Below are 59,043 nucleotides of genomic sequence, written 5' to 3' on the forward strand. Positions count from 1 at the left end.
GAGCCCTCTAACACATAAGTCGACATACGATTGACTTTTCCAACTTAAGCTTCCTCAAAAGAGACTAAGTGTCTCGAACCTTACCAAAATCATTTCGGATTCGATCCAACCAACCCGATACCACATAACACAGATAGACAAAGCATAAAGAAGCAGAAATGGGGGAAATGGAGCGGTAACTCATGAGATGACTGGCCGGGTCGTCACATACCCTCCCCAGACCCACTTCTGGGATTGCACTGGGTTGTTGTTGTATATATTATATACATATATTATATATACATTCTTACGATAGCAAATGCAACTAGTTTCAGTCGAATGGTCAATTTTATATTTTGCCCAAATTCTTTTGAGTGTGAGAATACTATTTAGATTGACGTTTTTAAGGTTCACGAAATATTTGAAAAGAAGACTAAGGAAGAGAAAGTCTGATCTCATTTTCTAAAAGCCCAAATGTTGAAGAGGAACCCCCCCCCCCCTCTAGTAGAAATGATTAGGACGGCTATTTAGGAATTAGTCAGTGCATCCTGAATTTTAATTTTTCAATTCAAATTTTCAGGACAAAAATTGTCCAGAGTTGTCCTGAATTTAAGATTGATAAAATAAATATTGGCTAATCTCTAAATAGCATATCTGAAAATGTCTATCTGTGCACTTGCCCCAAAAGAGACTCTCTCTCAAATTGCCATTTGGGCCTGTTTCTTTTTGGTCTTCGGGTTTAAACCAGAATCAAGCCCAACTTGTTCACAATCTGAGGACAACTGACAAGTACTATAAAGTATTCCTCATCCCAATTTATTTGACATAAAATTTCATGATATTGATAGACGATAGAATATGATTTATAAATTCGATATCTCTTAAAAATGTAGCATTTCACATACTTTTATTCTGGGCTATAAGTGTCAAGATCTTCATTTGATGAGTAGATGGAGTAATACCTTTACGCTACGACTCTTCTTCCAATATTTTCTTACATCAATACTAGTAAAGCCAATAGGTATTTTGTAGCTATTGTCCTTTTACCATTTAGTTTACTAACAACAATGACCACCATTGACTATGGACTGATGCACCTTAACATTAATTTTGACCTTTTAAAGTTTTCAGCCAAAACAAACAGGCTCGAGGGTTTCAAGAATCACACTCTGTTTATTCTATGGTCATGACAAGAAAATAGATTACTATATTCTTTCATCGGGAAAAAAGCATCCAAAATACTCTCTTATATATACGCACGCTAAATATTTACATTAAATTATTGGAGACAATATAAATATTTTTCATGCATACATTTATCACTTAATTATAATTTAATAATATATATTTTATTTTAATATAAACCTTTTTTTTTGTTTGGAAAGTAACCATACAAATTGGTCGTGCTCGTGGACTTGTACTGCATGCTAGATATGGTACTGCAACACAAAATGTGTGTACTACCAGACGAAGAAAAGCTGATGAAACTTGTACTCCTCTCTAACATATATATATATATCTGGATATGGTTAGAGTGATAATGAAAGTTTGGTCCAACCAATACTCAATGTCCCTTCTAACGGAATCTTATGACATTCGATGACCCCAAAAACTCTTAAGAAAGGGAAAAGCAAAAACCTTTCGATACCACCAAAGTTTATGGTGGAATGGGGACGATCCTTTCGCCCTTAAATAAAGGTCTTGAGTTTGAGTTCTTAGTATATAAAATTTTTGATAGAAAGTAAAGGCGGATCTAAAATTTATATACTATATTAAAAGTACGAAGGTTCTTAGTGAAATGTCGTTCGCCTTTTTTTACCCTTTAAAAATTAATTTTACATTGGACAAAATAATCATTTAATTATTTTTCTAATATTTAAGAGTTTAAAATCAACTAAAAACTTTATTATTAAATCTAACATAAAGTCCTATTTAAGTTGGAAAAGCAAATCTATAAAAAGAACCCTAGCAATATGTTTGATCATAAAGCCTCCACCAATCACCATTTATTATTTATTTTTCCAGATTACTCCATGCCTAGATTCACATGTCAAAATCTCTTGAAAGGATCACATTAAAAGACTAAGTCATTCAAGGACTATTCTCTATTGTGAAGCAATCTACCTGCACTTCCAATTTAACCATAGGTAACTTTTATTTAAAATTTTTATTTATGCTGGTTTGAGTCTCGAATTGGCACTCAAGCCAGATTGTGTTATTAAAAGGTTTTGTTAAAGGAAGTTAAAAGGAACATCAATTCTAATCCAGTGATAAGTCAGTAAAAAATACGAAATATCTATGTAAAATATTGATCACCTTTTTCCTACTTAAACATAAAGTTACATTAAATATAATCCTCATATTGTATTTTAAAAATATTTAGGACTTAAAATTAACTAAAATGTAGAGTTTAAATTTTTTTCTTAGTTGAACTATTTAAAAATTCTTAATTTTTATATTTAAAATTAAGTAATATTAATTCTCTCCACAATTAAATGATATAAAATAATTATAATTCCTTCCTTGAAATTGAAATATTTAATATCTTTTCTCGACAAGAAATCCTAAAACTCTTCTACTTTTTTTTTCTTAAAGTATAAAACTTGCACATACATATTCCTCATGCAAAGTATGATGGGAATTCAATTACTTTTCACAAATTATTAAATCAGAGAAGTGATTATGTTTGAATAATTTATTTGTCTTCTTAAATTTTCATGTTTTAGGTATGCTTTCTTTGCCCACCCACGTTTTAAAGTTATATAAATGATAATTTATTTTATCATTTTATCTTAGTAACTAAACCTCACTACATGAATAATATTGAAATATTTGAGGGGAGATAAATTGAAAAAAACATAAGATTTAATTTTCAATTTGTGCTATTCGATAAACTTTGAAGAATCCTATTAAAAGTATAGTTAACCATATCTCCGTCTTCTCAAATAAATTTGAGATTTTCTTTTCAAAAATATTTCTATAAAATCTCTTATATCTTTAAGATTAGTTGTGTTTGTTCAAACTAAAAGGGACGTATAATAACTTGTGAAATTGAACTAAAACAATTATAGAACTGGAAGAATGTTTAAGATGAATCTGTTGAATTATAATTGAGGACTTCTATAAGACCGAACATTTTTCTTTTATTGAGTTAGAAAATTAAAATAATACTCTTATAATTCTTTAAAAAAATTTACTCATGGAGATGGGTGCGCGTTGTGCGTACATAAATCTAGTTTCTAAAATATGGGTGCACTACTAAAGAAAGAGGAAAAAAAAGTATCGAGTAAAAATTGATCATTATTCTTTTAGGTAAATAACTTATTATTCAAGCAAGTGAACCATTCAGTCTTTATGAAATATGGGTGCTAACAGATAATATAGAATAATTCTAGAAAACAATACATAACATATCTCGTTTGACGGAAAGACGATGAGTTCACATGCATCATAAAACTACCTTATAAATCTACCCCTGGTAAAGAGTGCTTTTCCTTTTAATATTTCTTATGCAACACAAATTTGAATTAATTGAAACCTTAATGCAAATACAGAACATTAAATGAAAACCAAAAAAAAAAAAAAAAAAGATCGGACAAATGTGGCGTTTAGAGCCTCCCTTGCCACCAAGGTGGATCGTATTAGTGGAAGACTTTATTTTTTCTTTTTTCTTTTATGATCTTTTAATTTAGAAAAAGAAATATTTTCATAAAATAACCGCCCCAAATTAACCATAACCTTTGATTGGGACCATTCATGTTAACAGAACTTTTATATATATAAATATAAATATAAAACACTTCGATTATTAAATGATTACAATTTGAATCGTATTTTTGAGAATTTGAATCTAATGATTCTCTGACTGTTATTGATAAATGATGAAAAGTGCATATTTTTTTTGTATATTTGCGTATTAATTTTTGTGTGAGTCGCTGGAGTTTACGTGGTTTTCGAAGTGAAATATACTTATTATGTGTAAAAACGAGTTTGGAGGATAAATGATCAAAAGATGACAATTCGATACAAAAAGAAGAGATGGAAAGAATTGGGAGCTCGTCCAATTTCGTGTGTGGCACAAAAACGGGCGCGAAAAAGGAGAAAAATGAAGGCACAAAACAGCGAAGCGAAGCGAAGGCACAGATCGCTTCGCGAACTAGAAAACTGCAAAAGCTGAATCTGCGTCTAAGTTTGCGCGCTGCACGAAAGTTGACGCGCCCTCCAGCTCTCCTATCCGAAGTCGGATTGAAAACTTCTGCCACTCATCAACACTAGGTCATATAAATACATCCTAGCTTTGAAGAGAGGGAAGACTTTAGGGAGGCAAGAACACGCTAGGAGCAAGAAGGAGAAGGATTCAACTTCACGTTTTTTCCTCTTTCTTCCTCTATTTTCATTATTGGTTATGAATTTTGGTATTGTAGTTTTGCATACTATTATGAATAACTAATTTGTTATCTAGGGTTTTAATTTGATGGAACCTTTTGGAGGATAAATTCTTGTTAAGTTTGAATATAATTTAGCCTTTGAATTTCTTTACTTGTTCATCTACGAGATTATTTTTGTTAATTGAATGACCATCAATTGACTGTGCTTATTTAGTGTGTATTGCTTGGAAAAGGGACATATTTAGGTAGTTGTTGAACAACATCACTCCTAACGTCTGTGAGGGATCAATACATAGGGTTTAAAGGTAGGATTAGGAATAATGAAGCTTTGGTGCGATCTTAGTGAGCGGTGCACTAGTGCCAGCTAGCGTAGTTTGGAAGAATATGTGTAGTAGATTGTTGTAGTTGCTCAGAGAGAATTACGACACCCGAAGGACTCACGATTGATAGAGAATACTTAGACAAAATTATAGAAGACGCAGCGGGAAGGATTTCGGTAATTGGGTAAATCATAACTTTAGACGTCCTTAATCTTGTCTCCAATTCTTATCCTTTACTGCTTTCTAGTATTTGTTAGTTAATTAGATAAAAATTAAACATTATAATCTTTATAATTAGGAAATTGTTTGGACTTGTGTTTATTAACGATGTTGAACAACTATATCTAAACTTTAGTTCTCTGTGGAATTCGACTCCGGACTTATAAAACGAATCATATTTGTAACGATCGCTTAATTTTTTTTATAAGGCATGGTTGGACGTGATCAGTTATCGTTCAATTAAATTCACCTCCTTCCCTTGTTAATTATGTAAAGAACATTTTTCGTAACATGGATCATGGATGTGTGAAATTACTTGTTACTTGTTATCAACCGCCTGGACTAAGAATTTTAAAAGTTAAAAAGGAGAACTCGGTATTATATCAAATTGATGAATACAAGAATAACTCATATTCATCACTTAATAATGATTATTAATGTTTTTTACTTTGGTTTTTAACAAATATATCTATATCTATATCTATATTTATATTATTATAAATGTATGAATACAATATCGGTTTACAAAAATAATCTTATATTATTAAACATAATAACTCATGATAAAAGGACATAAGTGGAATTCTAGATATTAGCCTTATAATCCTATTAGTTTTATGACATAATACTACACATTCGGAATCCTACATGATTACCTTTAGGAATCCCATTAGTATAACTACTTTCGGGTTGTCTAATTTATATAAAATTGAACAAGTAAATATCTTTAGTCATGTAATCCTATTACATTTAGGATATACTTCTTAAAAATTCCTATTACTAATTTAATTTGAAAATGTATTATAATATCCTATTACTAATTTAATTTGAAAATGTATTATATTGTCCAAATCTATTTAGAAAAATAAGAGCCTATAGTATTATAAAAGCATAAACATAATATTAATATATCAAAATAGCCCTAACATATTAAACGGAAGAACTCACAGGGAAAAAGTCATAACTACAATAACCTATTTTTTGACTACAATATTTTCTATGCTAATTTTTAATAATTAATATTTTAAAATTAATAAAAATTTATCTATTATATTCTTATTAAAAATATATAGGAAGGTTTAATAAAATCAATTTCATTGGATATTAATAAAAATTTGTCTAGAGATATATTGGATATTAATGAGCCGTTCGGTGAAACATTAATGGTTTGTGAGGTGATTTCTGTCAAGTACTACGAGTAGTTCCAAAATCGACAAAAGCAGAGACTATAAAAGCTAGATTGTCAAAGTTATACTTCTGGCCTCAAACAGAAAAGATTCAACTAACAAGAAAAATAAAGGCAAAATACCTTAAACCACCCCTAAATTTGGCTTAGATTATTAATGTCATCCCCGAGCTATACCCGATCCTAACTACCCATACACTTGACTATATAAATTTAGAAACCCCCATAATTTGTCACATGGCATAGCAAGTGGTATTAAGTGCCCAATGGCGCGTGAGAGAGCTCTAAAACAGCAAAGAAAAAAAAAGGCCCCCAAATAACGTCCCCAATGGCTACAATCCCTCTTCTTCCTATTTATAACATCCTCCATTGAAGCCAAACTCAAGTTCATACATTTTTCTATAATTCTTGATTTTCTTCTTTATTAGTTCCATTTCCAGATGTTGTTTGGGGGGTCTATTTTTGTTGTTTTAGAGCTCTCTCACGGGCCATTGGGCACTTAATACCACTTGCTATGCCATGTGGATTAGGGGTTTCTAAATTCATATAGTCAAGTGTATGGGGTAATTAGGAACCGGCATAGTTCGGAGAGGACACTAATAATTTGAGCCAAGTTTAGGGGTGGTTTAAGGTATTTTGCCAAATATAAAGTAAGAGCAGATCCAGTATTCAGTGTCTTCTTGCTTCTTGTCGGAAACGAAGAAGAGCATCCAATAAAAGAAGATATGGTTCTTCCTGAACGCTTGGTTATCAAATATAATGGTAATAGTAGTGCATTTAATAAGAGAAATATTTCTATGATTAGATTAAAACATAATTTGTGCATATCGCATGATAGAATTAAAAAGATATTTTAGCTAGCAGAAATAATTTTATTGATCAACTAAATAAAAAGTTGATTGCAAAATTTTATAGTAAAAACAAATTTTTATTTTTTGACTCAGCAGAAAATGATATCAATACTTAGTACCAATAAGAATACTTAAATACTTTAATACTAAATGGCCTTCTACCATATATGTTTGTTGTCAAGTTTCTTATTTCTTATATATATAAGTTTCACCGTATATATAATAGACTAAGTTAAAATTGATCTTCTATTATATATAGGTTAATTTTGAAGAAATATATATCCGCCATGCTATTGAAAAACTTAGATACGCCGAATATCGTGTGTAATAGCACATAGATGGTATATAGAAGTTTTGACAATAATGGCATGCATGCAAAAATTAACATACTGGCTAATGTTTATATTCTTATCCCTGAATTCAACTTTCGTCTTTTGAAACTAAGGAATATCCTTTTAAATTTTTGTATGTTTATGTTTTAAAAATATAATAAATAAAGCACAAGGACAAACATCCTAAATATTTGGACTATATTTACTGTAAATATGTTGCAAGAACAACTGTATGTTGCATTTTCAAGAGGGATATCAAGATCGACAACAAGAGTTCTGGGTAAGGCAGAGCAACCAGTGCATTAGGAGGAAACGTACACACAAAAAAATATTGTCTACAAAGAAGTGTTCATTAAGATACCATGATCACGCCCAACTATGCCTTATAAGAAGGACAAAGCGGTCGTTGCAAATATATTCTGGTTAACAAGTCCGGAGTCGAATTCCACAGGGAATTAACCTATCGATCACATTTATTGGACTCACAGAAATTCACGTATTCAATCTTCAGAGATATTTGAGTAACAAATTGGGTGTTTATTAACTAAATATTATGTAATAAAAATACAGTAATTAAGAACTAGCTATAAACTAGTTGTAAGAAAGAATGAGAATGGTCTAAGGTTCTGATTTCCCCTCTTATCAGAATCATTTCTGGTATGTTTGCTATAAATTTGCCTAAGTCTTCTCTATCGATCATGAGCACTCTAACTGTCATAATTCTCTCCCGAGTAATTACAACAATATACTAGACACATTCTCCCGAATTACGCTAGCTGGCCTTAGTTACAACTCACTTAGGTCGCACCCAAGGTTTCGTTATCCCTAATCCCACCTTTGAACCCTTCGTATTGATCCCACATATACTTTAGGAGTGGTGTTTTTCAATAACTACCTAAATATACACTCTCTCCCGAGTAATGCATACTAAATAGGCACAGCCGATTGAGGGCCCTTCAATCAACAACAATTACAATATAGTTGAACAAACGGAGAAAATATTAAGGCAAATCTATATTAACATATCAGGAAATTCATCCTCCAAGAGGTTCCATCAAAACCCTAGATTAAGAGTTTAGCTACGCATAATCGTTTTCACAATCATAATAGTAGAATTCATCATTAATGATAAAAATAAGAGAAAGAAAGGTAAAACTCTATGCCGAATCTTCCGCCTTGCCTCTTGCCTCTTTTTGCTTTCAAAAATCCTTCAAAAACCTTGATACCTTCTTTTTGGACGAGCTGGGCTTCTTATAGGTTAAGGAGAGTTTCCCCCGAACTTACGAATTTACCCCTGAAATAAAGTTCCTCGGAGTGATGAGTGCGGCCTCGCTCGGACCGCGCTCAGACCGTGCATATTGCATTTTTTTCTGCCTGACGAGCACGGCCCAAGCGCGGCCGCAGTTGGCCCACACATATGGAGCTCAATTGTCTTCCATTTTTTCCTTCTTCTTTCACGTGCATTCACCTCTGATTGGCCTTCCTTGCTTCAAATTAACTCCAAACACTATTTAATGTCCTCATAATCAGGACTTGCTCCTGCAAAGCATAAAATTCATAATTAGAGCCATTTGTTTTCATTTAACCTTCATATAGCAATAAAGTATAGCTAAGTTGGGGCATAAATGTTCGCTAAACTACATGAATATAGCCTATTATAAATGCCCCACACTCAATCCATTGCTCATCCCCGAGCAATCAACCGTACTCTATAGAGGTTCCTTCGCTAACCAACTTCTCTAACTCATCACACCAAGAACATATCACAAGGATTGAGGCCAGTAGTGTAATATCTTTGCCTCAAGAGTTGACTCTCACATGTCGCGCAATATTCCTAACTTACTCACTTACTCTACATAGAGGTCAAGATGTATCTTTCCTTCATGAATCAAGTGCCCTCACATCGCAACCGAGAGTAGTTCCACAAGCAATAAACATTCAGAACAATTAGGAACTCAAATAGACAAAATTCACTCACTCTCAGAAAGAACATTCATATGCCACAATAAATGCACCATAGGCTTGCTCGTAGTGTACTACTCTACTAATTGAGCCCATTCAGTCTAGGATCAAATAGAACTTTATTTGGTTGTAATGTAGGTTAAGGGATGGGTGGGATACATTTGGATATAAGAGTGACTATACCTCCCTAAGCACTTTAATACATATACTTTCACATTCAGAACCCACACTTAAGTCGAACCATGACTCCACCTTTACATCAATGTATATTAACTCCATGCTTATTTAGGCACACTTAATCAAGAGCCACTACTTATCAAAGAATATTTTTCACAACAATATAACTATTTTATTTTATTTTTTTCATTCAAGTGGCTCTTACTTATTCAAAATCGTACACCTTTCTCCTGATTTCATTAGTTCCACTCAAAAGCCAAAACAACTACCCCACACTTTAACTTTTACCAGTTCATCACAATTCAAGTGCTTATGGGAGATGAAAAGGTTCAAACAGATGGTTCATTCAAACAATTGGGTAAGGCTTGTAATGTGGTTGCCATGGAATCAGGATTACAAGCTCAAAGGGGTTAACTATGGTACATAACAATTAGGCGGGTAACATATACATATTTGGTTCAACAAAGAAACGCCTATATCGCTTCCAAGACATAACAAAAGTACTATTTTGCTTTGCAAACACACAGGTCAAGTTCTAGGCATCAAATGCAGCGCACAGAATAAAATAAATCTTACACACACATGGTACATGAGTCACTCCAAAATGGATTATCAAAACACTCTCGTCTGAGTACTTAAGTCAAGTTAAGAGCATACAATTTAAGGCACTCTAACACGAATCACCAATTGAGACTAAGCGTCACACTACAGTGTCAACTGTATTCAAGGCATAACAACATTAAGAGATCCTCTTTCCATCTCAGCTCATAGCCCATAAGTACCTAAAAAAAATTAACTACACCCAGTTCAAATAAAACCCTTGAAAAAGAACCGCGGTTCAAAGAAAAACCAAGGGGGAATTGATACACTACCTACAAAAAAAAATATTTTCTTCTTTTTTTTATATCGACTTAGACCTTTAAGAAACCCGTCGAGTGATATCCATCGTCGGGACAAGTCAAACCATACAGTTAGACAACTAATTAAAAATCAAAATCAAGCTATGTTCCTATATATATATATATATATATATATATATATATATATATATATATATATATATATATATATATGATATACAAACAAAGTATCCCCCACCCCACACATAAAAAGATGGCATGTCCCTATGTCATACAAAATAAAGCAATGCAAGGTAAAGGAACTTCCCTGACAGATCAGTCCTGATCGGAGACAATGCCAAGGTCAAGGTGACATGCTCGCCCCAACGCACACAGCCAGCCCATGATTTTCTTCTCTGATTTAGTATTTTAGGAGGCCAAGGCATCAACTCTAGTCCCCCAAGTTTGTGACAGTGGTACGCACCCCTGCCATTTCCTGCTCTAAGGTTGCTAACCGCGTAACCCGACTGACCCCAGACGGTCTTGCGACTTCCGCAACATGCTCATGAGTGGGAGACTCAGCTCCCACTTCCTCCTGCTCATCATCTCCCTCCTCAAGTGTATCCGAGTCATCACTATTAGCACCTTCATGTGCCACAGGGTCCTTCCCAATAGTCACCCTATCCGCTGGAAACTTTGCCTCTTTCTACACTTTTCCATCCATGCTCAAGTTCTCTGGCACCCGTGCTGCCCAACATAACCTAGTGACTAGGGAAGGGAAGAAGAAACCATACCGTTTCACCGGACAACGAGTAAACATCTCCTTGTGAATAATTATGGCCACGTCAAATTGTGGCTATTAATGAAACGCCAAATCAATGCAACTCGAGGACTATTCACTTCAGTGGTGTTGGAGATCGGGAGCAAACGATTATTGATGACATACAACCAACACTTCCCTTCAAAGGTTATTGTCGCCGAATGGAACTTATACCCATGTATCATCCACACAATTTCCTTTCCAGGCACACATATTGTTTCAAAGAACAAATCCTACGTGGTTTATCGTCTATCATGGGCTTCATAATAGTCCTCCACCTCCGCCACAGGTGCGGGCCGCTCTCCGAATGGCCTCACTAGAGGCGTCCACATTATTCTTGCGCACTGTGCACACACCGTTCACATATTCTTTAATGTTGGCATAAAATTCGATCACAACCATTAAGTTTGCTTCATCTGGTTCTTCAAAGAATATATCCAGCCCGCACCGGACCAACTCATTGTACAAGTTGGGACAACCATATTGGAGAGGCCCTATATCAATACCCCTCTCCGTATGGGCTTCTTGGAGGCCTTGTCACCAAAATGGTCCTGAGCTGCACTGGAGACGAACCTGTAACTATCATACGGACGAGCAGGAGTTGGAGTGCATGCTCTGGAGGATCCATCTTGGTCGCTGGAGGAAGCACCGGTGGTCCAGTGTTTCTTGGAGGGTGCCATACTACCTGAAATAAATAACATCAGTAGCAAAACACAAGAGATGTGAACTAAAGGCGGTTACTCAGACTTCATCCGCACAATTGGTCACAATTTACATTAACAACTCACTGTGGCATTTTAACAAACACTTTAGATGCACCATTCACCGGAGTCCCCAATTAACAAAGTGGTAAGCCAAACTCAACCACAATTGCCCCAATGGCAACCACACATGTCAAGAGACATATCTACAACAACCCCAACAAACTCACTAGCATACAAGAGCACAATACAAAAGAAATCTACTAAAGAAAAGAAAAGAAAACTACTACATAACCAAGAACTCAAATATCCCAACAATAATTGAAACAGATGATTTTACCTGGTAGAGTTGTAGTTAGGGTAGGTGAGAGGACTGCTAGAAGAGAGAAGAGGGAAGAGTGGGTGTGATTTGATCGTTAATGTGGGAGTATGAGGGGTGGGGTTCTTTGGGAAGAAGGGAAAGGGTTGTGTGCTTTTGATTTGTAGGGGTGGGGTGGGGGGGTTTAGGTGTTAGGCATGAATAAGATTAAGAGAGAGAGATAGTGGATTGGGGTAAGTTAGAGGGGGTAAGTTAGAATATTAGAATTAAAAGAATCAAAACAAATAAATAAATAAATAATAACTTTAACTAAAGTGGCGGGCGGAGCAACGTGTGCGGTATGATCGTGGTCCGAGCGCAGCCGCGCACGTAAGGCAGAATGTTTGGCATTTTTCGCGATCTGAGCACGACCGCGTACGAGGAGGCAAACCTAACATGGTGGACTTGTGGGCGCCAAAAATTTTCAGAAAATCCTTCAGGTATGGTGGACTTGTACTCGCCCAAGCTCACATGCACTTGTTAGTACTTACAAAAATAAAATTAATAAATTCTACCTACTCTAAAAATCACTATGCATTGGGTTGCCTCCCAACAAGCGCCTTAGTTAATGTCGTGGTACGACGAATACAAAAGATCAATGGGTTGCCTCCCTTGAAGCGCCTGCTTTAATGTCGCGGCACGATACAGATAAGTGTATGTAAAGTATGCTCAACTTTGGAGGATCGATTAAATGGGTCGCTGACACTTCCTTTGCTTCCTCCATGCCCACATAATGTTTCAACCTATGCCCATTGACTTTAAATGTGCGAGAGTCATTACTTGCAACAATCTTTACAGCACCTGTGGGGTGAATTTCAACCACACGAAAAGGCTCTGACCATCGTGATTTCAATTTGCCAGGGAACAACCTCAGGCTGGAGTTGTATAGCAACACTGTATCTCCACATTTAAAATTCCGCTCAATAATATTCCTATCATGTATCATCTTCATTCTCTCCTTGTATAATCTTGTGCTCTCAAAAGCGTGATATTTAAACTCATCAAGCTCGTGTAATTCTGTTACTCTACTTGTTCCTGCCACTTCACTATCAAGATTCAATTGCCTCAATGCCCACCAAGCTTGATGCTACAACTCTACGTGTAAATGACATGACTTTCCAAATACCAACTTGTATGGCGACATTCCAATTGGAGTTTTAAAATCGGTTCGATACGCCCAAAGTGCATCATCTAATTTTCTTGCCCAATCTGTTCTACTTACATTCACAGTTTTAGTCAGTACACTATTTATTTCTCTATTCGAGACTTCCACTTGCCATCTTGTTTGTGGATGATATGGGGTGGCCACCTTGTGGCGTACATCATACTTCTCCAACAACTTTGTAAAGGCTCGATTGCAAAAGTGAGTGCCTCCATCACTGATTATTGCCCTTGGGGTGCCAAATTGGGTGAAAATGTTCTTTCTCATAAAACCAATTACCCTCTTTGCATCTGTTGTAGGGAGTGATGCAAATTCCACCCATTTGGACACGTGGTCCAAAGCGACAAGTATGTACTTGTTGCCATATGAGCTGACGAACGCCCCCATGAAATCGATCTCCATACATCAAGCACTTCTACTCCTGAATTGGGTTCATAGGCATCTCATGTCTGCGGGAAATATTTCCGGTTCGTTGGCATTCATCACAACCCTTTATCTATAGATGTGCATCTTTGAACAGTGTTGGCCAGTAGAATCCCGACTCCAAGACTTTCGCAGCCGTCCTTACTCCCCCGAAGTGCCCACCATATGGTGATGCATGACATGCCTGCAAAATAGAAGACTGGTCTATCTTGGGGATACATCTCCGGATCATGTTATCAACACAAATCCTGAACAGATAAGGCTCATCCCAATAATACATGCGACAATCAAGAAAGAATTTTTTCTTTTGAACAGAGGAAAGGTCATAAGAAACAATACCATTCGCCAGGTAGTTTGTAATGTCTGCATACCATAGCTCTTCCTCGAGACTCATGGTTAGTATTTGTTCATCTGGAAAAGTTTCCAGAATCTCTTCTACTCAACCTTCTTTTCTACTCCTTCCAGTCTGGATAAATGGTTAGCTACTTGGTTCTCCGTTCCCGATCCCCAAATCAAACTCTTGCAGCAGTAACACCCAATGTTTTAGGCATGGTTTTGACTCCTTCTTTTTAATTAAGTACCCGAGAGAAGCATGGTTAGTATAAACAATTACCTTTGAGCCTATTAGGTAAGAACTAAACTTGTCAAATGCGAACACCACTGCCAGCATCTCCTTCTCGATCATAGTGTAATTTAGCTGGGCTCCACTCAATGTTCTACTTGTGTAGTATATTTGATGCATGATTTTATCTTTTTACTGTCCAAGAACTGCTCCCACAATATAGTCACTAGCATCACACATCAGCTCAAATGGTTGCTCCCAGTTGGGGGCAACTATGATAGGTGATGTTACCAGTCTCTTTGTTAATTCCACAAAAGCTACCTTGCAGTCATCAGAAAACACAAAAGGGTGATATTTTTCAAGAAATTTACACAAGGGGTTAGAAATTTTGGAAAAATCTTTTATAAATCTCCTATAGAAATCGGCATGCCCAAGAAAAATTCTGATTTCTTTGACGGAGGTGGGTGGTGGAAGCTTTTCTATCACATCAACTTTTGCACGATCCATCTCAATACCTTTACTTGACACTAGGTGTCCCTAGACTATACCTTCCTGTACCATGAAATGACACTTTTCCCAGTTGAGTACCAGATTAGTCTCGATACACCTTTTCAAAACTCACCTCAAGTTCACAAGGAAATCATCGAATGAATTTCCCACTACTGAGAAGTTATCCATGAAAATGTCCATTATCTCCTCTACCATATCTGTGAAGATAGACATCATGCACCTTTGGAATGTGGCTGTGCGTTGCATAGGCCAAAGGGCATTCATCGAAAAGCATAGATTCCATAAGGGCAGGTGAACGACATTTTCTCTCTATCCTCTAGGGCAATGGAAATCTGATTATACCCCGAGTACCCATCCAGGAAGCAAAAATGAGACCTCCCTGCCAATCTATCTAGCATCTGATCTATGAATGTAGTAGGAAATGGTCCTTCCTAGTAGCCAAGTTTAACTTCCTGTAATCCATATAGATTTGCCAACCTGTGACTGTCCGTGTAGAGATCAACTCGTTCTTCTTATTTTTCATTGTCGTTATACCTACCTTTTACGGTACACACTGCACTGGGCTAACCCAATTGTTGTCAGAGATGGGGAATCTGATTCTCGTATCTAACCACTTAATCACTTCCTTTTTCACCATTTCTTTCATGTTGGGGTTCAACCTTCTTTGATGTTCCCTGGAAGGTTTATGCCCATCTTCTAGCAGAATCTTATGCATATAGTAGGCCGGGTTGAACCCCTTAATGTCTGCAATGGTCCACCTAATTACAGTCTTGCACTCAGTTAGTACCTGCAAAAGTTGTTGTGCCTGCACATCTAACAAACTAGCTGAGATAATAACATGTAAAGTTGAATCAGGTCCTAAGAATGCATACCTGAGATGGGATGGCAGTGGCTTCAGTTCCAACTTTGGTGGCTCTTCTATTCACTGCTTAGCTGGAGGAGTTTTTCTTTCCTCCAAGTGCAAAGGCTCAAATTCAAGCTCCCTTTTCCAAAAACCTTGACCTTCAAGAGCCAGTACCCACTCTGCCAAGTCTTCACTATTAGCTTCATCTAAGTTCATGAGACAAGCTGGTAGAGGGTCTTTAATGTTCAGTGCCTCATCGTCCTCCTCCAAAACTACATCCACCGCATTTATTAGAGAGCAATTAGCAAATTCGCTTGGTCTCCGCATAGATTTCTGCACATTGAATGTTATCTCTTCATCATGTAATTTCATCTTGAGCTCTCCAGTTTAAAAATCAATTAAAGCTCTCTCAGTGGACAAGAATGGTCTTCCCAAAATTATGGGAATTTCCTCGTCAACCCGACAGTCAAGGATGACAAAATCTGCTGGGAACACAAACTTCCCAACCTGCACCAATACATCATCTTGAATCCCAGAGGTCATCTTCACTATTCGGTCAGCCAACTGTAGCAGCATAGACGTGGGTCTAGCTCTTTCAATGCCTAGCCTTTTGTAGATAGCTAGGGGCATAAGGTTGATTCTTGCTCCTAGATCACATAGCTCCTTAGAAAAAGCAAAGTTGCCTATTGTGCAAGGGATTGTGAAACTCCCTGGATCAGATAGCCTTTCGGCTATGGGTCTCATCACAACAACACTGCAGGTTTGAGTCAGTGTAACCGTGTCCAAGTGTTGAAAGTCGAACTTGCGGGACATCAAGTCCTTCATCATCTTTGCATACCCATGCATTCTTTAAAGCATCAATCTATGAAATGTTTACTTGAATTTACTTTAACATCTCCAAAAATTTCTTGTACTGCTCATCTTTCTGATACTTGGCCAATCTCTGTGGGAATGGTGATGGAGGTCACTTCTTCCTTGTGATTTGGTTTTTCTCTTGTTCAGGCATTGCTTCTACTGTCAGTTCTGGTGCAGCCTCAGTCTCTTTCACAAATTCATCATCTTTGTTGGCATTCTTTTGCGCATTTTATACCTTAGTTAAACCTGCTGAATCATCTATTTTAATGGGTACTGGCACCAGTGTCTTAGTCGGCCTGCTTTTGCGAGCAATTTCTTGCTCCAGATCTAAGTCTCTACCATTTCAAGACTCACTACCATCAGTTGCTTCGGACCCTGCTCTTTTGGGTTGATTTGGGTGTCTGCAGGTAATGTCCCATGGGGACGATTATTTAAGGCCATGGAAATCTGTCCTAACTGGATCTCAATATTCTTAATCGCTGACTCATGTGAGTTTACTCTGTCAGCTAGTTTTCCAGTGGACCTAATCACTTGTTGCATCATCCCCTCAAGTTTAGCAAACACATCTTCATGCCTCATAATCTGCTGCTGTGGAGGTTGTTGGTAAGCCTGCTGCTGATTTTGCTGGTTGTACCCTTGTTGTTTTTGGTAGGGCACAATTTGCCCCTGTGGTCGCATAGCCCCATGATTATTGTTGTTATATTACTGTTGCTGAGCTGGTTTGTATTGTTGATTCTGCTGACCCCAACTCTGACCACCTGGTCTTGGTCCCCCGTAGTTGGCCGCATAATTCATGTTCTCCTGATATTGTTGATTATCACCTTCAGCACTCCATGAGCAGACATATGGTTAATTAATGCATAATGTACTTAGACCCTCATTGGTTGCATCAACTATGTGTACCTGCTTCTTCTGGCCTGATCCTTCAACCTTCTTGGTGAGGATGCTCATTTGTGTCATTAGAGTAGCCATATTTTCAGCTATGGAGTTAGTCGGGTCTATAGTTACTGAGTGGATCACAGAAGTGATTGGAGCGTTTCATGTTGTCCATCCTGAGTTTTGTGCCATCTTGTCAAGTAGAATCTTGCTCTCTCTGAATGTTTTGCTAAAAAATGCTCCACCTGCTGATGCATCAACATTGGCTTTCAAACTATCTTCCAAACCCATGTAAAATATCTGCCCCAACATCTACTCCGGAATACCATAATGTGGACACGTAACCAGTAGACCCTTGAATCTCTCCCACGTTTCATGTAGTGTCTCAGTTGGTTTCCATTTGAAGCTTAATAACTTATCAATTTGCTGAGCAGTCTTATTGGGTGGATGAAATTTGCTCAAATATTGCTTGACTAATTCCTCCCAAGTAGTGATGGAGTTGATGGGGAGTGAATTAAGCCAAGTCTGAGCTGCTCATGTCACTGAGAATGGAAACAACAACAAACGTATTGCTTCCGGTGTCACGTTGTGCTACCTCTGCGTGGCACAAATTGATAGGAATTTCTTTAGATGTTGCTGAGGATCTTCAACATATGACCCAGAGAATAGTCCCTTGTTCTACAACAGATGTAGCATGTTATTTGTGATCTGAAATGAATATGCTTGTATATGAGGGATTACAATGGCAGTTGCTAAGTTGTCAGTGGTGGGTTGTGCCCAATCATATAGTGCTGCTTCTAGCACAAGAGGTGCCACACCCTGATCATTTGGGTCATTCACGTCGTCTCTGTTGTTTAGATTATCGTTTTTCATGTCTGGTTCAATTTTTTTGGTTGAGTTCTGTTGTTGTTTGCCTCTCCTGTTTGCACGGTTCAATGCCTTGAACACCTTCTCAAGATCTGATAATGCTTTGAACAATTCACCAGTTCTTGAGGAGTTTCTAGGCATGCACCTGTAACAACCAAGACTACAAACGTTAGAATTTCAACGGTTAGTTTAAATTGAAGAAAATTGACTACACTAAGAATTCTTGCACTTTTTTTAACTGCAATCAATAACACCGTTAATTCCCCGGCAACAGTGCCAAAATTTGATCATGCCCAACTATACCTTATAAAAAAAACAAAGCGGTCGCTGCAAATATATTCCGGTTAACAAGTCCGGAGTCGAATCCCACAGGGAATTAACCTATCAATCACAGCTATTGGACTCACAAAAATTCACGTATTCAATCTTTAGAGATATTTGAGTAACAAATTGGGTGTTTATTAATAAAATATTATGTAATAAAAATACAGTAATTAAGAACTAGCTATAAACTGGTTGTAACCAAGAATGAAAATGGTCTAAGGTTCTGATTTTCCCTCTTATCGGAATCCTTTCCGCTATGTTTGCTATAAATTTGCCTAAGTGTTCTCTATTGATCATGAGCACTCTGACTGTCGTACCTCTCTCCCAAGTAGTTACAACAACATACTAGACATATTCTCCCGAATTACGTTACTTGACCTTAGTTACAGCTCACTTAGATCGCACCCAAGATTTCGTTATCCCTAATCCTACCTTTAAACCCTTCGTATTGATCCCTCATATACGTTAGGGGTGGTGTTGTTCAACAACTACCTAAATATATACTCTCTCCCGAGTAATGCATACTAAATAGGCACAGCCGATTGAGGGCCCTTCAATCACAGTAATCACAATATAGTTGAACAAACAGAGAAAATATTAAGGCAAATCTATATTAACATATCAAGAAATTTATCCTCCAAGAGGTTCCATCAAAATCCTAGATTAAGAGTTTAGCTACGCATAATCGTTTTCATAATCATAACAGTAGAATTCATCATTAATGATCGAAACAAGAGGAAGAAAGGTAAAACTCAATGCCGAATCTTTTGTCTTGCCACTTCTTGCCTTCAACAATTCTTCAAAAACCTTGATACCTTCTTTTTGGGAGAGCTGGACTTCTTATAAGTTAAGGAGAGTTGCCCCCGAACTTACTAATTTACCCCTGAAATAAAGTTCCTCGGAGTGACAAGCGAGGCCGCGCTCGGACCGCCGTCAGACCGTGCATATTGCATTCTTTTCTGCCTGACGAGCGCGGCCTGAGCACGCCCGCGGTTGGCCTGCGCTCATGGAGCTCAACTGTCTTCCATTTTTTCCTTCTTCTTTCACGCGCACTCACCTCTGATTGGCCTTCCTTGCTCCAAATTAACTCCACACAATGTTTAATATCCACATAATCAGGACTTGCTCCCGTAAAACACAAAATTCATAATTAGAGTCATTTGTTGTCATTTAACCTTCATATAACAATAAAGTATAGCTAAGTTGGGGCATAAATGACCGCTAAACTACATGAATATAGCATATTATCATACCATCACATTAAATACTTTTAAAATATAGTATATAATTATCTAACATGACAAAATTAATCATTTGTGTAAGTTTTGATGATATTTTTTTATTTTAAATTCATGTATTATGCTAATATAGTAATATTTTTCGACATTTAGATAATTGTTGTATTATTATACGTAAAATTTCTCTTATAATTAAATTTTATTATCCCCATATCAATAAATATTTAAATCATTACGTATCATTATTAACGTGCAACACAAGTTCATAGATACTAGTACTATTAAATTTCCTGATCTAGTGAGTGCAAATAAGTTTTAAATTTTTCCCAAATTAATTACTAGGAGCTACTAGTCCTACAAAAGTAGAGATGTATGTGCCGAAAACAATGTAAAAGGAATAAAAGGACCAGCCTATCCATGCGTTTACGTTACGTGAGAACATTAATAATGTGGAACAAAAGGTTGGTCAACCCAACTAGCTAACCACTATCCCTAGTGCCATCCACCCTCACATCACATCTAACATATTTTCAACAACATTATGACTTCATAGTTTTAAATTCCTTTGTATATATACGTATTCATATTATCCTATCTTTTAAGGTTTTCTACATATTCTTCAAAATATTAATGTTTAATTGTTTTAAGTATAAGAGTATCCCAAGCGGACACAAAAATAGTAGTATGTGATTTTTTTCTATAAGTCCAAACCTTGATGGACAGAGTTATCCAATACTCTATTTGTGGGAGGTAACAAGTATCCCGTAAAATTAATCAAGGTGCGCATAAGTAGAGACAAACGTAGGATTCGGCGGTCGGGAGGGGGACACTATGACATCCAATATAAATTTATCACTGCTCATAAAGATTGATATATGAGGGCCTATGCTAATATTTGGCTATTTTTTTAAGACATATATAAGTATATATAAAGTTTTTGTCGAAGTTTCCGGGTGTCGATAACCCCTCAACCTATATTGTAGGTTCGTCTCTGCGCATAAGTTGATCGGACACCTCGATTACAAAAAAAATTATAGGAGATTTTGTCTAAATTACTCTTTTTAACATTTCATTAATCAGAGAAGTAAAATATATTTTTTTTAAATTATAATTTCTTATATAATTCAAAATAGAGGTTAAAGGGGTTCCTAGGGAGGTCCTATAGAGATGCCTAGAGGTTAAAGGGGTCCCGGTTGACTACATTAGGGTGATTAAATACATGTATGATGGAGCTAAGACTCCAGTTAGGACAGTAAGAGGCGACTCCGACCATTTTCCGGTTGTTACGGGGTTGCACCAAGGGTTTGCGTTCAGCCCTTTCCTATTTGCCCTGGTGATGGATGCCATAACGCATCATATTCAAGGGGGGGTGCCATGGTGCATGCTATTTGCTGATGACATAGTCCTAATTGACGAGACACGACGCGGCGTCAACGAGAGGCTAGAGGTTTGGAGACATGCCCTTGAGTCTAAAGGTTTCAGGCTGAGCAGGACGAAGACAGAATACCTCGAGTGCAAATTTGGGGCCGAGCCGACGGAAGCAGGAGTGGAAGTGAGGCTCGACTCTCAAGTCATCCCTAAGAGGGGTAGTTTCAAGTACCTGGGGTCAGTTATTCTGGGAACCGGGGAGATCGACGAGGATGTCACACATCGTATAGGGGTGGAGTAGATGAAGTGGAGGTTAGCAACGGGAGTCTTGTGTGACAAGAAAGTGCCACCACTACTAAAAGGTAAGTTTTATAGAGCAGTGGTTAGGCCTGCTATGTTGTATGGGACCGAGTGTTGGCCGGTTAAAAATTCACACATCCAGAAGATGAAAGTAGCAGAGATGAGGATGCTGAGGTGGATGCGCGGGCATACAAGGATGGACAAAATTAGGAATGAAGATATTCGAGAGAAGGTGTGTGTGGCCCCCATGGTGGACAAGATGCGGGAAGCAAGACTCAGATGGTTCGGGCACATTCAGAGGAGGAGCATTGATGCACCAGTGAGGAGGTGTGAGCGACTGGCTTTGGTGGGCACGAGGAGAGGTAGAGGGAGACCTAAGAAGTATTGGGGAGAGGTGATCAGGCAGGACATGGCACGACTTAGGATTTCTGAGGACATGACCCTTGACAGGGAATTGTGGAGGTCGAGCATTAAGGTTGTAGGTTAGGGGGAAGCTTGTGAATATTACTACAGCGCACTAGAGGGAGACTAGCCATTTAGGAGTTAGACTTAGGATGTTACTGATCAGCTACTGATGCAGGGTTGTATCTGTTGGATATTAGTATACCTTACATCCTTTTCTCCATCCTTTTCGTATTTCCTATATTTCTTATATTGTTGTTATTATGTTATTTTATGTTATGTATTTTATGTTATTTACTATGAGTCTATTGATAGTACTAATATATTGTCTTTTGTTGCTCTCTTGAGCCTAGGGTCTCCTGGAAACAGCCTTTTTGCCCCTCGGGGTAGGGGTAAGGTCTGCGTACATATTATCCTCCCCAGACCCCACTTGTGGGATTATACTTGGATGTTGTTGTTGTTGTTGTTGTTGTTGTTGTTATATAATTCAAAATGTTAAAGAATTTAAAATAAACGAATAATCAGCTAAAAAAAAGACTAATATTTGGAAAGGAGAAAGAATAATATATTGTATTCTTTTGTCCTTTTTCTCGTTCTATAAATAGCGACATAGACACGCTAACTTTCCCATAACCTCAAAGGCCAAATAGATAGTTTCTTCCCACGAAAGTTAAAATCTCCCAGTTTTTCCCTACTACTTTTCATCATCATGTCTCAGGTACCCATTCCTTTTACCCTTCATTTTTTTTTCATATCATTTTGATAATATTAATTACATTCATACTGATGTTACTCTACCTGTTTTGCTAGTAATTGTCATTTGTCAACTACAATAATCTTGAAATTCTGTAGAGGGATTGAAATTTTTTGGTTGAACAACCCCAATTTTAATTTGGTTTCTCACTTTGAGCTGAAAATTTTGGTTTTTGGTATGTGAATTTTTTGTTACAATGTAAAGAAGAAACATAAAGTTTTGAAATGTTATACTATCACTCTTTTGCTTCTTGTTTGTTCCTTATGTCGAGTAATTTATTATCCCACTAGTAATCAGTGGGTTTTTCCATCTCTTCTTTCTTGGGTTTCATACGGTTCAATGATTTCAGATTTACAAATAAATTTAAGATGGTTAATTATAGTTTATTATCTAAATACAAAAAATATCTTGAATTTTTGGAGATTAAAAGTCCTTTTCCCTTTTTATTAATTGAGGCTGAGAGGGGTTGACTCTCTTGAGTATTGAAATGTACTATTTTAAAAGATAAATTCTTTGAAGTCTCACTCTTAGAATTCATTTGGTACGAGAGATAAGGTATAATTAACTCTGAAATTAAATTTGAGATGAGTTTATGTCACGTTTGATTGGAATAAAATCGCAGTATAACTAATTGAGGGATTAATTATCTCGGGATTGTAGTGTTATTTTATCCCTATGAAAGGCTCGAATAACTAATTCCCAGATAATTGATTTTGTAATAACTTATTTCCTAATCAAACAATCTCTTATTTAAGGGTTTAACTTATATACTAACAATGTTTATTTATACTTCTAGTGTATTTAACATGCATGTTGTAATAGGAAACCGTCATAATTTTCAAGTTACTAATTCTACTTATTATGGAAATTATTTACTTGCACCGTCAATATATAAAAGTTAAACTTAATTAATTGAAACTCTTATTTTTTTTAAGTCTATTGATCATCTGATTTTTATTCCTAAATGATAGCAGACCGTTGTTCTCAAGGTTGGCATGTCATGCCAAGGCTGTGTAGGAGCTGTGAACAGAGTTTTGGGGAAAATGGAAGGTACTTATATTCTATATAATTGCACTTTTATTATCTTAGCTTGTTACAGTTGCCACAATTAATTGGACTGCCTTTATAGAAATGCCATGAGTATTTCATCCAAATTCCTCAAACCAAACGAGTCCGAAGCTTGTTTCTTTTTAACCCTATTATTTTCTGACTTGTTTCATTTTATGTGAACTTGTTTGATCAGATACGCTGCTTAAGAAAGATATGCAGACTTTTGAAATTTATTGGTCTTAACCATACCATGATATATAGGATAAAATGAGAATTTTACAACTAAACTATTCCAAATATATAAATATGTCGTTCTTTTCAGAGCAAACTCAAAAGGAAATAGTGTCACATAATAAACAGAAACACAGACAATAATATTATGAGCTAACTAATTTTACCATCAGTTTGACGAATTGCTACTGGACATTTGACTCAAATCTGCTCTGCAAATCATTTTAGGTGTTGAATCTTATGACATTGATATTAAGGAGCAAAAAGTGACAGTAAAGGGAAATGTGGAGCCAGAAGCTGTTTTCCAGACTGTTTCAAAGACTGGAAAGAAGACTTCTTTCTGGGAAGCAGAAGCAACAACACCAGCACCAGCAGAACCCGAAACAAAGCCTGCTGAAGTAAAGCCTACAGAAGAAAAGCCCGCAGATACACCAGCTGAACCTGAAGCAAAGCCCGCAGACGAAAAGCCTGCAGAAGCTGTTGCTGCAGCCTGAAATTTATATCATGCTTATGATTTGTGCAACTTTATTATGACTAAAGCATAATGTAATATGTAACGTTTAATCAGAGCTTAAATAATGTCTTTCTGATTTAATTTTTGCGTTCGGTTTTCTTCTTGTAATATAGATAAGAAGTCTTGTTAGTGCAAGACTAACATCTATACATAAAGGAACTACTACTAATACTGGAGTCTATAGTTTAACTAGTATACTGGAGTTACGACGGTTGTTGTTTATGGAGAGTGATTTCACTAATCGAATGGAGATTACAGAGCCTAATTACGGTATATTCAGGTCCTGAGCTTAAGTTTTACACAATTAAGTTATTTTTAAGAGAATTACAGGTACATTCATATGATATGCATTAGTTTTTAATCCAGTAAAAATGATGGCTAACCTACCATCACGGAGATTGGTTTTATGGCATATGATAACAACTTGTAACATACTAGTATGATCCAATAAGTGGGGTCTGAGGAGGGTGAGATGTACGCAGATCTTGCTTTACCTTGGGTGAAGTAGAGGATGTTTTCGATAGACCGTCGACACAAAAAAAAAACTTTTTCAAGCTTGAAAAAACAAGAGTAAAAAGATTATGATGAAAATACTGAAGAAAAGAAAAGTATTAACAACAAAAATAGCAAAGACAACCAAAGTAAAAGAAACAATAGTCGTAGTAATAAAATTAAAGAATAAGATAGTAATAGAAAAAGGCAGAATAACCTAATAAACACTTTTACTTGTCCCGTTTTGTCATCCCGATCTCGATACTTTACGAAGTTTCATCCACACACTCGTAGTTTTTAAAACACATTATTTTAAACCCCTCTGACCATTAACCAAGCATATGTGGCAACTTCATGACTGAGTTGGACAACATACGTGAACTTCACGCGTATAACGAGAGTAAACATAAAAAAGTTAGACTAAAAATAATTAAAATAAGAAGAAAAAGCAAAAAGAAAAAGTAAAAGATGTTGGGTTTTTAAAAGATGGGGCATCAAGAATATTAGAAATATTGATTGAAAATATCTCTCAATAATTTTATTAAGCATATCCCAACGCTTTAAATAGCCAATTAGGAACAAAAAATTCATATAATTTAAAATTCAAAAAACCTAAAATATCTCAACTAACTTAAACCATCTAATAGAAATTTAAAATTAAAATTCATCCTAAAATTAAGCAACTTATTCTGTTAAAAAAGTTACTACAGTAACTGAAAGCAATAAAATTTCAATACTACTCCTTTGTTTCAGTTGCTGCAATTTAAAAAGTTGTTCCTCCTCAATTCTTGCTTCTGTTGTTTGTGCTTGAAGATTGTTTTGAGCATCGCTGAAATTGCACCACTTTGTAATGCAGTTCTTTTTTTTTTGTCTTATGGTTTTGTGCAAAAAACCACCCTTAGTGACCTTGTCTTATCTGAAATCTCTTTTGAATCTATTTGATTCTTAACAATGATAGGATTTTCAGGGATTGCTCCTAAGGATTATTCTTCCATTACAACATTCAATAAATCATAGGTTTTAAGATATGATTTTATTTTCACTAAGCAAATCCGATAGTTTTTGCCAGTGAAAGTTTGTGGGGCATTCAAAGAGACACTGCTGCTTGCCATGTTTGAAAATGAATTTAAAAATTGATATTGGTTAAAAATTATTTAAAAATGGTTCTTTGGAAGAACTCACAGATCCCGTAAGACCAATAAAGCTCTTGACACCATTGTTGGTTTTTTAAAAGGTGAGGCAGCAAGAATATTAGAAATATTAATTGAAAATGTCTCTCAATAATTTTATTAAGCATAACAAGGCTTTAAATAGCCAATTAGGAACAAAAAATCAACATAATTAAAAATTCAAAAAAACCTAAAATATCTCAACTAACTTAAACAATCTAATAGAAATTTAAAATTAAAATTCATCCCAAAATTAAGCAACTTATTATGTTAAAAGAATTACTGCAGTAAATGAAAGCAACAAAATTTCAACAAAAGACAAAAAAAATAATATAATAACAAACAAAATATATTTGTTCTTTTTTCTTCCCCCCATCCCCTCTCCCGTTCTTTCCCCACCTGTCACGCCCCAAACCTGGGGAGGCGTGGCCAGCACCCGGTGCCATATTTGACCCCGAGCTTACCATTCTGTAACTGTAAACTCTGGAGGGGCAACCCTCAACTTAGGCCGATGAGACCATATTTTAAATCATCTTAAAATATCGTGTCTCTCATCTAGGGGGTAAACATACCCAAATATATATATATATATATATATATATATATATATATATATATATATATATATATATGTAGTATGTTAGCATTGTACCCAATTTTCTTTTCATTTTGCCCTTTCAATTGTCACCACCTCTTCATTAGTCTTTTTAACAATGAGGACTTTATTGTCTTTTCACAAAATCCTAATATGGAAAACATTCAATCAGTTCAATCCCTATTTTCCTTTTTTGGCGATTTAATCTGGGTAATATCCTCTCTGGTGTCTCTCCACTTTTATCTTAGCACTTCTCCCCCCTCTTACTGCTATGACCTTTCTTTTTCATTTTCATCCACTCATGGGTATATCCAAGCACACCAAAATACATATCAGTTATAAATATCAGATTGGTAAATTTTCTGTCAGTTCAGTTTTAACCAGCACTACCAGATCATGGCGGAAAGTTTTTGTCGTCATTTATAACCACTCATTAAAAAAATTTAAAATTTTAGAAGGATACAATAGATATTACTGTAATAATAAACAATTCGAACACAAAAAAAATAAAATACGTTGATATTATTTTTGATTTGCAACAAAAATTAATTTCATCTCAAGAAAGGAGTAAGATATTTTTGATTTGCAACAAAAATTAATTTCATCTCAAGAAAAGAGTAAGATAACACGAGAAAGAGCCGAAGAGATGTGGAGATGGAAAAAGAAAAAAAGACGAGGGATCTAAGACAGAGAGCAAAAGTAAAGAAGAGGATTGTCTCATCGAATCTACAAAAATGCCATTTGGCTAATGAAGAGGCGTGACAATTGAAAGGGCAAATAATGGAAAGAAAAATTGGGTATAATGCTAACATACTACCTTCATGTAGTATGTTATCAAGACCCATATATATATACTGATGAGGCCGCCATGAAAATCTACTGATATACAAAATATATAGGATTTGTCTACAATCCTCTAGCGATAGCTGAACTGTATCATGGTCGGGACAAGGCCTCGACCTACCCATCAAACCTATATATATAAAATGGACCCAAGGTCTAGACCTGCTAACTCCGAGAAAGTGAAGCATACCAACCGAGTTGATGTTTGACTTTGTCTACTACAAAGGTCTATCCAGCTGTCTATTAGGACCTGCAGGCATGAAATGCAACATCCCCAATAAAAGGGACGTCGCTACAAAATAATGTACTGAGTATGTAAGGCAACAGAATAACAAAAGCTGAAACTAAACTGATAATATAATAGCTGAAAGTACCTGGGCATCAAATATAATTTGAAGATATGCTTACTTGTTGATACTGACTCATCTCTCACAATATAGTAAGTAAAATAGCTGTCCGACCTTATAAGGCTCGGTATGTACAACTACTTTGCCGTAGTAGGCTCGCTCCTAGATGCTCTGCCATACTAGGCTCTGTATCTCGACCACCTAGGCTCGCTTATAGGCGCTCGACCACAGTAGGCTCGATATATAACTTACCATCTGTATATATATATATATATATATATATATATATATATATATATATATATATATATATATATATATATATACATATATATACTCTCTGCTCTCTTGGCTGAAAGAAGATGAAACTAAACTGAATATGAAGTCCCGATAAGGGAGAATGCTGTAACTTAGGAGACAAGGACAATATAGATAAATTAAGGAATATGAACTTCTCTTTATGTCTCGTTATCAAACACATGTAGTTACTGGATCATGCCAAAATGAAAGAAATGTTTAGCCTTAAAATACCTTAACTCCATTGAGTCCTTAATACCTTCCAAGCAATTCTTCAAACAACTCAACTCAATCTACCACAACATAAGGAGATTCAAAATAAGCGCTGAGTAAAGGCTAAGTTCGCAACTTAAACTAGTAGCTCGTTTACGTAAATTTGATCAGCATCTCCCCCGTAACAAGGCCCTCCTCCAATACTATATACCAACAGCGACAAGAACACAACAATAACAACATGTATGCATCATTTTCCAACCTTATCTCCATCACAATATACCATAAAACAGCTGACACACCCTAATCACTTCATACATAAAATGACAACAAAAGTAATGTCAAACAACCTAAAAAATGTAATGACGAACGACCAGCCCACCATTCCGTCATTATGTGGTGTTTCTACACACGTTTTCTCCTCCAAAACACCATAAAACATCAACATAAGAGGCCAACACGAGTAGACTACAAAATAATTGAAATAAATCGAACTCACGGCTACTGATTACCGTCCGATGAGTTCTAACTATTAGGAAACAAATTTATCAACTTTTTTTGACATTTAAAAGCTTAAATACAGAAAGTAGGGGTTTTCTTAACTATGAAGTACCTTCCAAAACTCAAACCACAAAGATAAAAGAGAGGCAATATAGCAATACTTACATCGTAGGGATCATTCTAATGCTATCACTTCTTAATTTTGTACCCGAAATGTTAATCTTCTTGGAAACCCTTGTAAAAAGATTAAGGGTAAGGTTATGGTGGTTCTCTGGTCGTTTTCTGTGAAAACAATAAAGAGAAAGACGATTTAAACCCTATATATATCAACTTTTGAAAAGTCAAAGGGGTGCTAGCTTGACACCCTAGCATTGGCCCTTCTTTCGATGCTTATATCTTTTTATCCGGATATCATATAAACAAATGGCTAAGAGTGTTAGAAACTACATTTCAAGACCTTCAATTTGTTATATAACATGTCCCAAAAGTACCTCATATAGCACATGAAATATATTTCTCAAAAAGCTTTAGTGACACACCTACTTATTACATATGCAGTCTGCGCAGTCTCGTGAAACTGCAAATATCTCTCTACTCCAATCTTGTATCGATGAACATTTTAATGAGTTAGAAACTATACTCGTAGATATTCAATTTGGTAGGTAGATCAGCCCATAATTTCAAGTATATTGGGAGAAAAGCTCAGCTAAATTTTACCTAAGGTTCAACATATTTATGAATGTAACTAGTGATGACCTTTTCCAACTTTTGTTCCACAACTCGCTTGACTTCAAAACATAACACACGACTATTATACGACTAAAATAACTTATAAAATGATTTCCTTATAATGTTAAACACCCTAGTCTCATCCCAAAAGTACATGTTATAACATCCTAGCTTGTCGACTTTCGATGAAACTTATTTTTTTCGATTCGTTTAGCTTCTAAGCCTTCCAACACTCTTGGTACTTGGTATTAGTGATCATAAATATTTGTAACCTCCATGGCAACATGATTAACTTGCTTTATGTACTTTCAAAGATGATCTCATTTCTAAGCTTACATCAATTGATTTACGACGTACTCTCACGTACGAAAATATGGGGTGTAACATCATTCCCCTTTTAGAACATCCGTCCTCGAATGTTGACTGATGTTTTTATAAGTCTCATAACTTATAGCTTTTACGAATACCTTAATATTGTTCTTGCCCTGTAGGCCACTGTTCTATGACATGTGGTCGGAATTCCCCCTTTAGGCCTCTTTCTCACACTATGACATGTGGTCGGAATTCTTCCAATCCCGTAATTGTTGCTAACTTCTCTCGTGCAGCCTGTACGAATCTGTGCTTGTACGAGCGCCTATGCAACTCTTCTCTCCCACTTCCTCTGGGTTTTAGCCAATCTCTAGGCCTCACTTTGTGAATATATACAGAACTATGGCAAGTTGTCCCTCTAGGAATATATAGGTGTACTGAAGTCCTTCACTTGGTACTTTGTCCAACTTACGACTATTGTTATATCTTGTTTCATAGCCTGGGATATCTATCCTTATGGCTTTACTGCATCTAGGTAGGCCATACTATACCATAATTACTTCGATTATTATTATCGAGGTCTGCTACTAAATTTCAAGTTACTCTCTCGCTGCTTATCCTATATGTATAAATCTAAGTCCTTTAATGCTTCCTCATTACTGTTCATCTTAAGAATGACAACCAAATCTCATCTTGTAATTTTGAACTTTTATCCATCTATTGTTGATTCACCATAATATTGATCTATAAGCTACCACAGATAACTTGAAACCTCTTAAGTAATATATTGTCACTAGGGCTCACATCTCATAAGGGAACATCTAGAGTTATCCACCTAGGGATGATACTATATTTCAATAACCATATTTCATCGCATCCCAATGTGATTCATGTTATGGGGGTATTCTAATCTCATGCAATTCTTGAATCCCTTCTCTTTGAATAATTACTCAATTAAAAGACTAAATGTCATCCTTTTAACATTTATCACAATTACACCCTTATTCTCCTACCAGAGTAGCATTCCATATCTTCTAAATTCTCAGTCTTAAACTCATCCGAGTTCATTCAGGCTATAAAGAGCTTTCTATAACTTACAGAAACTATTAGCTCTCTTGTTTTGATGGGCTTAATCCTGAGGCTTTACCTATTCTCGTCACCTTCTCAATCACCTCTTCTTATCCTTGCTCCTGTCCACCTAAAACCTTGTTGCTCTACCATACTTTATCTTGCGATCTACACATATCTATTTATAGTACTCACTGCCTTCCTTTAACTTTCTAGGACCATACATTTCCTTATGTTATTCTGTAACCTCAAACGAAACATCACGCTATCTCTAGCTCTTCTGTACTCTCTTAACTAGACCTCTCAGTAAACCATAGGGTGGAAGATATGCTAGTAACGACACTACTATCATTTATGGATACTGAATCACGACGCTTCTAGCCCTCTATCTAAAGTCTAGACTATTACCAAGTTTCTGCACTTGAGTATGCCGTATCGTTACATTTACCTTACATACCTTTAAATCTATTATCGTATCTTCTATCTCTTTCATAACCTCCCTGCCACATAGGTGGAATTCACATCCACACCTTAAAGATCTACTATAATACTTGCACCTCATGAGCATACACAATCCGGCGAAAGCTTCATACTAACTTCTTATGAGGTTGGTACTCTTCTAACTAGATTTATCGTAGAGCCATTATAGAATTTGGCCGTTGTAATATCTCTTTTGTACCACCGATATTTAGAGTGATTCTATAATGTTATGAATCATGATTTCTATACTCATCGGGGTCTAATAATCAGACACTTAATTCACTTAGCTGATGTCACTCTTTAGTTTCCTCTTCTATCTCAGCCTTTAAGTATGCCTACACTATCATCTGATCTATGGCTCAGGGTATTAGTTATTGCTTTAGCCCCTCGTGGACGCTATGGAACATCTATGATATAACCTTCTAGCTATTCAGGCTTTTGTCTGTGATGTGGACTCAATTCTTTCTTTTAACTTATACTGGAGTCTCCTATAGCGGTATCATTGTCAATATACATGCTATGTGGATAACACTCCGAAATCTTAAGTGTGTTCGTAACGTAACTAAATCTGGGTCGTTGATTAAATAATTCCTTTCGTACCTTCTCATCTTTCATTAAAAGTAAGCAATTACTTTTCCTAGTCGTTCTGCCACTTGTTGCATGAATACTTGGTTTATCTTAGTGCCCATATATTTGAATTTTGTGCAACTCATATGATCTTAAATATTACTTTGGATTTTACTTCCGCTCCTTAGTCACGATAGGTGCCACTTTCTTATAGAGTGCATACGATGTTGTAGTGAGATTGTTGCTACAAGACCATTATTTATTTAGGTCACTATGCTTTGGTTGGAGCCTTCTTCCTAATTTCCTCAGCTAGTCTTTCATTGTAGCACTTAGGAAAGGCTCTCTGACTCTTGTAAAGTTTTGAGCTTATCATATCATATACCCGATAGAATTTTAGATGTTCTTACTCACCTATAAAAATCCTTAGTAACATACCTCCGTGCCTTTGTTCTCGTAGGGTTACTTCTAAACTCTATTTTTTTGTCTCCCCCTTGGCACTCTCTTTTATTGTCGTGACACTTTTACGGCAACTATAACTATCACAACTCTGATCTGAATATTTCTCAAGGATTACGATGTTGTATCTGCGAGACTGAATTCCCTATGCTAGGGTTCACTAGGTTTATCTTGAACGATCTGCTGATTTATCTGAATCAACTACTAACTACTCGTTGATCTGTTATCAAAGCTATATTCCGCGTAATCTCTCTTGGGTTGTTTTGTTTATCTTATCTTACCTCTCGCACTAGCTCCTTATGTATCAAGTGTTCATTCGCATTTATTTATCAATAACATCCTGGGAGGGAATCCTTATTGCATCTCCCGGCCATCGTGCTTATATAAAATTCTAGAGTCATAACATATCTGTAGGATTGGAATAAAAGCAATCTCACCCCCTTCTCCTTTTTACCGCATTTTTCCGTTACTAGTCCATAGTTACCTCTTCATCTTTGGCATCTTTTAACATCTTCACTGACTCATACTCACCTTATGGTAACACTTCTATACCATGGATAACTGAATTTCTTATGCGTGAGGGTGACACCTAATGTAACTGGCACACTTAGTCCCTTAAGCATAACTCTGCTCATATTGCTTGCTTTAGGGAAGTGTCTTCCTGAATGACCTTTAAAGGTTATTCTTTAGTTGTCCATTCTATCACTTCCGGAACACGATTTCTGAAATTCTTATGATGCCGACTATTATCGAATCCTTCGGTCCTTAAATCATGTTCGATTTTTTTTCTTGTTTACTAGCCTATGTTGATTTATACTACTCCGGAGGGTCTAACTTAGCCATCTGGTAATTACGTTAGAGTTTCCAACTCATTTCTCGAAATAAGGATATGACTTTATGGCTTATACTCTTTTATAGTCTCAATTTATGTCACCTCTTGTCTTTTCCTTTACTTGACTGTAGACTATATCATCTTGTCATATTATGATTTACTGTTATCACCCTTTTATCACATCTTACTCGTAATTCTTCATTTACTATCTTCTTATTTGCATGCTAATATCTCTGTCTATTACTTCATTCCGAAAACTTCAACAAAACATCCTTTCACTTTTATCTTCCCGTGCTCCATCTCACTGGCTCTTCGGGTTGCCTAATATTCTCTTTTTACTAGGGGTGAGAGTCATACTAAGGTAAATATTTATCCCTTATAGGATTTCACTCCATGCCTTCTGATATATCTGTACATTCTAGTATTCATATATGACCGTACTATTCTATAGTGCACCATCTGTTATGCACAATCTAATAGGGCCTCAAACAGGGCCACGTCGTCAATAATTCTCTCTCTACTAATGCCCTTACATGCTGCTGAATTAGCCCTCTGGCTAGCTGTAATTTCTCTAATTGCAAAAATTCATGTACCATTAGAAACATAAGTCCTCACTCAGAATCTTATGACTCGCTCTATAACACGATTTGGATTTGAAAGATGGGTAATAGATTTCTAAATGCCCTGTAGCTTCCTGTTTATAAGTGTAGTGAACAACACACCCATAAACAAGACTCTACTAGACACGACTTATAGACTCCCTAGGATAGCACTGCTTTGATACCAAGTTTGTCATGCCCCAAACCTGGGGAGGCGTGGCCGGTACCCGGTGCCATATTTGGACCGAGCTTACCACTTTGTAACTGTGAACTCTGGAGGGGTAACCCTCAACTTAGGCTGATGAGGCCATATTCTGAATCATCTCAAAATATCATCCCTCCAATCTAGGGGGTAAACATACCCAAAAGCTTATATATATATATATATATATATATATATATATATATATATATATATATATATATATATATATATATATATATATATATATAGTTGTGTAGGCTGATGAGGCCGCCATGAAAATCTACTGATATACAAAATGTACAGGGCTTGTCTACAAGCCTCTAGCGTTAGCTAAAGTGTATCATGGCCGAGATAAGGCCTCGACCTACCCATCAAACCTATATATATAAAATGGACCCAAGGTCTAGACCTGGTAACTCCGAGGAAGTGGAGCTTACCAACCGAGCTGATGTTTGACTTTGTCTACTGGGAAGGTTTATCCAACTGTCTATCAAGACCTGCAGGCATGAAGTGCATCATCCCTAGCAAAAGGGACATCAGTATAAAATAATGTACCGAGTATGTAAGACAACAAAATAACTGAAAGTTGAAACTGAACTGATAATATAATAACTGAAAGTACCTGGGCATCAAATATAATTTGAAGATATGCTTACCTGCTGATACTGACTCATGTTTCTCAATATAGTAAGTAAAATAGCTTTCCAGCCCTATAAGGCTCGGTATGTGTAAATGCTCTGCCGTAGTAGGCTCACTCCTAGACGCTCGGCCATCTAGGCTTGCTCATAGGCTCTCGACCACAGTAGGCTCGGTATATAACTTACCATCTGATCAGAGGTTGCCCAATAGAGGTCTGCCCATCAATTATAACACGATGGTGGTGAAAATATTGTATATATATACATATATATATATATATATATATATATATATATATATATATATATATAGACTCTCTGATCTCTTGGCTGAAAGAAGACAAAACTAAACTGAATATATGAAGTCCCGATAAGGGAGAATGCTGTAACTTAGGAGAATAGGAAAATGTACATAAATTAAGGAATATGAACTTTTCTTTATGTCTCGTTATCAAATACATGTAGTTACTAGATCATGCCAAAATAAAACAAATATTTATCCTTAACATACCTTAACTCCGTTGAGTCCTTAATACCTTCCAAGAAATTCTTAAAACAACTCAACTCAATCTACCATAGCATAAGGAGATTAAAAATAAGTGCTGAGTAAAGGTTAAGTCCACAACTTAAACTAGTAGCTCGTTTATGTAAATTTGGGCAGCATCTCCCCTGTAACAAGGCCCTCCTCCAATACTATACCAACAACAACAAGAACACAACAATAACAACATGTATGCATAATTTCCAACCTTATCTCCATCACAATATACCACAAAACAGCCCACACACCCTAATCACTTCATACATAAAACGACAATCAAAGTAGTGTCAAACAACCTAAAAATGTAACGACGAACTACCAGCCCACCATTCCATCATTATGTGGTGTTTCTACACAACGTTTATCCTCCAAAACTCCATAAAACATCAGCACAAGAGGCCTACAAGAGTGAACTACATAACAGTCCACTAAAAGTGAAATAAATCGAACTCACAGCTACCGATCACCGTCCCGTGAGTTCTAACTATTAGAAAACGAATTTATCAATCTTTCTTGACATTTAAAAGCTTAAATACAGAAATTAGGCATTTTATTAACTATGAATTACCTTCCAAAACTCAAACCACAAAGAAAAAAGAGAGGCGATATAGCGATACTTACATTGTAGGGATCGTTCTAATATTATCGCTTCTTGATTTCGTAACTGAGATGTTAATCTTCTTGGAAACCCTTGTAGAGAGCTTAAGGGTAAGTTTATGGGGGTTCTCTGGTCGTGTTCTATGAAAACACTGAAGAGAAAGATGATTTAAAACCTATATATATCAACTTTTAAAAAGTCAAAGAGGTGCTAGCTTGGCACCCTAGCATTGGCCCTTCTTCTGGCGCTTATATCTTTTTATCTGATGTCGTATAAACAAACAGTTAAGAGCGCTAGAAACTAAATTCCAAGACCTTAAATTTTGTATATAATATGTCCCAAAAAGACGTCATGTAACACACGAAATGTATTGCTCAAAAAGTTTGAGTGAAACACCTACTTGTCACCTATGCAGTCTATGCAGTCTCGCAAAACTGCAAATATCTCTCTACTCTGAAGTCATATCGATGAACGGTTTAATGAGTTAGAAACTAGACTCTTAGATATTCAATTTTATAGGTAGAACATCCCATAATTCCAATTATATTGGGAGAAAAGCTCAGCTGAAGTTTACCTAAGGCTCAACACATTTATGAATGTAACTTGTGATGACCTTTTCCAACTTTTGTTCCACAACTAGCTTGACTTTAAAACATAACACACGACTATCATATGACTCAAATAACTCATAAAATAATTTCCTTATAATGTTAATCACCCTAGTCTCACCCTAAAAGTATATGTTATAACATTCTAGCTTGTCAACTTTCGGCGAAACTTATTTTTTTCGATTCGTTTAGCTTCTAAGCCTTCCAAAACTCTTGGTACTTGGTATTAGTGATCTTAAATATTTGTAACCACCATGGTAACATGATAAATTACTTTATGTACTTTCAAAGATGATATCATTTCTGAGCTTACATTAGTTGACTTATGACGTACTCTCACGTACGAAAACATGGGGTGTAACATCATTCCCTTTTGGAACATCCGTCCTCGAATGTTGACTGATGCACTTAGAAGCCTCATAACTTATAGCTTTTACGAATACCTTAATACTGTCCATGCCCTCCAGGCCACTGTTCTATGAATAAATCCAAAGGCTAGGGCATTCCCACCTTTAGGCCTCTTTCTCACACCACGACATGTGGTCGGAATTCTTCAAATCTCGTAATTGTTGCTACCTTCTCTCATGCAGCCTGTACAACTCTGTGCTTGTACAAGCACCTAGTAACTCTTCTCTCCCACTTCCTCTGGATTTTACCCAATCTCTAGGCCTCACTTTGTGAATATATATAGAACTATGGCAAGATGTCCCTCTAGGCATCTATAGGTGTACTGAAGTCCTTCGCTTGGTACTTTGTCCAATTTACGACTATTGTTAATCTTATTTCATAGCCTCGGATATTTATCCTTATGGCTTTACTGCATCTAGGTAGGTCATACTATACCATAACACTTACTTCGATTTATTATTACCGAGGTTTGCTACCGAACTCTAAGTTACTCTCTCGCTGCTTATCCTATATGTATAAATCTAAGTCCTTTAATGCTTCCTCATTACTGTTCATCTTAAGAATGACAACCAAATATCATCTCGTACTTTGGAACTTTTATCCATCTATTGTTGATTCACATTAATATTTATCTATAATCTACCACTTATAACTTGAAACCTCTTACGTAATATATTGTCACTAGGGCTCACATCTCATAGGGGAACATCTGGAGTTATTTACCGGATCTACCTAGGGACGATAGTATACTTCAATAATCGTATTTCATCTCATCCCAATGTGATTCATCTTATGGGGGTAATCTAATCTCATGCAATTCATGAAATACCTTCTCTTTGAATAATTACTCAATCGAAAGCCTAAATGTCATCCTCTTAACATTTATCACAATTACACCCTTATTCTCCTACCAGGGCAACATTCCATATCTTCAAAATTCTCATAGTTTTAAACTCCTCCGAGTTCATTCAGGCTATATAGAGCTTTCTATAACTTACTGAAACTATCAGCTCTCTTATTTTGATGAGCTTAATCCTGAGGATTTACCTATTCTCGTCACCTTCTCAATCACCTCTTCTTATCCTTACTCCTGTCCACGTAAAACCTTGTTGCTCTACCATACTTTATCTTGCGACCTATACATATCTATTTATAGTACTCACAGCCTTCCTTTAACTTTCTAGGACCATACATTTCCTTATGTTATTCTGGAGCCTCAAGTGAAACATCATTCCATCTCTAGCTCTTCTGTACTCTCTTAACTAGACCCCTTAGTACCTGGAAAACATAGGGTGGAAGATATGCTAGTAATTCCACCACTATCATTTATGGATACTGAATCACGAAGCGTCTAGCCCTCTATCTGAAGTTTAGACTGTTACCAAGCTTCTGCACTTGAGTATCTCGTACCTTTGTTACCTTTACCTTACTTACCTTTAAATCTTGCATCGTATCTTCTATCTCTTTCATAACCGCCCTGCCACATAGGTGGAATTCACATCCACACCTTAAAGCTTTACTATAATACTTGCACCTCATGTGCTTAGACAATCCGGCGGAAGCTTCATACTAACTTCTTATGAGGTTGGTACTCTTCTAACTAAATTTATCGTAAAGCCATTATAGAATATAGTCGTTGTAATATCTCTTTTGTAACTCTGTATTTAGAGTGATTCTATAATGTTCTGAATCATGATTTCTATACTCATCGGGGTCTAATAATCATACTCTTAATACGCTTAGCTGATGTCACTCTTTAGCTTCCTCTTCTATCTCAGCCTTTAACTAGTCTTACGTTATCTTCTAACCTGTGGCTCAGGGTATTAGTTATTGCTTTAGCATTTCATGGACACTATGGAAAATCCATGATATAACCTTCTAGCAATTCAAGCTTTTGTCTGTGATGTGGACTCAATTCTTTCTTTTAACTTATACCGAGTCTCCTATAGGTGTATCACTGTCAACATACATGCTACATGGATAACGCTCTAAAATTATAAGTGCATTCATAACGTAACTAACTCTGGTTCATTGATCGAATAATTCATTTCGTGCCTTCTCATCTTTCATTAAAAGTAAGCAATTACTTTTCCTGGTCGTTGTGCCACTTGTTGCATGAATACTTAGCTTATCTTAGTGCCCACATATTTGAATTATTTGCAACTCATATGATCTCGAATATTACTTTGGATTTTACTTCCGTTCCTTAGTCACAATAGGTGTCACTTTCTTATAGAGTGCATACGATGTTGTAGTGAGACTTTTGTTACAAGACCATTATTTAGGTCATTATGCTTTGGTTTAAGCCTTCTTCCTAATTTTCTCAGATAGTCTTCCGTTGTAGCACTTAGGGAAGACTATCTGGCTCCTGTAAAGCTCTGAGCTTATCACATCATTGTGAGCACGTGATTTTTGCCCTATATGTATTACTCCAACAAATTCAAAAAAAAATAATTTCTTTCAGTGTTTGCAATTTTGTTGGATTTCGTGGCATTTTCTGTTAATTGTTTGCATTTGTCTATGCACGTTTATGTTATTTAATTCATGAAAAATACAAAAATATATGTTGTATCTTCATTTAGGATTTAATTTTATATTTTTAGATTAATTAGAAAATTAGTTTGTTTTAGAAAAATGAAAATCAGAAAAATAATTCTTTTTGCATTTTACTTTTTAATTTTGAATTGTATAATTTTTCTTTAAATTTAGGATTTAATTAGTTATTGTAAATCCCATGATGAGTGATTAATCTAATTGGGTAGGATAATTTAGTTTAAAAATTATTATTAATTAAGCTAGGATTTATTTTAATTTTGGGAAAAGAAAAAAAAGAATTGTGAAATGAAAAAGGAAAAGAAAGAAATAAGAGGACCTAAATCTGGGCTCAAGCCCAATCCAACCGTCCCAGCCCAAACGGATAATCACCCAATACCCGGCCCAAACCCATGTTTTGACCCGGTCGGTTCCCCCCCCAGTACCATACGACGTCGTTTCATTAAAATTGATCTGGGTCGTTGATATTGCCTAATCCAACGGATCAGAACGGGGGGGGGGGTAATATATATGTCCAAATGCTACCCTACCCCCCTCATTTCATCGTTCCAACACCCCATCCTCAGAAACATGCCCCCAAACCCTAGTAGCCGCCCCAAAATCCCACCACCATCCGATGGCGGCGGCGCCTCCGATGACCACCATATTCACACGTTAAACTCCTCATTCCTTCCACAATCCCAATCCACAACCAACTTCGTTCGAACACACTCAAAATCCCTCGAATCTGAGGTTGAAGTCACAAACCCTAGCGCCGCCCTCATTTCCTCCGGTGGCGGCGCCGCCTCTGTTCACCACCAAATTGACACCATAGAACCTCCATGACCCCCTGGTACCAAATCCACACTCCGTTCCCTTTGAATTTTGCTAGAACATCTCGAATCTTAAGTCTAAGGTTCGAGCCTCAGAAGCTAAAGCCAAAAATGCGCATGCAATGGTGTTTTCCCAGTTCTTATGAGTGTTCTGGGCCAGTTCTACCATGGAATGGTATTATTCGATAAAGAACAAGTAGTTGACGATATTCGGGGTTTAAAGCGGAAAGTCAGTCGAAGGGTCGAGCCCGAGTTAGTGAGTTTCTTTCTTTCCTTTCGTTTATGCTTGTGATTCCTTCATCTTTCTTTCATCTTCTCTTCTTCTCTTTCACTCCGCCTAATTAAAATAAAATTGAACGAGTTTTCTAGCTGAGATCGAGTACTGTCCATTTTGTTCCGTCTCAATTTTCCGTTCCAAATTGGTTCTGTGATCTTTGTTTGTTCGGTCTAGTTCTTTTGTTGACAACACGATTAATTTCTGATTTCATTTTATTTGTTTAGCCCTGTTAGTTTAAGTAGGATTATATGACAATTTAGTCACTTAGCTTAGGTTTTAAGTTTTCTGAAAGTTGTTATAGTCATTTTCCTGCTGTTTTCCATAGTCTGCTCAACATGGGTTCATTTCATTTGGGTTCTGAATTCATTTCATAAACCATTCTAAAGAAATTCGAATGGATTTCTTTCGAGCCCAGGTCTGATTTGATCATTAGATCATTTGACCCATGACCCATTTGAGGTCCCAGGGGTAATAAACAGGGTTGTTAAGGGTAATATGGGTAGTATAGGTAGGAGTATTATATAACTGAACTAGGAAGCTTCCTAGAAGTTGGGGTGGGGGCTATTTTGAAATTTTGAGGTTTACACTAGGGATTTCTAAGCTAAAATGAAAATTTCAGAAGGTTTTAAGTGCAAATTTTGAACTCTTTGAGGCTGCCCTAGTAGCTTGCCTATAAATGCATTGTTACTTGAGGCTCAATTCAGATTTTAAGGGGATAAAAAATACAAAAAATACAAATGGCTGAGCTCTTTTTACTGCTTCATTGAACTTCTTCAGAAATCTTTGATTTGGTTCAATTTTTGAAATAATCTGGACTTATCTGAGTGTGGAATGGGAGGAATTTGGTCTTCGGAAGTTGGTTTTTGAAATTAGCCTTAGTGTTGTTCGATTAGGAGCTGTTTTGGACTACTTCATATCATTTTTGGTTAAACTGGGCTGTTGGTATTGAATCCTGCCATATTGCTGCTGCTATTTATTGCTTCTCACCTTTCTTTTCCTCTTTGCAAATTCCAGGTACATGCTCTAAAACCTGTAAAATGTGAATTGCTTGACTTGAAAGGTGAAATGGAAATGGAGTTGATGAGCTTGGCCTTAGTTTGTTAGTCATTAGTTCATCTCTTTCTGTTTTCTTCCTCTGAATCTCTAGTCCCTGAATCTGAAGAAAAGGTTCTTGTATTTAATAGGGGTTTGGTACCTTACTTGCTTTGATAGCCATGTAATGTGAAACTTGAAGTTGGATTTTCTAACATTATGCTAGATTTGGACTGTCAGGAGTACACTTGAGTACATAGTACTAATCAATTATGTGTGTATTGATTATGGACTGGGGCTACTAGTTTAACTAATTAAATATGTTTGGTTTGAATGTATGTTTCATGGCTTTGGCAAATGTAAGGATTTGATATTGAATGTGAGAAAACAGAGTGTGCTCTCAGTTTCTCCTATATTGATTGGTTGAGCCCTTTGTGAACTTAACAAGAGTTTTGAATTGGTTTGTTTGTTTATGAGATATTCATTCTTTAAGTATAACAGCATGGATGCCTCATTATGCTTTGTCGTGAAAATTTGCAGCATGTTTCCATCAAATATATGGGCTTTGTTCCCACGAATTGACTAATGTTTCAGTTTTAGATTCTGCATACTATCGTAATCAGATGCGAACATAAGGCTAAAGAGAATCAGTGCTTGATAGTATAAATGCAGAATTGGTATTAGCCCGTCCCTCACAGTGATGGCTTCCGTTTAATTTGGTTTAGCTGTTTTCGCTTGTCATGGTCTTGTTCTTGAGCCCAAAGTTTTATTGTTGCTAATGTTAACTAATAGGGGTGGCCCAGCTTCTGAACTTCTAACGCCTTTCCCCTTTCCCTAATAGTCGAACACCTAAACCTTAAATAGTGTTAGTTTAATTATTTGTGGTAACTAATTTGAGGCAAGCTACAATTAGATGCTTAGTAACAAATGACTCTTGTGTTAATTTCATAATATAGATGTAAAATAACATATATTCGTAGAGAAACCTTTAGGGCCGTTTAAAAATACTATCGTGGTTGTGGACACGTTCGCATGACATGATTACGGTTTCTAAAAAATAAATTGGAGTATGCGTTCGCGCAACTTCGAACAACTCCCTTCAACTATAGAAACAGTTGCTAATAGGCCACTAATCAATTTTAAAAGTTCCGAAGCTTTCCGTTTATTTAGTCATGGCCATCATGTTAATAGCCTAGATAAAAATATGACAAATGTTGGTAGTTTGCTCTAGGCACATTTAATACACTATCATGACCGCGTATACGTCCGCCTACTTCGGCCAAACTTTTTAAATAAACAAAGCGTTATTAATTATGGACACGTTCGCGTGACATGATTTTTGACGCGCCAAAGGAAAAGAGTATATGTACGCGTAACTTAACTCTTTAACTACGAATATTCAAGTGATTTAAAAGCGGTAAAGGGTAAATGCGCATAGGATCCAAAATCAGTAATTAAATAATTTTAATAAGACAAGTATGATCAAAGCGACCGTGCTAGAACCACGGAACTTGGGAATGCCTAATACCTTCCACCGGGTTAACAGAATTCCTTACCCTAGATTTCTGTGTTCGCAGGCTGTAGAATAGAGTCAACTTCCTCGATTCGGGATCCTAAACCGGTGACTTGGGCACCCTAAATTATCCCAAGTGGCGACTCTGATATTTAATAAATAAACGATCCCATTTCGATTGTCCTTTAATTGGAAAAACTCCCTTGTATTTATGCCCTTTACAGGGTGTAGTAAAAAGGAGGTGTGACAGCTCTGGCGACTCTATTGGGGACCGAACCCAGAATCTCTGGTTCAGGGTTCAGAATTCGAGCTTGTTAATATGATTTTGCTTGGCTTTACTTATTGTTGATATTATTGTATTCTGTGAATCTTCTGTGCTAAATGTTATCTGTTTACCGCTTTAATATTGTTTGAATTGTATATAACTGTCTTCTTACGCCACCCATCTGAGTCTTCTGAAAATGGTGCATACGTTCGCGTAGCCCACTTTTTGTAGAAATTATACCAAATAAGCGAGGCTGGGCAAGCGACAAGGCCGGGTAGACTTCAGTGCTCCCGGTACGTTGCCCCCTCCTCAGCCGCAGTTGTCCGCTCGGGTACCCCCAAGTCTAGACCAAAACCCCAGGATTTAAACCTAGAAAAACACAGCCCCACGTCGGATCCCTAGTAGGAACGTTTGTTTGCATCATGTGCATTTGACTTAGGGGACTCAACACATGGGTTGGGTCCGCCTAGGACAGGTATGCCCGAAAGAACAGACCATCCTGATGCATTCTACGTGCTATGTGAACATTTATTTTGGCTTGCATGCTGACTGACCAGGGAAAATAAAGCGAAAAAAAAAGGAAAACCAAGAGTGATATAGGGAAGGAAATAAAAACCAGTTCTAAACATCCCGATATTTAAAAACGTCCTAAAACTCTGCCCAAAATTTTCAAAAAAAAAGAGTTATTTTTAAAATAGTCAAACACTATATTCTTTCAAACGTGTCAAAACTGACCGAACTACGGAGGTCTGATTCTCACCGGATGTGGGATACGTAGGCAACCTACATAAGGTTCGGCCTTATTTTTGAAAAATAAGAGAAAAGGAAAACAAGAAAAGAGAGTCGGTGGTCGAGTGAATGCAATCTTGATTTTGGTCAAAATAAGTCGATCCAGCTTCGACTATGTCTTAAACCGTTCTTGCCGAGGTAGCCTCAGAGTAATTTTCAGTTGTCGAAAGGCTATTTTCGTAAAAGAATGAACAAGTTTGTGAGAGGTCATAAAATAATTCCCCCGGCATCAAAATTCGCGTGAAATTGGAAAGGGGCTGCATTTGCAAAAACGGCCATTTGGCTAAAGTTGGCATATAGGGGAAGATATTATGGTTCTTTTCTTATTTTAGTTTCTCTTTTTTCTTTTCTTCTTCGAAAAACTGTTTACAAAAGGGTCAACTCGAGTCAAACCCTAACCTTAATCTTCTACAGGAATAGTGAGTACCATCCAAGAACTGCCAGAAGTGGTCAGGGAATAGGCTCGGCTACACTTGCGTATGTGGTGGAATGATCTAGACGAAGATGGTCAGAAATGGGTGAAAAAGCACTTGGGTGCTCTTATAGACATCTTTGAAATCAAACCACGGGAAGATCTGATCAAAGCTTTGGTAACGTTCTGGGATCCTGTCCACAATGTCTTTCGTTTCTCAGATTTCGAGATCATCCCTACTTTGGAGGAGATAGCCGGGTACATTAAATTCGGACGGGACTTGAGGAAGCAACAACTCATATTTCCAAGGTCTCCATCGGTGCACAAGTTCTTTGACCTCTTGAATATTAGTAAATAGACAAATATGGAACGTGTGAGCAACGGGTGCTGTGCTTTCCATTTCTTATACTTCAGGTTCGGGCATTCTGCTGGTTTTGAAACGTATGAAAAGGGTCTAAGCAATAAACAAAACAAAGGCCTTTGGCAAGTTCATCGTCGGTTCGCATTTATTATGGCATTCTTGGGGATCATGGTTTTCCCAAATGAGAGAGGGACAGTGGATATTCGTATGGCTAGAATTGCACAAATCCTTACTACAAAGGAAGATCATACACTTTCCCCGTTGGTGCTGGCAGATATCTATCGAGCATTGACTTTGTGCAAAGCAGGGGCCAATTTTTTGAAGGTTGCAGTATCATTCTGCAAATGTGGTTGATCGAGCATCTTCGCCATCATCCCAGATTCATGAGTTACGGTTCGAGCCCAAACAACTTCTTCATTAGTTATGAGGAGAGGATAAAAGACTACAACACACCAGAAGGATTTGAAGCATGGGTTTCTCATTTGAAAGTTCTTGACGCAGGTCAGGTTGAGTGGACTATAGGATGGCTCCCTAGGACAAAAGCCATCTATATGACTGCTACCAAAGGATACCTGAGGATAATGGGCGTAAGGAGTATTCAGACATATGCACCGCAGAGGGTCTTGAGGCAATTGGGAAGGTATTAGATTGTGCCTGAAGATGAAGATCTAAGCATCCAGGTCATAGAGTTGCATCCAGAAGCCGCATTGCCTGAGGCTGTAGTTCAGCAGGATTGGAATAGTTGTCGGTATCTAAAAAACGGCACCCAGGTACCAGACATCGCTAAGGGGGAAGTAGATCAAAATTATGCTGCTTGGTTTGAGAAAATCTCTTATGTAAACAACGAGCCAGAGCCCGAGAGGCCCACCGAAAGGCCTCATGTTCAAGCCTTTGATGATAAAATTCAAGAGAGGTTAGCTTGGGGGGAGAAGGAAAAGGAATATAAGGCCATTATCCACGATCTGCGAGAAGAATTGAGAAATTTCACCTTCAACAATGATTTGCAGGCACAAGAGGCCGAAGGTGAAAAGAGAAGATTGGTGCGAGAAAATGAGGCCCTCAGAGCTCAGGTTCGACAGTTGAAAATTGAAGCCGAGAACCCGAGGCGAAGCAGGAAAGATGAGAGGCTCATTTACAACCTCACTCAAAAGGTACGTGACTACAAAGATGACCTGCAGAAAGCTGAGTTTGAACTAGCAAAAGCACGGGCAAGGTTGGCTAAAAGCGACGAAGGGCGTGCAACTTTCGTTCAACAGATGAAAGAAAGATATGAAAGAGGGGTCACAGGTTGGGAAAAGGCAATCGGTAACATCGAGGGTGAAATGGCTAAACAAGCCAAAAATTTTAAGGCTGAAAGAGAACGTTGTTGCGCCTTAATAGCACGGCTAGAAAGGGATTTGCAACAACTTCAAGAGCAGAACTAGGTAACCGAACGGACTTTGGAAGCTAGAACCGAACAAATTGGGCGTTTGTTGCAAGAGAAGGGCATCGTCATAAGAGAGCGAGTCAAAAGGGTTGCCAACTATATCTCAATGAAGTGCAGTAGCTGTGAAGATATGACGAGATCTATGTTCTTCACTACTGTGATGATTTTTGTTCGCCCGGTAATGGAAGATCTCTACCACATTCAGGGGGATTTAGCGAGTCGGCCCGCAGCAAAGCCGAATGACACCACGCAGGTCCCAGGGACAATTGAGGCATTGATGTATTCGTGATTTCTTGAGTCTGTGTTTTCTTTACGTTAAAGTCTGCCAGTTGTTTTGGAGTCTGTATTTCTGTTATCAGAGCATGTGGGTTGTTTATTTTTAAGTCTGTATTTTGAGTCTGTTAGTTTCAGTCTTTGTAATGGCGGTTTTATATGAAATTGAAAATCCCAAAATGTTTTTACTTTATTTTACACTTATCCCCAAGAACTACGCTTGGTCTGATTCATGCAGGGTCATGATACGTAGGCAATCTCCATAGAATTCGACCGTAACCAAATAAAAGAGAGAAAGAAAGAACGGAAAAACAAGAAAGAAAAGAGAGAAAATAAAAATCAAGGGACAATAAAAACAAAGAGAGAACGAAAGGATGGAAAAGGAAAAGAAAGAAAAGGGGAAGTTTGCAATCGAAAGAAAGAAAGGGCCGGGATAGCGCATGCAACCAATCAAATACATAATAGAGTCGGTTAACTGTTTAGGTGCATTCATGCCCAATGTGCGGTTGCCAATTTGTTAAAGCCTAATCTCTAACAAGGTTGTTGTTGATGTATTGAGCCCAGACAGGTGGTTAGTTGACTGGTATTCTGACAACTCACTCCTACAACACCCGATCGAAAGACAGGCTGAATATGGTCGACCAGGAACCGGAAACAAGTATTGTCGACCCATCGAAAGAGGTGGAAGAAATGGATGTTAATGTGATAAGGGAAGAAATGTATAAGTTGAAGCAGCAGATGGCTGAAATGTACCAAGCTTGGGCGAAGGGGCATCCACCACCGGTTTATCCCGCCAACCCTGCTTATATCCCACCATCAGCCCAACCTCCGGAGCCTCCTACTGTGAACTCATCTCCAGCCTTTCCCCTCTACCAACAATGCCATGGCGCCACTTCCCACACTTCTCAAGCTCCACCACCCAAACAAGTCTCATACCCTCCTCCACCAATTATACCTATTTTTGTGGCACCTCCACCTGCTACATTACACCGATCTTCCAGTGAACCCCTGTTCCAAACTCACGACAACAGTATTATCCCCCTGAACCCACCTCAAAGTTACAGAAACATATCATTACACCCCTCATCTTGATATCCCGGCAGAGACCAAGAAACCGCCCAAACATCCTGAGCATGAAGAGATGATCAGAAAGGTCAAAAGCTTAAAGCAATCGTTCCGAGATATGAGGGGGTTGGGAGGTCAAGTGAGTGTAGCCTATAAGGAATTATGTTTGTTCCTAGATGTTCAGTTGCCAGCAGGGTTCAAAATGCCCAAGTTTGATCTGTATGACTGGCACGGTGACCCAGTAGCACACTTAAGAGGATTCTATAGCAAGATGAGAGGAGCAGGTGGAAGGGACGAATTGCTGATGGCATATTTTAGCCAAAGTTTGAGTGGACCGGCTTTAGAATAGTATACCAGACAAGATCACAACAGGTGGTACACATGGGACGATTTGGCCAAGGCCTTTGCCTGCCATTTTCAGTACAACCTCGAAATTATCCCAGATCATCTGTCGTTGACAAAGCTTGAGAACAAGCCCGGTGAAAGTTTCCGAGAATATGGGTTTCGTTGGAGAGAGCAAGCAGCGAGGGTTGACCCCCCGATGAAAGAGAGTGAGATGGTTGATTATTTCTTGCAGGCTTTGGAGCCCATTTATTTTGGTCATTTGGTGTCAGCAGTGGGCAAATCCTTTAATGAAGTTGTGAAAATGGGAGGCATGGTTGAGGAGGGACTCAAGTCCAATAAGATCATGAGTTATTCAGCAATCAAAGCAACCACCCAAGCCATTCAAAACGGTACTGGGGTGTACTCGGAAAGAAGAAGAAAGAGGATGTTGCAACGATCGAGTCGGCAGCTTGGGGTGGATCCGGGAACCTTCCACAGTTCTACAACCAGCCTCGACCCTATCCCCAAACATACCCCCACACTCCATATAGCCCACCACAACATTACTACCCACCGCCAGTCCTCATTTTTCTGTCTATCACGCACAAACCTATACCTAACCTCCCGCTCACGCACAATGGTGTGCGCCAGCTCCACAGAGTCCCTACCAAGCTCCACAAAATAACCATCCACCCCTAAAAACCTACAAAAATCCTCCTGGAATAGGTTTTCGACCCAATCAAGCCTTTAAGAATGAGAGGCTGCAGAAGCATAAAACTTTTACTCCATTGGGAGAATCCTATACCAGCCTATTCCATAGACTGAGACAGTTGGGTATGTTGAATCCGATCGAGACCAAATTACTGAATCCCCTTCCCAGAAATCTTGACCGCTCGTTGAGTTGAGTATTGTTCAGGGGCCCCGGGCCATGACACAGAGAAATGCTGGAAACTGAAAACATTTGTGCAAGAGCTTATTGATACTCATCGAATCGAGGTGCAGGCCCCAGAAGCACCAAATATCAACCAGAATCCGCTGCCAGCTCACCACGAGACCCATATGAGTAAGTTGATACACAAGGGAGGGGAGCCTAAGAAACCCTCGCAGACGGTGATGATGATCCATTCCAGTGAAACCAGTCACAAAGAAAAGGTAACCAGTGGGAAATCAGTGGTCCAGTTGAAAGGGGTAGACAATAAGCCAGTTGTGGTAGCCGAGAAAGGGTCTTCAAGCACTGTTGCAGTGAGACCGGAGAAAGCTAAAGTGGTGGTACCAGGGGTTACAAGTAAACTTGTTGTCGTCGTGAAGGGTGCTCGCACAGAGCCTGTTATTATAAAACCAGTAACTCAGCTTCCAATGATCAACAACAAGGAGTTCCCGTGGAATTATGAACGAGTGACAGTAACTTACTAGGGGAAAGAGGTTAGAGAAGAGGTGTGTGAGACTCATGGTTTGAATCGATTGGGGAGATGCTTTGCCCCCGAAGAGTTGAGAAAAGCTAAGACTTCAAAAGATAATCCAGTGTTGGTAAAGAAAGCGGTGACTGAGGAAGAAGCAGAAGAACTTCTGAGAAAGATGAAAGTGCAAGACTATTCCATTGTGGAGCAATTAAGGAAGACACCAGCTCAGATCTCGCTCTTGTCATTATTGATCCATTTAGACGAACACCGTCGTGCCTTGATGAAGATCTTGAACGAAGCCCACGTTCCTGACAAAATCTCAATAAATCACTTGGAAAAAATAGCTAACAAGATATTTGAGGTAAACCGAGTCACTTTTTCTGATGATGAGTTACCCATGGAGGGTACCGAGCACAATAGAGCTCTCTATCTGATGGTGAAATGCGAAGATTCTGTGGTTACTCGGGTACTGGTTGACAATGGGTCCAGCGCGAACATTTGTCCTCTCTCCACCTTGAACAAGCTGCAAGTGGAGGATGAAAGAATTTACAAGAACAATATTTGCGTTCGGGGGTTCGACGGTGGGGGTAAGGATTCAGTCGGGGACATAGTGCTTGAGCTCACAATAGGGCCAGTTGAATTTACTATTGAATTCCAGGTGCTCGATGTGGCTGTTTCGTACAATCTGCTGTTGGAACGACCCTGGATCCATGCTGCCAAAGCAGTCCCGTCTACTCTGCATCAAATGGTCAAGTTTGAATGGGGTCGACAGGAAATTGTTGTACATGGCGAAGATAATTTGTGTGTGCCCAATGGTGCCATTATTCCGTTCATAGAGGTTGACGATGGCAAGGGACCATGGGTTTATTAGGTTTTCGACACAGTATCGGTAGAGAAAATTCCGGAAGGAAAGTGCGCTCCAACTCCAAAGATGGTTGCTGCATCAGTCATGGTAGCTGTTGAAATGTTGAAAAACGGTTTCGTACCGGGCAGGGGTTTGGGTGCATCTTTGTAAGGTATTGTGCAGTCAGTTTCTCTTCCAAGGAATCTAGATACCTTTGGTCTGGGGTTCAAGCCTACCGTTGCAGAAGTGAGGAGAGCTAGAAAAATGAAGCATAAAGCATGGGCATTTCCAAAGCCGATCCTGCGTATGTCCAGATCATTCGTCAGGACGGGTATTAGGAAGCAACTGTTGTCAAAAGTTCCCGGATCACTAATTGGTGCCGATGGAGACTTGGAGAAGGGTTCGAAAGGTTATTCGCCGAGGTTAACATGGTTCAGGCTGGGGAAGGGTCCAGCAGGGCAGATGTGCAATTCGTGGGACCACATGCAAAAGTCAACAACTGGGAAGCTACTCCTCTTCCTACCTGGAGAGAGTCTTGGTAGTGGGTTTTGATTTTCTTTTGTTGTCTGGATTATTCCAGGGTCTATAATTCAAATATTATGATCCGTCCAGTTGGATATGTTAAAACTCTGTTATCTTTATATTCAATGAAATGCAATTGTTCCTTTTCCTTCATTTCTTCTAATTCTATTTTATTTTCTTCTTTTGTACAGTTCTTTTTATGCTGATATAAATGACATGACATGCATGAGGAATCTTCGGCCTAGTTTTAAAAGCCAATCTGACTCTGAAATAATAATACAAGAAATTGAGTATGATGACGAGTTAGAATTTGATGATGATGAGGCCTATGAAGAAATTAGTAAGGAACTAAGTCATTTTGAGGAAAAGCCCAAACTTAATTTGAACGATTCAGAAGCAGTTAATCTAGGGGACCAAGAAAATGTCCGTGAAACTAAAATAAGTGTCCATCTGGAACCTTAACTCAGGGAGGAGATAATCAAAGCATTATTCGAATACAACGATGTTTTTGCATGGTCCTATGACGACATGCCGGGTCTAAGCACTGATTTAGTGGTTCACAAGTTGCCCACTAACCCGGCATTCTCTCCTGTCAAATAGAAGCTGAGAAAGTTCAAAACGGATATGAGTGTAAAGATCAAAGAAGAGGTCACCAAGCGGTTCGATGCAAAAGTTATTTGGGTCATGCGGTATCCCACCTGGTTAGCTAATGTTGTGCCTGTGCCAAAGAAGGATGGCAAGACCAGGGTGTGTGTTGATTATCGGGATCTCAACAAAGCAAGTCCGAAGGATAATTTTCCCCTGCCAAACATGCATATCTTGATTGATAATTGTGCCAAACATGAGATTTGTTTTTTTTTGGATTTCTACGCGGGTTATCATCAGATCTTAATGGATGAGGAAGATGCATAAAAGACGACATTCATCACGCCGTGGGGAACGTACTGCTATCGGGTCATGCCATTCGGCTTGAAAAATGCTGGGGTAACCTACATGAGGGCAATGACAACAATATTCCATAATATGATACACCAGGAAATTGAGGTGTACGTGGATGATGTGATCGTGAAGTCTAGAAAGTAGGCTGACCATGTCAGGGATCTGAAGAAGTTCTTCTGGAGGCTTTGCAGGTACAATCTCAAGCTTAATCCTGCAAAGTGTGCTTTTGGGGTGCCGTCTGGAAAGTTGTTGGGGTTCATAGTTAGCCGCCAGGGAATTGAACTAGATCCATCGAAAGTCAAGGCCATCCAGGAATTGCCACCTCCGAGGAACAAGACCGAGGTGATGAGTTTGTTGGGGATATTGAATTATATCAGTAGGTTCATCGCTCAACTCACGACAACCTGTGAGCCAATCTTCAAACTGTTAAAGAAAGACGCTGCAGTCAAGTGGACAGATGAATGCCAGGAGGCGTTTGATAAGATAAAAGGGTATTTGTCAAATCCACTCGTGTTGGTCCTGCCAGAACCAGGGTGACCTTTGATTCTATATTTGACGGTATTGGATAATTCATTCGGCTGTGTATTGGGTCAACATGATATCACTGGCAAGAAGGAGCAGGCCATCTATTACCTCAGCAAGAAATTCATGTCGTACGAGGTTAATTATACTCATCTTGAGAGGACATGTTGCGCCCTGACTTGGGTGGCACAGAAGCTGAAACATTATTTGTCATCTTACACTACCTATCTCATATCTCGCTTGGATCCATTGAAGTATATCTTTCAGAAGCCTATGCCCACAGGGAGGCTTGCAAAGTGGCAAATCCTGCTCACAGAGTTTGACATTGTCTACGTGACTCGAACTGCAATGAAAACACAGGCGTTGGCGGACCATTTGGCTGAGAACCCGGCTGATGAAGATTATGAACCTGTGAAAACTTATTTCCCTGATGAAGAGGTGATACACATTGATGAGTTGGAACAAGTCGAGAAACCTGGATGGAAATTTTTCTTTGATGGAGCCGCAAACATGAAGGGCATAGGGATAGGAATAGTACTTATTTCTGAAACAGGGCAGCACTACCCTGTTACAGCTCAGCTTCATTTTTACTGTACCAACAACATGGCTGAGTACGAGGCATGTATTCTGGGTTTGAGGTTAGCTGTGTATATGGGTGTCCAGGAAGCCTTGGTCTTGGGTGACTCGGACCTCCTGGTGCACCAAATTCAGGGAGAATGGGAAATACGGGATTTGAAACACATACCGTACAGACAATGTTTGCATGATCTTTGTCAGCGGTTTCAGTCAATAGAATTCAGGCATATCCCAAGGATCCATAATGAAGTCGACGATGCTTTGGCTACTCTAGCGTCAATGTTACATCATCCAGATAAGGCTTATGTGGACCCTTTGCAGATTCAGGTCTGTGATTAGCATGCTTACTGTAATATGGTAGAAGAAGAACTTGATGGGGAGCCATGGTTCCACGATATCAAAGAGTACCTCCGGATGGGGGTATATCCGATACAGGCCACAGGTGATCAGAAAAGAACAATTCGAAGATTGGCAAGCGGATTTTTCTTCAGTGGAGGGGTGTTATACAAAAGAACTCCAGATCTTGGATTGCTAAGATGCATAGATGTCAGACATGCCACAGTTATCATGACTGAGGTACACTCTGGGGTTTGTGGACCGCATATGAGTGGGTACGTTCTGGCAAAGAAGATTCTTCGAGCAGGTTATTATTGGATCACTATGGAGCGGGATTGCATCAGTTTTGTGCGTAGATGTCATCAGTGCCAAGTGCATGGAGATTTGATTCATTCTCCACCATCTGAATTACATACAATGTCTGCACCATGGCCTTTTGTTGCCTGGGGCATGGATGTCATTGGGCCAATCGAGCCAGCAACCTCAAATGGACACAGGTTTATTCTGGTAGCCATTGATTATTTCACCAAGTGGGTTGAAGCGAAAACTTTCAAATCTGTGACCAAGAAAGCAGTGGTCGATTTTGTGCATTCAAATATCATCTGTCGGTTTGGGATTCCAAAGGTAATCATCACAGACAATGGTGCTAATCTCAACAGTCATCTAATGGCGGAGACCTGTCAGCTGTTTAAGATTGTACATCGCAATTCCACCCCATATCGCCCTAAAGCGAATGGAGCAGTCGAGGCAGCCAATAAGAACATAAAGAAGATACTTCGGAAAATGGTGGAAGGGTCCAGACAATGGCATGAGAAGTTACATTTCGCATTATTGGGTTATCGCACTACTGTTCGTACGTCAGTAGCGGCCACTCCTTATTTATTGGTGTATGGCACGGAGGCAGTAATACCCGCAAAAATTGAAATCCCATCCCTTCGGATTGTCGCTGAGGCAGAAATTGATGACGTTGAATGGGTCAAAACCTGCTTGGAGCAATTAAGTATGATTGATGAAAAGAGATTGGCAATAGTGTGTCACGGCCAATTGTACCAACAGAGAATGGCGAGGGCATACAACAAGAAGGTACGTCCACGGAAGTTTGAAGTGGGTCAGTTAGTGTTGAGACGTATTTTGCCTCATCAAGCTGAAGCAAAAGGAAAGTTCACCCCAAACTGGCAGGAACCATTTGTTGTATCCAGAGTATTGTCCAATGGCACGTTGTATTTGACATATATAGAAGAGAAATGTGTAGAAATGGCTATCAATTCCGATGCAGTCAAAAGATACTATGTATGACTTCTTCCTTTGATTGTACTTGTTTGTATTTGGCATATTTTTGAAGATTGAAATGACGAAGGCGTTTTGTTCTGCTATCTAAGCACTTTACCCTTTGTTACCCCCTTTTGAGCCTTATTTTTTTTTTCATACCCCTCTGTTAGGATCAACGACACAATTCAGAAATGCAAGTGCGAAGGATAAGCAAGTGAAAAGAAAAGAAAGAATGAACAAGAAAGGAAAAGGGAAAAGAAAAATGAAAAGAGAGAAGAAAGAGAAGAAAAGAAAAGAAAAGAGAAAAGCAAAAAGAAAAAAAAAGAAAAAAAGAGAAGAACAACAAGAGAAAAAGAAAGCAAAAAGAGAAAAAAAAAGAGAAAAACGAAAAACACAACAACAAAGTAATTCTTATGACATGAACTACGTTCGACCTGATTCCTTTTAAGGATACGTAGGCAGCCTCATGGTTCGGTCTCATCGAAGCAAAAATCCAAAAGTCCCCAAGCAAGAAATTGGGGCAGAAGTCGTGTTTGTTGTGAGAAACCTGATTCCAAAAGTTGTAACTTTAACCCCTTTGAATTGTTTTGAGCATATACCCTTTCCTTCTAACCCTGTCCAAAAGCCCACATTACGGTCCAAAGAAAGACCTTCTGATCAGTTTTTGAGAAATGCCAAGTCGAGAAGGTAAATGTAATTCATGTCGGGGCCAACACTCTGGTCAAGAGAGGAGGGAAATAAAATGAGAGAGTCTTATTGGTGAAAACCTTCACAGGCATCGTAAGGCGACGGGAGTTGAGAGAATAAAATGAGAGAGTCTTATTGGTAAAAACCCTCACGGGCACCGTAAGACGATGGGAGTTGAGAGAAATTAAAATGAGAGAGTCTTATTGGTGAAAACCCTCACGGGCACCGTAAGGCAAAAGTGAGTTGAGAGATGAATGAATGAAAGAGGTTTGCTGGTAAAAACCTTTCAAGGCACCGCAAGACGAACAAGGTCAAGATTTGGGTAAAGTAATCAGGTCATGGAAATTCTGGGGCAACGAAGTACGACAACTGAAAGTTGATTGGTTGGACAGATTGGGCTGATTAATCCGAAATGCATGTCATGATCATTGGTGCCAGCTGTTCCACTTAGATAAGTCTCTTTTTCTTTTTCCTTTTGTAGCAGTCATCTGATTTTGGATTCTTCCTATCCTTTACCCGCAAAGTCATTGCATTTCATTTTCTTTTGGGTATTTATCTAAAGATGTTTCAATGTCAGTCTTGTCAAAATCAAGTGAAAAGAATTTCAAAGCTTACTACCGACTTCCAAAATTGCAAAGCACGGAGTGGTCAAAGCACACTAAGGATAACATGATGTAAGAGAGGGGTACAAGAAATCACCGGAAGCTTCATCAGTGGAATGGATTGGTAATGTCATGGGAGATGCAAAGGTCCAGATAAAAGGTTAGAGGTAAAACAACAACATGGGTATAGAACACTCGATTCGTCAAAGGTCATGGGGTGTGAGAGTTAGTTAGAAAGTCAAGGCGGTTCAGGGCCAGTTCGGGGAAGCCAGTCAGAACAAAACAATACAACGGAAAGATCTTCAGCAAGAATGCCATCGGCTAACCACCATTTTAAACTGACAAATTTTCTTTGATTGAAACAGGGGCAGAAAAGTTCATTTGTTTCAAAGGAACTCTCCGTGGAGAAAGGCAGTCACCAAACAGGTTTGATTTTTGATTTTCAAGACCCTCCTGGAAAAATGGGACCTAGTTTAAAGATCAGTAATAGCATAATCTAGCATAAATGTATCCCAAAGGAATATAAGTTGGTTTAGACGTTTGCATGCTTGAGATAAGAATTAATTAAGAGTTTTCAGGACCCTCCTGAATAATAGGACTTAGCTTTAAGATTTCGATTAGATAACAATATTTAGCATAAAGTCTGTTGTAGGGTAGTATAATTCAGCCATAAAAGTTGTCACTCTTAAGATAAAATTGGACTTTTGATTTTCAGGACCCTCCTGGATAATGGGGAGTAGTTTAAAGATCCTCTTAGATAGCAAGATTTAGCAGAAGTCACACCTGTAGAAGATATAACTTAGATTTTAAATTGGCGTTTAGTTAAGAATTGTCAGGACCCCCTAAATAATGGGACATAGCTTTCAAATCCTTAGTAATGCTTGGTAATATGATTTAGCTTTACAATCACATCTGTCCCCAGCTACCAAACTGGGGCAGAAAATTTTCTTTGTTTTTTGTCTGTTTTGTTGAAGTCAGGAGCCCGCGTGGAGAACAAGGGAATACATTTCAAGTTGAAGTCAGGAGCCCACCTGGAGAGCAGGGAATACTTTCAAGCTTAGCAGTCAGGAACCCGCCTGGAGAACAAGGGAGTACAATTTAGGTTTTAGTTTTCAAATCCTTTGCTTTGTTTATTTTGAAGTCAGGAGCCCGCCTGGAGAACAAGGGAATATATTTTAAGTTGAAATCAGGAACCCGCCTGGAGAACAATGGAGTACAATTTAAGTTTTAGTTTTCAAATTCTTTGCTTTATTTATGTTGAAGTCAGGAGCCCGCCTAGAGAGCAGGGAATACATTTCAAGTTAGCAGTCAGGAGCCCGCCTGGAGAGCAGGGAATACATCTCAAGTTAGCAGTCAGGAACCCGCCTGGAGAGTAGGGAACACATTTCGAGTCAGCAATCAGGAGCCCACCTGGAGAACAAGGGAGTACAATTCAAGTCTTAGCTTTCAAAGTTCTTGTTGATATTCGGATCCCGCCCGGATAGCGTGGGAATACGTTCACATTTTGAAGTCAGGAGCCCGCCTGGATAGCATGGGAATACGTATAAAGTTCAGCGGTCAGGCACCCACCTGAAGAAGGGGAAGACATCTCAACTTACAATTCAACGGGACAACAAATGGATATCACCGAGAGAATAGAGGACAACAAGGCAACAAGAAAAAGAGCAAGTTTGAAGACCTAGATAGGATTTTGTAAAATATAGATCATAGTCTAGTTTCTTTTATTTTTGACATGGTGTAATAAGGGGTTCAGTAAGTAGTAGCAGCAGCAGCAACAGTGAAAGCCCAGCTTCATGGTAGTCCCAGCTACCAAACATTCCTGAACTACACTGACCTGATTCTTTTTTAGCCAAGGATATGTAGGCAACCTCAGAAGCAGGGTGCGGTCAGCTCTTTCAAAAATGCTTCCCACGGAGTATTCAGACGGGCAAAAATCGCTTGTATCCGCTCACTTATCTTTGCACGAAAACTCTTTGTTTTTCCGGGCAAAGAGGGGCAGCTCTGAGCATGTGAGTTTTGCCCTATATGTATTACTCCAACAAATTCAAAACAAAAAAATTTCTTTCAGTGTTTGCAATTTTGTTGGATTTCGTGGCATTTTCTGTTAATTGTTTGCATTTGTCTATGCACGTTTATGTTATTTAATTCATGAAAAATACAAAAATATATGTTGTATCTTCATTTAGGATTTAATTTTATATTTTTAGATTAATTATCAAATTAGTTTGTTTTAGAAAAATGAAAATCACAAAAATAATTCTTTTTGCATTTTACTTTTTAATTTTGAATTGTATAATTTTTCTTTAAATTTAGGATTTAATTAGTTATTGTAAATACCATGACGAGTGATTAATCTAATTGGGTAGGATAATTTAGTTTAAAAATTATTATTAATTAAGCTAGGATTTATTTTAATTTTTGGAAAAGAAAAAAAGAATTGTGAAATGAAAAAGGAAAAGAAAGAAATAGAGGACCTAAATCTAGCCTCAAGCCCAATCCAACCGTCCCAGCCCAAACGGATAATCACCCAATACCCGACCCAAACCCATGTTTTGACCCGGTCAGTTCCCCCCCAGTACCATACGACGTCATTTCATTAAAATTGATCTGGGCCGTTGATATTGCCTAATCCAACAGATCAAAACTGGGGGGGGGGTAATATGTATATGTCCAAATGCTACCCTACCTCCCTCATTTCATCGTTCCAACACCCCATCCTCAGAAACCTGCCCCCAAACCCTAGTAGCCGCCCCAAAATCCCACCACCGTCCGATGGCGGCGGTGCCTCCGATGACCACCATATTCACACCTTAAACTCCTCATTCCTTCCACAATCCCAATCCACAACCAACTTCGTTCGAACACACTCAGAATCCCTCGAATCTGAGGTTGAAGTCACAAACCCTAGCACCGCCCTCATTTCCTCCGGTGGCGGCGCCACCTCTGTTCACCACCAAATTGATACCATAGAACCGCCATGAACCCCTGGTACCAAATCCACACTCAATTCCCCTCGAATTTTGCTAGAACATCTCGAATCTTAAGTCTAAGGTTCGAGCCTCAGAAGCTAAAGCCAAAAATGTGCATGCAATGGTGTTTTCCCGGTTCTTATGAGTGTTCTGGGCCAGTTCTACCATGGAATGGTATTATTCGATAAAGAACAAGTAGTTGATGATATTCGGGGTTTAAAGCGGAAAGTCAGTCGAAGGGTCGAGCCCGAGTTGGTGAGTTTCTTTCTTTCCTTTCGTTTATGCTTGTGATTCCTTCATCTTTCTTTCATCTTCTCTTCTTCTCTTTCCCTCCGGCTAATTAAAATAAAATTGAACGAGTTTTCTAG

The 59,043-nt window shown here is 38.0% G+C and overlaps 2 protein-coding genes across 3 annotated transcripts; one reads left to right on the forward strand and one right to left on the reverse strand.

The window, feature by feature from the left end:
• Nucleotides 1-16,020: 16,020 nt before the first annotated feature.
• Nucleotides 16,021-16,479, reverse strand: LOC104246065 (uncharacterized). Its single transcript, XM_009801796.1, has one exon. The coding sequence runs from the start codon at nt 16,477-16,479 to the stop codon at nt 16,021-16,023; it is 459 nt and encodes a 152-aa protein (XP_009800098.1).
• Nucleotides 16,480-22,460: 5,981 nt separating this feature from the next.
• LOC104246062 (copper transport protein ATX1) lies at nt 22,461-24,493 on the forward strand. Of its 2 annotated transcripts, none has more exons than XM_009801792.2 (3): nt 22,461-22,581; nt 23,589-23,667; nt 24,127-24,493. In XM_009801792.2, the coding sequence occupies exons 1-3, from the start codon at nt 22,573-22,575 to the stop codon at nt 24,390-24,392; spliced, it is 354 nt and encodes a 117-aa protein (XP_009800094.1). In that variant the 5' UTR covers nt 22,461-22,572; the 3' UTR covers nt 24,393-24,493. The 2 variants fall into 2 exon arrangements, with proteins under 2 accessions (XP_009800094.1, XP_009800096.1); XM_009801794.2 differs by having other exon boundaries at nt 23,592-23,667.
• Nucleotides 24,494-59,043: the final 34,550 nt, after the last annotated feature.

The sequence above is a fragment of the Nicotiana sylvestris genome, chromosome 5 (genome assembly GCF_000393655.2).
Source record: "Nicotiana sylvestris chromosome 5, ASM39365v2, whole genome shotgun sequence".
NCBI lineage: Eukaryota > Viridiplantae > Streptophyta > Magnoliopsida > Solanales > Solanaceae > Nicotiana > Nicotiana sylvestris.

What these genes read in the sequence shown, in the direction of transcription:
- LOC104246062 (XM_009801792.2), top strand. An exon ending in AGTTTTGGGGAAAATGGAAG is followed by an intron (nt 23,668 to 24,126) that starts GTACTTATATTC and finishes AAATCATTTTAG; the next exon opens with GTGTTGAATCTTATGACATT.
- LOC104246065 (XM_009801796.1), bottom strand. Translation starts at nt 16,479, where the DNA reads ATGCATGGGTATGCAAAGATGATGAAGGACTTGATGTCCCGCAAGTTC.